The sequence below is a fragment of the Astatotilapia calliptera genome, chromosome 3, assembly GCF_900246225.1.
Source record: "Astatotilapia calliptera chromosome 3, fAstCal1.2, whole genome shotgun sequence".
Classification (NCBI taxonomy): domain Eukaryota; kingdom Metazoa; phylum Chordata; class Actinopteri; order Cichliformes; family Cichlidae; genus Astatotilapia; species Astatotilapia calliptera.
Window position 1 is genome coordinate 7,873,209 of NC_039304.1, and position 65,781 is coordinate 7,938,989.

The 65,781-nt window shown below is 40.9% G+C and overlaps 2 protein-coding genes across 2 annotated transcripts; both read right to left on the reverse strand.

Moving 5' to 3' along the window:
* Positions 1-4,111: 4,111 nt before the first annotated feature.
* On the reverse strand, positions 4,112-31,903 carry chrnb1l (cholinergic receptor, nicotinic, beta 1 (muscle) like). Its single transcript, XM_026161598.1, has 11 exons — positions 30,882-31,903; positions 26,972-27,105; positions 25,458-25,502; positions 24,974-25,083; positions 24,510-24,618; positions 24,250-24,397; positions 23,668-23,853; positions 22,868-23,091; positions 21,310-21,488; positions 4,600-4,738; positions 4,112-4,450 (listed from the first exon to the last, which is right to left on the reverse strand). Exons 1-11 carry the CDS (start codon positions 30,979-30,981, stop codon positions 4,310-4,312), a joined length of 1,515 nt encoding a protein of 504 aa, XP_026017383.1. The 5' UTR covers positions 30,982-31,903; the 3' UTR covers positions 4,112-4,309.
* A 195-nt stretch (positions 31,904-32,098) lies between these two features.
* Positions 32,099-60,433, reverse strand: chrnb1 (cholinergic receptor, nicotinic, beta 1 (muscle)). Its single transcript, XM_026161599.1, has 11 exons — positions 60,180-60,433; positions 57,139-57,272; positions 52,599-52,643; positions 51,968-52,077; positions 49,908-50,016; positions 49,663-49,807; positions 49,286-49,471; positions 46,981-47,204; positions 40,977-41,152; positions 35,803-35,950; positions 32,099-35,273 (listed from the first exon to the last, which is right to left on the reverse strand). The coding sequence occupies exons 1-11, from the start codon at positions 60,238-60,240 to the stop codon at positions 35,127-35,129; spliced, it is 1,485 nt and encodes a 494-aa protein (XP_026017384.1). The 5' UTR covers positions 60,241-60,433; the 3' UTR covers positions 32,099-35,126.
* Positions 60,434-65,781: the final 5,348 nt, after the last annotated feature.

Below are 65,781 nucleotides of genomic sequence, written 5' to 3' on the forward strand. Positions count from 1 at the left end.
AGAAACCAAGAGACAATAGCACGTATTGTCCGGGTCAGATGTCAGGGTCAGCACTGCAGTGTGTATGACTTCAAGCTGGGGATAAACAATAGCCCTACAGTAAAGGGAAAGGAAGTAATAACCCATAAGCCTGGAGGAAGTTATTCCCACTGCCAGGTTAATGGGAATGTGCTCACCTACTGGCTGGATTACCTATTTAAGATGTAATGAGGCTTTTCAGATTGCTCTCGCAGCTCTGTTACCCCCCTTACTCGGCCTTCCTCTGAACTTTACATTTTGTCACGTTCTCGCCCTTTCTGCCCACTTTAAACCACCTCATAACTCTTTTCTTCTCTACTGTATCCTGGCCTCAGGGCTCTGCTGTTAAGACCACCAAATGCTTCACTGTTGCTGGGGAGGAATGAACACATAAAGAATCTCTCTGTTTCTCTCTTCTATACAGTAGAAGCTGATGAGGAGGAGGAGGATGAGGCAGGAGGTTTTTAGGGGTGGAAGACAAACATCTGAAAAGGTGAGCGCTGGGTGATACGTGGAAGAGGAAGATGAGCGGGAAGACGGTTAGGGGCTCAGCACTAGCAGTGCTGTTGCTACTGGTAACCTGATTTATATGATGTCCTCTTGGCTGCTTTTCCACCCAGGTCTTGGACTGCAAAGAACAAAAAATAAAAGGAAGAACATTGCTCTTTCCACCCCTCTTCTCTATCTCCTCCTTTCTCTTTTACTACTTTCTTTTTTTAAAAGCGTAAACACACATTCGTCTTGCCGGTTTAGCCGTTGCTCAAAGCTCAATAGGAGGTGAAGAAGAAAACAGCTAAATCAGACCAACAAGGGGCACTAACAACATTCTCTCAGGGGCCCTCCCTCCTGTTACTGAGGCCTTGCTTGGGTCTGAAGTGAGCAAGTGGAGTGCAAATCCCAGGATTAAACTCTAAGTGCCCTTGGAAGTCACTGAGGCATTAGCAATAAAACACAGTGGGCCCACAGCTTTTCCCTGAAAGGCTCTCAGTGCATAAATGAGGGGATGGCGCCTGTCTCTACATGTCCCCTCTCTTCTCCACCTTCAGTTTCCTTATACAAGAAGTCTCGGCTTTTGTGCAACAGCAGGACAGGACAAATAGATTGTGTTCTTGGTCTTGTGGACTTCTATTTTGTCTTCCCTTGTAGGTAGCACGACATGAAAGAGACACTGTTTTCTCTTAGGAGCTTTGGCAAGTGCTGCATTCTTAACAGAAACATTTTCAGACAGTTATCTGCAGGATGTACAGAGCCTTATCAGCAGGAGGATTTGAAGAAGAGGGGCATCCTTTTCTCAGTTTTATATCTCTCCTGTGCATTTTAGGTAGAACACATACGTGGTCACTGTTAACTGTGTAATGTGTGCACTAAAGTTTTGAAAAGTTCTTGACAATGAATGACAATTGAATGATTAGAAAGCTAGATTAGTTTGTCTTTAAACTGTACTTGCAAGATCCAGAATGTGCTGATTTTCTAAAAGTACACACTGCTATATGAAAACTGTAAGCTGTGTTTCCAGTGGTTTTGCCTTTATTTTATTACTACAAATATACTACAACAAATTTCAGGAGAAGTTAACTGAAGGGCATTCTGATACTAAAACTGAATCCAACAGGCTAAAACCTTCTCAACTGCCAAATCTTAGTCAGCACGACCATGAATTTAAAACCGACTCTAACATATTTTTAGTTGAGGTCATATTGGCAACAGTACAACAACAAAAAAAAGCTATGCTGAGTTGGGACTGTGGACTGAGCAAACTCTCCTGTTAAAGTGGAACTAACTCTATACTCAAGTCATGTTTATAGCCTCTACACTTCACTTTATTCCTTTACAGAATATGTCTTGTTGACTGTGGAGATGAGTCTCAGTTTTAAAAGGTTTTTTTAAAGGCACATTCTTATTGAATATGATTACAGTAGTTCAACTTGAAAGTAACTAAAACTTGATTATCAAACAATCTGTCCAAAACTGAATTAGTAGGACGTTTCTAAGGAGACATGCATTGGAAAACTGCTTAACTAACATTATCTCAACAATAATCATTAGTTGTTGGTTTAACCCTCATCCATCTGTCATATATATGTATGTATGTGTGGGGTCCATGGGGGCGTTTGCTGTGAGAAGCAAAATAATAACAAAAGCAAAACTTATTTCTTCCCAAAGCATCATTGATAATGCAACTAATGTCATTAGTTTTGCCCATTATGCAAAATGAAAATATATTTAATGCAACTTGCAGCTTTTTATCAGGCAATGTTACCACTTCTGTGGTTTTCTGTCATTTTAAATATGTTTGTGATTTATATGATGAACCAGTCGAGGTAATTTTGACCCCAATATAAAATAACTGAAATAACCACAGAAATTAGCAAAATAAACACCAGGCAGCGCACATATGTAATCTTGGTCCTGGGTCTGTCCTGGAGCTGTCTCACCACCTCCTGGGACATGGCCAAAACATCTCACCCAGGAGGCATCCTGTGCAGATGGCCATACCACCTCAACTGGCTCCTTTCTATGTGGAGTAGAAGTGGCTTTACTCTACTCTGAGTCCCAAACGACCAAACTCCTAACCCTCGCCTACTGCCCCAGTGCAAGCTAGAAGTCATGACTTGACAAAGCCAACGGAACCACATCATTTGTCTGCAAATATTATGAACAGAGTTTTTATTTTCTGTGGCTGTAAAGGGACAAGAAACAATCTAATTAGACTAAAGCTAGCCAGACGGAATGGGCAGTTGTAGTATTTTCCGCATGCTATGCTAGCAATGAAAAAAGGAGCAAATAGTTTCAACCTTCCTGTCTGTGAATCAGGGGCAAAGGAAACTCTTTGGTTAACTAGATCTTCCAACAGCGTACTTGTCAGTCAGCAGGTGGAGGTTTCCTAACTCCTAGAAAGGTCATTGCTGCTCAGAGTAAACATGCAATGTAGCAGTATCTGCTCTCCTTTTCATGTGTGGTATGACCGAGGCATGCTGCAGCTCTCACAGGTACAGTAGATCCAGCATTGTCTCCCACTTCCCATCCAGGTAATGAAGTCAGCAATGAAGTCTTTCTTTTTTTAAAAACGACTGTCAGTGTGCACCTAGTCCCCTGGACACGGTGTGTTAATTTAGAGCCCATGACAAATATTAAGTAAACAAATACTTCCGTTTATTAAAACTGCAGAGGTGGAATTGGGTGCTTTCAACTGGGGTCCCCTGGCACCTCAAAACATTTGTATTTGTAAAAAGCACTAAGCAAAGCAGGAATAGAAAACAATGATTTCACGGCACTGACAAAATCATAAAAATCGGAATGATAGAAAAAAAAACACGTGCGAGATATTACGAAAATATTCCTGTAGGGTTTGGGGTGTATGGACCCCAGTGATTCGGATTAGGGCTAAAGAAATATGCTAAAATAGTTAAACTCTTTGCATCTAACCCTTCCTCCCTTCCTTCCACAGAGAACATAATAAACTGAGCATTCTGTATTTTCTATAAATATGTTTTCCTTCTTTATCTAGTCTTATGAACCTTTAGAATATTAAAAGTATTAAAGTGACATACTCTTTCTCTTCACCAATATAAATTAGTCATACATTTCTGGTTAAGGTAAATAAAAAATACAAAAATTATCATTAATGCTAGATAAATGATTTAAACACTACAGAGTCAAATGTACTTATTTGGGTTTTAGGAAAATTGCACTGTGTTAAAAGCATAGTTCATAAGTACAGAGCACATATATATCTTAATATTTAGTTGTAGTTAAAAATTAAATATTCTTAAATTATACATGCAAAGGCATAAGCAAAAACACGCCTCTTTAAAAATACCTTTCTTTCCTCAGCAGTGACTCTATCTTTGAACATTATGTCACTGCCCTCTACTGCTAAAAGTTCAACATTACAGTCCCAGAATCTGACCACAGATACATGTCAAAGGGCAACAGAGTCAAAAGCTAACTACTGTATTTCAAATTACATTAAACATGAGTGTTACGAAAACCAAACAAACAAGTATTTCAAGTGTTAGACTAAAAAAAATGAAAAAAACTATCACACATTGTTATATAGTTATTTGGATCATTTAGAGAAATCACTGTTTTACACGATTTCTGTGGTATGAAATCACAGGCATGCTTCTACTTGTTAAGTTAATTACAAAGCATTTCAGAGGCTGACTACACACCTATGGAATAGATATTATGGAAAGTTAGATCCGGGGATCTCGGAAAGCACCAACAAGAAGTAGAAGTAAAGTGGCAACAATGAATCAAACTCCAGCTGCTGTGCATATGGAATCCACTATGGGAAGGGGTTGTCAGGTGTGTAATTGAAACTGGCATCCAGGAACATAGCCAGAGTTCCCAGGGTGGTGATGATGACAAACAACCACAAGAAGAGACGGTCCACCACCAGGGCGATGAACTGCCAGTCTCCTGTCAGCTGCAGAGAACGCACACACGTAGACACAAAACTGAGTCAGCAATGTACCGTAAGTAGGTAATGACACAAGAACATCGCTAGGGCATGTCTGGAACAATCTGTACTCAGGAACTGTAGGCAGAGTGAATAACAAGCTGCTTGACACTCACCGAGTCATCCGTGTCCTGCTTCTTCAGCTGCTCGGCCATGTATGTCACAGCAGCGATGGCTGACTTCAGATTGGGAGGGAGGATCAGACAGAAACTGTCAGTGTTGGGGACTCTCTGGAGCTGTACTGTGCTCTCACACCTGAAACACAGAGAGGGAGAACGTCAGCAAAGAAGATGCAAAAACAAAAATGAATAAAAGTAAAAATCACTGCAACTTTGTGGACCTTTTCTCATAACCCCCACAGGAACTTCTCCTTTAGAAGACTTTATTATTGAAAGATGAGACAATAATCATTTTATTTCTCAAGGAAACACATGTCATGTTTCGGCCGTGTGGCAGGCAGAATGAGGACCCAAATTGCAAACTCACAGACACGGGGGATAAACTCAAAATGCAGCTTTATTGCTGATAAGTGATAAACAATAACGATGATACAAAAGCAATACAAAACTACACTAAACTGGGAAAAGCTAAAGTAACATATACCGGAAGACACGGGGAGAACCACACACGGCATGAGGGAGAACGCGACGCCGAACAGAGGAAGACGCAGACAGAAATACACAGAGGGTTAACGAGGAAAGTGGGAACACACGGGGAACACAGGTGACACAGATAACCATAACGAGACAGGGCGGGGTGAACATAACGCTGACGGGTACAGGCACAGAGGTTCAGACAGGAGGAGAGAGAGCACGGGGAGAACGCAGACATAACGGGCTGGGGAAAACATAGAATAAAGCACAAAGAGAGACGAGGGCTCATAAATACACAGAGGGGCACACAGGGGGTAAGAGTCACGAAGGGAAAACACATAAGGAACAACGTAACAGATCAACCCAGGAAGCATGGCCTAAATAAGGAACAAAATACAAAAATACATGAAAACTAAGAATACTGGGCCCACATGGCCCAGGACCATGACACCACCCCCCCCTAAAGGGCTGGCTCCCGACAGCCCAAACCCGAGAAACAAAAACAGAAAACAACCCACCCAGGGCGGGAGGCGGGGGACCAGGACGGAGGGACCAGAACGGGAAACAAAACAAACAACAGAAAACACAGGAGCACATGACCGTAGTCAAAATAAAGTTCAGGGGGCCGACCCAGAGCCCACAGGCACAAGAGTTCACGGGTCACACGGTCGGGGGGCCGACCAGGCGGGTGGCACAGGTGGCAGAGCTGGTCCGGAGGCCGGCCGTGCGGAAGGCAGCGGCGGCGGTGAAGGAGACGACGGAGCAGTTCAGGGGACCGGCCGCGCGGAAGGCAGCGGCGGCGGCGGAGGAGACGACGGAGCAGTTCAGGGGGCCGGCCGCGCGGAAGGCAGCGGCGGCGGCGGAGGAGACGACGGAGCAGTTCAGGGGGCCGGCCGCGCGGAAGGCAGCGGCGGCGGCGGAGGAGACGACGGAGCAGTTCAGGGGGCCGGCCGCGCGGAAGGCAGCGGCGGCTCTCCAGTGTCAGGCGTGCTGGCCATGGCCCGGTGGGCACAGGACCAGACGAAGCACAGGCCGGAGCCGCGGCGGACGAGGCACAGGCCGGAGCCGCGGCGGGCGAGGCTGAAGACTCGGAGGCTGGACCAGGCGAGGCTGAAGACTCGGAGGCTGGACCAGGCGAGGCTGAAGACTCGGGGGCTGGACCAGGCGAGGCTGAAGACTCGGAGGCTGCAGCAGACGAAGGCTCCGAGGCCGCAGCAGACGAAGGCTCCGAGGCCGCAGCAGACGAAGGCTCCGAGGCCGCAGCTGACGAAGGCTCCGAGGCCGCAGCTGACGAAGGCTCCGAGGCCGCAGCTGACGAAGCACAGGCTGGACCAGGCGTAGCAGAAGGTGGCTGGATGGGCTCCTCGGGCCCTCCAGCTGATGTGGCATGGTGCTGGACGGGCTCCTCGGGCCCTCCAGCTGAGACAGGAGGCTGAACGGGCCCCTCGGACCCTCCAGCGGAGACAGGAGGCTGAACGGGCCCCTCGGACCCTCCAGCTGACGAGGCATGAGGCTGGACGGGCCCCTCGGACCCTCCAGCTGACGAGGCATGAGGCTGGACGGGCCCCTCGGACCCTCCAGCGGAGACAGGAGGCTGAACGGGCCCCTCGGACCCTCCAGCTGACGAGGCGTGAGGCTGGACAGGCCCCTCGGACCCTCCAGCGGAGACAGGAGGCTGAACGGGCCCCTCGGACCCTCCAGCTGACGAGGCATGAGGCTGGACGGGCCCCTCGGACCCTCCAGCGGAGACAGGAGGCTGAACGGGCCCCTCGGACCCTCCAGCTGACGAGGCATGAGGCTGGACGGGCCCCTCGGACCCTCCAGCTGACGAGGCATGAGGCTGAACGGGCCCCTCGGACCCTCCAGCTGACGTGGCAATAGGCCGGCTGCGTTCACATGACATCTTATAGGTATCGGTCCAGAAACAAACAGGTGTGAGATGTCTCGAGGCAGAGACCAGCCCAGTCACTGCAAGACTCATGTTAGTTGACATAATAGGTTCAAAAACAGAAAGCCCTGTGTCTACATTCCGCCCTTCAGACTCAATCAATGACATAACGTTATGGCACAGGTAAGCAGGGTCAGCCACAGGGAAAACAAGGATTACTATATTACCCACAAAAACATGACTTAAACCTCCAGGGGGAAGTCCCTGGGTGAACATGAGATATTCAGATATGGATCTGGGTGATGAGAATTGACCAGTCTGATAGCGGTAAGTGGTACATTGACTTGGAACCACGCTAGAGGTGGACTGTAACTCAAGGGTGTTATGTAGAGTGTATGGTGAAATGGGTACGGATAATGCTGTGCTAGCAACCATAGCCGAGATGGGTGACATTTCCGGCTGTGCTGGTGTTAACATTAACCTTGGGACTCAAAACCCTGCCCGATAATGTGCTCACAGAAACCTCGGAGAACTGTGTCAAAGTAACTCCGTGAGGGGACGCTACATGGTCATTAATAGTGGAATCGTATCCCCTGGTCTCAGACTCAATCCTCTGAGTAGAGGCGGCAGGGATGGAGGTAAACAGTCCAAAAACACCCTGCTCACGACTGTGGGGAAAACAGAATTTAGGTGGGGACATTTTGCAGTTCGTGTTACCCTGATTAGAATCCCTGTTGTCACCTTTAAGTCCCAACATGAGGTCATGACCAGCATTCTTATTTTTAAGTTCATTGGACACAGGAGCAGCAGGCAAAACATGATCACACCTCGTCTCACCCTCCGTTCTTATATGCTCTGCGACATGACCCTCCTCTAAAAAGTCCTCACTCGCTGTGAAAGCACAAGTGTCTACTTTAAGCACCTCGTAGGTGAGCAGAGCAGACTCAGGAAGGGAGGCGTTAGCCACAGGCAACTCAGCTTTAGATGGAACCCCAGGCGAAGCAACGGACAACGGAGGAAATTCCTCCTCCCCTCTTGTCACACAATTAGCTTTCAGGTCTGTGGAGGTCTCCCTCCCTCTAAGTATTATACCAGAGGTCCCTGCCAAATCACTAGGTCTGTCTACGGGTGTCTTCGGGGCAAACTCTCTGGGCGGCGGCCCGGTTAGCGCTGTATTACTCAGTTCACAGTTAGCACTGGCTGTCTCTGAAATAATGTCATTGTTTTCGCTGCAAGAAAAACACGGAACAGGGGATTCCCCGGTCGGCTCAGAGGCTGGACCGTCAAACTCCTGTTCCGGTGGCGGTGACGAGAACACAGGCTGAGGTTCTCCAGTGCTGGGATTTACAGTCTGTGTGGGTCTTACTCCCTGTTCATGGAAGCCAGACGAACTGACCACATCAGTCACAGTACTGGAGTCCGCCGCCTCCACACTATGTGTCTCCTTTAATGGTGACCCTTGGATCTGTAAACTTGAATCTAGTTCCTCTTCTACGGCTTCAACGAAGGCTGGTGATGGGAGAGTGCGTTCACTCACCTCCGGTTGTCGCGCAGCGCGACGGGGACGCGAACGCCGTTTCTGCTTGACTGCAGCTCCCGATGAACCAGACAACGGCGCTTCATGCGCGCCGGGCGGCGTCGCAGAGGCTGGTGAACTGGGTGCTGATGGAGCGGTAGATGAGAGTTCCTGGAAGCTCAGGGGACCCCCGAGAGCCAGGCGGGTTCCCCGGAAGATCTCCTCATAGTCAGGAGCTAGCCACGGCTTCCACCGGAGCTCTTCATCCAGTTGATCGCGTGCTGCACGCTGCCGCTCCTCCAGGTCGAAATCCATGACCTCCCCCGCATCCTCGTGTGGCTCGTTGGAGGGCGAAACATGCCGTAGCGCTGGGCGACGGCGACGCGAACGCCGCTTCCTCTTTGAGGTGGTCGTGGATGAAACTTCGATTTCTGTGGCGACCGGCTCCTCGTCTTCTGACCACATCCGTGCCAGATAGGAAGCGGAAGACGGGTAGGTCGGTCGAGGCGGTGAGGGTGAACGACTGAGCTGCGACAGCGAAGTGGAAACCGGCGAGTAGAGGGACGGCGCCAGCGTAGAGGAGTGTGGTGCCGTGGCGAACCTCAGCGTGCCGACTTGTATGCTCACAGCAGGCGGAGGGGAGGCTGCGCGGCCACGGGGCTGTGGTGACGCAGTCCGCACACCGGACCGCTGATGCTGCCGAGGGCAGGCTGGGAGGATGGTGCGGAGGAAGTCCGAGATCAGAGGGGGTAGCGCCTCCCATAACCAGGGAAAAACCGTGACGCTTGTCCCCAACGAGGAAAGTAACTCCTCCCTCTCCTCCTCACTAGAGCTTCGGCTCCACTGGTAGCATAACGACTCCACCGCTTGTATTACGTCTCTGCCAGGAGTCGCTGGGTCCATATCGTGGTCGCGTTCTTCTGTCATGTTTCGGCCGTGTGGCAGGCAGAATGAGGACCCAAATTGCAAACTCACAGACACGGGGGATAAACTCAAAATGCAGCTTTATTGCTGATAAGTGACAAACAATAACGATGATACAAAAGCAATACAAAACTACACTAAACTGGGAAAAGCTAAAGTAACATATACCGGAAGACACGGGGAGAACCACACACGGCATGAGGGAGAACGCGACGCCGAACAGAGGAAGACGCAGACAGAAATACACAGAGGGTTAACGAGGAAAGTGGGAACACACGGGGAACACAGGTGACACAGATAACCATAACGAGACAGGGCGGGGTGAACATAACGCTGACGGGTACAGGCACAGAGGTTCAGACAGGAGGAGAGAGAGCACGGGGAGAACGCAGACATAACGGGCTGGGGAAACATGGAATAAAGCACAAAGAGAGACGAGGGCTCATAAATACACAGAGGGGCACACAGGGGGTAAGAGTCACGAAGGGAAAACACATAAGGAACAACGTAACAGATCAACCCAGGAAGCATGGCCTAAATAAGGAACAAAATACAAAAATACATGAAAACTAAGAATACTGGGCCCACATGGCCCAGGACCATGACAAACACATGTCCATTTCAAGATCTTTAAATAAAGCCTGCAGACGAGCGGTGAGCGGTAGCTAACATTCTTTAATCAAAACACACAAAGAACAGACAAGCAAGCTTGATGAAGTCCCTGCATGACCGCGGGACAGACGGTCAGCAGAGTCTCCCTGAGCCTAGCATGGCTCTCAGTTAAATACCTTCTCCAGGAACAAAAGGCAGTACACAGCTGTTTCACACCTTAAGGTTCACACTCCCTTGCTTCCTACCAGAGTCCTCAAAGACACAAAAGACTCTTCCTGTGGAGTTGTCTGCTTCCCCCAACTTCCTTACTAGACCCCCAGCATTTGTCTTACTGTATGAGTGTGAGACATGTTAAAATCCAGTGGCACCAAGGCATTATACAATAAAATAATGTGATTAATGCATAAGTAAAAGAAATTCCTATACATGCCCCTTCCTGATTTCTTATGTTTTAACATGTTTGTTACACTTACATGTTTCCAATTTCAAATGTTAACACAGATGTTCAGAGTAAATACAGATTGTAGTTTTTCAAATGATGATTTCATTTAGTTTGGGGAAACAGCTCTCCAACTTTACCTCATGTAGAAAAGGTCATTTCCTTCTAAACCTAATAAGTGGTTTTGTCATCTAGCAAGAACTGCAGTCAAGCATTTGCAATAACTAATAAAAAAAAGCACTTGGGACAATTGTGTTGGTGACAGCTTTTGTTATAATATCAATAATATTTCTATGAATATGGGATACTGTTACATGTTTGCATAGACTTTTGTGGAATATGGAGACACTCCTGGCATTATATGAGCAAAGTGAGACTCATTTTTTAGGGTTGGTGGAGATGAGTGTGAAGATCCAAACAATCCCTGTCAGTGATGGAGAAGCTTTGATGAAAATATTTGGTAAAAAGTTCACCAGCATGAAGGAAATGAAGTTTCAAACTTTCCTTAGGAGGAGCCCAGCACGCCTGCTTAAAGAATAGTAAGTGTGGCGATGTGGATGCTTGCAGCGACTGCTGTATAGAGGCCATCCTGCTACACATGAAACACATCAGAGTCATAATTGTTATTTTAGTCACGTGTTTGTTTATTATCCTTATTGTTTTATCTGGGACTGTTTGCAGACATCTCAGAGAGAGGAGACACAAGCATCTGAACAGAGACTCAAACCAGCAACCTGCAGCTCCCTGCTTGGCTGCTCCAGTTTTCTCCTCACTCATGTTGCCCACCAGTGATTTCTAGCTGCCCACCCACACAGCAGGCTAGAATATGCGCTGAGCCTCAGCACCCAATACTTGGACATGTTTTCTTTATTAAACAATGAACCAGACCCCAAAAAGTAAACAGCTGTTATTGCTAGGCAACGGGAGCAGCATTTGGAGATGCAGCACCTGACATTCCTGACCATGTGGGCGGAGCATGCATGAAATGGAATGTTTAGTAGAACTGTGCAACACAAGCACTTAGTTCCAACATGTTTCATTGTATCCAGACACAGCTAGAGACACATCTACAGCAGCATCTCTGTGCAGGACAGACGACAGTTGACGAAGAAACATCGAAAACTTCACTTCACTCCTCTACAAAACGTTGGTTCCTTTGTTTAAAAGGCCAAAATGAATCAAGGGAGATCGAGAAGAGGATCGGCGAGTGCTTCATCTCACAATACAGTACAGCTGATTCATTTTAAATTTCAAATGATACAGACTGAAAATTTCAAATTAAAAGAAGAGGCAGAAAAATCAAGAGGAGAAGCTAAAAATTCAAAGTTTGAAACTGAAGTAGTATTGCAGGAATTACTGCATGTGGGTCTCAAACTTAAAGGAGAGAAGATAAGAAAACAACAGGCAGAAAACGAGAATGAAAACATGAAGAAAGAACTGTTGGAAGCTCAAAAAGCATTGGAGGAAGAGAAAAGCACAGCACAAGAAGCCAAAAATAAATATCAAACTGCAAAGAAGGAGGCAGGAAATGTGATGCAGGAATTACAGGAGGTGCAGGAAGCTTTTGAAGAGGAAAAAAGCAAAATGCAGTTGGCAACACAAGACGCTGCAAATGTAATGGCTGAAGCTGAAACACTAAGGAAGGAATTACTGCATGTGAAGCAACAACTTGAAGAGGAGAAAAAATGTAAACACGAGACAGAAAATGAGATTGAAAATATGAAGAAAGAATTGTTGGAAGCTCAAAAAGTGTTGGAGGAAGAGAAAATTAAAATACAGGAAGCAAAGAAAGAAATGGAAGATACAAAGAGTTACACTCAAAACATGAAGGAGGAACTGATGAAAGTGCAAGAGGAACTTGCAGAAGGGAAAATTGAGTTGAAGGTATTCAAGAAAGAAACGACGGTGACCAAGAAAGGCTGCAAAGATGAACTTAAAGAAATACAAAAGCACAAAAAGGAAGCTAAAGAGCTCCTCAAACACAAAGGGAAACTGGCCAAACAGCAGCTGAAAGAAACATTTAAAGATGCCGAGGAGCAGCTCAACAAAACCTTAAAAGAGCTGAAGGCAAAAGAAAAGCAAGCCGAGGACAGGAGGGGATTCTGGAGCAGACTGCTGAGAAAGAACTGACCCAGCAGCATCTTCCTCCTTCCCCCTCTCTCAACCTTTCTTTCACAAAAATCCCCCCAAACTTTACTTGGGACGTTTGTTTGTTTTTTAAAAACTCTATTCTGAATGCATGTACTGACATACAAAAATAAAATTGCCATAACTTGACCTCATGTTGCCTGCTTCTTTTCTTGTGTGTCTGTGGATGTAAAACAGTAACACACTTTCTGCTCTGTGTGTTTTTAATTGCAAATAAATGCAATATGTTTTCATTTTAAAATGCAGTGCAAAAAACTTCTGCTCTAAATCTTTTTTTTTTTTAGCAAAAAGCTTTTTTTTTTGCCTGTTGTGGAAGTTTTCCATTTAAATAAAGCCTGCAGACGAGCGGTGAGCGGTAGCTAACATTCTTTAATCAAAACACACAAAGAACAGACAAGCAAGCTTGATGAAGTCCCTGCATGACCGCGGGACAGACGGTCAGCAGAGTCTCCCTGAGCCTAGCATGGCTCTCAGTTAAATACCTTCTCCAGGAACAAAAGGCAGCACACAGCTGTTTCACACCTTAAGGTTCACACTCCCTTGCTTCCTACCAGAGTCCTCAAAGACACAAAAGACTCTTCCTGTGGAGTTGTCTGCTTCCCCCAACTTCCTTACTAGACCCCCAGCATTTGTCTTACTGTATGAGTGTGAGACATGTTAAAATCCAGTGGCACCAAGGCATTATACAATAAAATAATGTGATTAATGCATAAGTAAAAGAAATTCCTATACATGCCCCTTCCTGATTTCTTATGTTTTAACATGTTTGTTACACTTACATGTTTCCAATTTCAAATGTTAACACAGATGTTCAGAGTAAATACAGATTGTAGTTTTTCAAATGATGATTTCATTTAGTTTGGGGAAACAGCTCTCCAACTTTACCTCATGTAGAAAAAGTCATTTCCTTCTAAACCTAATAAGTGGTTTTGTCATCTAGCAAGAACTGCAGTCAAGCATTTGCAATAACTAATAAAAAAAAAGCACTTGGGACAATTGTGTTGGTGACAGCTTTTGTTATAATATCAATAATATTTCTATGAATATGGGATACTGTTACATGTTTGCATAGACTTTTGTGGAATATGGAGACACTCCTGGCATTATATGAGCAAAGTGAGACTCATTTTTTAGGGTTGGTGGAGATGAGTGTGAAGATCCAAACAATCCCTGTCAGTGATGGAGAAGCTTTGATGAAAATATTTGGTAAAAAGTTCACCAGCATGAAGGAAATGAAGTTTCAAACTTTCCTTAGGAGGAGCCCAGGACGCCTGCTTAAAGAATAGTAAGTGTGGCGATGTGGATGCTTGCAGCGACTGCTGTATAGAGGCCATCCTGCTACACATGAAACACATCAGAGTCATAATTGTTATTTTAGTCACGTGTTTGTTTATTATCCTTATTGTTTTATCTGGGACTGTTTGCAGACATCTCAGAGAGAGGAGACACCAGCATCTGAACAGAGACTCAAACCAGCAACCTGCAGCTCCCTGCTTGGCTGCTCCAGTTTTCTCCTCACTCATGTTGCCCACCAGTGATTTCTAGCTGCCCACCCACACAGCAGGCTAGAATATGCGCTGAGCCTCAGCACCCAATACTTGGACATGTTTTCTTTATTAAACAATGAACCAGACCCCAAAAAGTAAACAGCTGTTATTGCTAGGCAACGGGAGCAGCATTTGGAGATGCAGCACCTGACATTCCTGACCATGTGGGCGGAGCATGCATGAAATGGAATGTTTAGTAGAACTGTGCAACACAAGCACTTAGTTCCAGCATGTTTCATTGTATCCAGACACAGCTAGAGACACATCTACAGCAGCATCTCTGTGCAGGACAAACGACAGTTGACGAAGAAACATCGAAAACTTCACTTCACTCCTCTACAAAACGTTGGTTCCTTTGTTTAAAAGGCCAAAATGAATCAAGGGAGATCGAGAAGAGGATCGGCGAGTGCTTCACCTCACAATACAGTACAGCTGATTCATTTTAAATTTCAAATGATACAGGCTGAAAATGTCAAATTAAAAGAAGAGGCAGAAAAATCAAGAGGAGAAGCTAAAAATTCAAAGTTTGAAACTGAAGTAGTATTGCAGGAATTACAGGATGTGGGTCTCAAACTTAAAGGAGAGAAGATGAGAAAACAACAGGCAGAAAACGAGAATGAAAACATGAAGAAAGAACTGTTGGAAGCTCAAAAAGCATTGGAGGAAGAGAAAAGCACAGCACAAGAAGCCAAAAATAAATATCAAACTGCAAAGAAGGAGGCAGGAAATGTGATGCAGGAATTACAGGAGGTGCAGGAAGCTTTTGAAGAGGAAAAAAGCAAAATGCAGTTGGCAACACAAGACGCTGCAAATGTAATGGCTGAAGCTGAAACACTAAGGAAGGAATTACTGCATGTGAAGCAACAACTTGAAGATGAGAAAAAATGTAAACACGAGACAGAAAATGAGATTGAAAATATGAAGAAAGAATTGTTGGAAGCTCAAAAAGTGTTGGAGGAAGAGAAAATTAAAATACAGGAAGCAAAGAAAGAAATGGAAGATACAAAGAGTTACACTCAAAACATGAAGGAGGAACTGATGAAAGTGCAAGAGGAACTTGCAGAAGGGAAAATTGAGTTGAAGGTATTCAAGAAAGAAACGACGGTGACCAAGAAAGGCTGCAAAGATGAACTTAAAGAAATACAAAAGCACAAAAAGGAAGCTAAAGAGCTCCTCAAACACAAAGGGAAACTGGCCAAACAGCAGCTGAAAGAAACATTTAAAGATGCCGAGGAGCAGCTCAACAAAACCTTAAAAGAGCTGAAGGCAAAAGAAAAGCAAGCCGAGGACAGGAGGGGATTCTGGAGCAGACTGCTGAGAAAGAACTGACCCAGCAGCATCTTCCTCCTTCCCCCTCTCTCAACCTTTCTTTCACAAAAATCCCCCCAAACTTTACTTGGGACGTTTGTTTGTTTTTTAAAAACTCTATTCTGAATGCATTTACTGACATACAAAAATAAAATTGCCATAACTTGACCTCATGTTGCCTGCTTCTTTTCTTGTGTGTCTGTGGATGTAAAACAGTAACACACTTTCTGCTCTGTGTGTTTTTAATTGCAAATAAATGCAATATGTTTTCATTTTAAAATGCAGTGCAAAAAACTTCTGCTTTAAATCTTCTTTTTTTTTTAGCAAAAAGCTTTTTTTTTTTTGCCTGTTGTGGAAGTTTTCCATTTAACTAGCTTTTATATGCTATATGTTATGCAGCTTAAAAAGCAATACTAAGAGTCTGCAGTCATGCTCGTAGTTGCCTTCGTGTTTGCTAGTTTATGCTAACATGCGCACACTGACAATGCTAACACGCTAATGTGTAGCAGCTAGAGCTTTTTTTGACCCTTCACACTGTCTTAGGCTACGTTCACACTGCAGGTCTTAATGCTCAATTCCGATTTTTTGATCAAATCCGATTTTTTTTGTCTGCTCGTTCACACTACAAATAAAATGCGACAGCAAACGTGCTCTAGTGTGAACGCTCAAAGCGGCCCGCATGCGCAAAAGAAGACGTCACACACAACACGCTCTGTTTAGACCCAAAGCAAACAGTATTGTTTGACTGATGGCCCTTAATATAAAGACTTCGGACTTTACGTTTCCAATTTTTGCATACATAATAATTACATTACATAATAATGTAAATAGCCTAATAATTATCCTTACTGCTGTTTAAGAGAGGAGCGGTGCTTCAAAGGATAGTTGCAGATTTCTGTCAGAATCTGAACATTATACAGTACAAATAAAATGTTCACGTTTCTCCAACGTTGTCTTCCCAGCAGTTTCACTGACATCTACACGGGATGGCCAGGAAGCGTTCGCGATGTCTTCTCGGGCGCTTCTCCGGAGCTGATAATTGGCATCTGTCTTGTGTCAGTTACGTAAAAGACGGATTTAATGCGACTTGACCGTTCAAACAGCAGTCGCTTTCTAAAACATCGGATATGTATCGGATTCAGTACCACATACGAAATTGACCCAGATCGGATTTGAAAATATCGGATTTGTGCCGTTCACACTGTCATACCATGATTGGATATGGGTCGCATAGGGTCAAAAAAATCGGATTTGATGCGCTTTCGCCTGCAGTGTGAACGTAGCCTTAAGCGTTTAGCATGTTAATGTGATAACATTTGGTAATTATAGCACAAAGCATTAACCCTCATCCTCTCAACATATTTAACATACACAGACTACCGACTGGGCTCTGTGTAGATCTCAACAATCATAACAGTTGCTACTACTAATCTGGACCATTTTGATTCCAATATAAAATAAATTGAATAAACACACAACCAGTCAGCCCAGCATGTCCTAGGTGGAGTTGTGTGCTTTTGACTGGTGTCCCAATTTAGAATCCATAATTAATCTAACCCCATGCATGGTTTAATATTTATTATAGCAATTACAATATGAGATTCAACTCAAAACCCCTCTTACTGTATAAGACAAAGAACAATGTGTTTTGCAAAGAAAGCACCTTCTAACCTGGAGGATATCTTGCCGCTCGAGTTTGTCACAAAAACACTTCTGTGAGAAGTTAAAAACTGTAGTAACAACCTCATAAATGTTTCAAAACCTGAGATTTATGCTGCGTATGTCACGAGTCACTGTGCAGCGTGGTTAATCTCTGCTAAAACAAAGCATGACTCTGTTTAGACACATCTGTCTTGTCTCTTTATAACATACAGAATGTGTCTTTGTGTGTCCTTGACCCAGGCAGGCTTCCTGCAGCTCCTCTAAACACTGAGTGACAGCAGCAAACTCCAAGCAGAGGGGTTAACGTTTACGTGATGCAGTAACATTTGACTTCTTCATTCTTTGTCTCACACAGCTGTTCCATGAAGCGAAACACATGTGCTGACACAATCTTTATATTTATATTAGGCCTCTTTTATTTTTGTGATAGGACGGTCGAACAGACAGACGGAATAACATGCAGGAAATGGACCAGGGAAGAGTCAAACCGCTGTTACAGCCATTCGGCATAAGGGTCAAACCACCAAATTATACTGAGACCCAGGCAGGATCTTTCTTCTTTCTTCTGCTCTGTAACTCACTTGCTTCGTAACAAACTAAACTTCATAATTAAACCAAAAGACTAGATTATGAAATGACAAATTTGAGGGATTTATGCAATCTATCTATGTCTATAAAATTAAGATTGTCACCTGTATTTTGCACATCCTTTGTATTAAATAAAGCATTTCTATTTGAGTGTGATGTATCCATGCCTTTTATCCCACTTATTAAATTTGGGGATGGAAAATGGTGGAGAGAGTTCATACCTTTCTTTTGAGAACAGTTACGCTGTGCTCCAACTTTTCTTTGCACCCACTAGATTCACATTGTTTTCATTCTTCATTATATGAAAACATGTAGATATCATGGATGCATATCATGTAACAGGCTGGCTGGGCACCACAGTGCACCTGTCACACTGGCACCATCACTACATATCTGCAGTCTATGTATATGGTCTATAGTTGTTCAGTGTGAGAGTCGATAACTAGCACCAGAATGAGGACGGCGTCAGTAAGGAAGCAGGACGTGTTACAGAAAGACAGCATGACAACAGATGGATAGGACAGTAAAAATGAATCAACTCCCATAGGAAGGCTGGTGCTGGTGTATGCATCCGTGTGTGTGTGTGTGTGTGTGCGTGTGTGTGTGCGTGCGTGTGTGTGCGTGTGTGTGTGTGCGTGTGTGTGGTAAGTAGTGGTCCACACGCCACCCACATTCCACAGCTTGTATTCATTACCTCAGATTCACGGAGTCCTCACTGTGACAAACACACACAGGCACATGTATGTACTGTACATTGGGACTGTAACTATACCATCATGTAAATATATCTATATTGAGTTTAACTCTTATTAGAGGGGAAAAAACATAAAAAACAAAATAAAAGAAATTTGCCCAAACTGCATGCTTGCTTCAAGATGTGGGAATAGAACATGTATGCATATATGTATGCATATGTATACTCTCTGTGAATGGTACTCATGACCATTGATCAGTGGTTGTTGATCAATGGTCATGAGAATTTGCATAATTAAGATTAAGGAACTGACCTCCCAGCCCATTGTTCCTTCAGTGGGCTGGTTTCAGTCATTATGCAAATGTGCTGTTTATAAGATTTGGGGAAACCTGCAGTCAGCTGAGACTGAAGATGTCACTTGGATGAGTGACGAAACTTTTCTCCCACAAAACGCTACGTCCAGATGAACAGAATCAACTTTTGAACATGTATGCACTTTATAACAAGCACACAGAGTTTGGAATAGTATAAAGTTGTCTCATATCACCAAACATCCACAAAATTCTTATTCAAAAAAATTCTTATAAGCAACAAGTCTGATAGTCAACTGATAAGTGAAATCAAGTTACAGTGTGTTGCCTCATTTTTCACAGAACCGGATGAGGCAACAGACATATAGATGAATCATGTCTGTATTTCTATGATAGCACAACCACCATCTCTCCCACATCTAACATGACAAAAGCCTCCTATGCCTCTATCACTCAGCACCAGCTTTCCCTTCCACTCATCTATTCTTCACTGTCCCTCGAGCTCCTTTCTGTGGGATTACCCCCTAATGCCAAACCTAAACAGAGGCTTAGTGGCTGGCGACTGTGGATGTGGGTGTGGGGCTTAGCTGGGGCTGAATGTGATGCTTTTGGAACAGGATGAGAGCTGTCCAGCACAAGATCTCATTCATGGGACTGTGAAGCTGGTTATGAGGCAAGACCCACGAGGCAAGGTACCAGCTGATTAGCCAGAATGAAGCAGGTAACATAAAGACATCATGTTTCTAAGCAACTACACTCTTTCTGGTTATCTTGAGTAGCTTATCTCACCCATTCTTAACTACTACCAATGACAGTATGAAGCAAAACATGAACAACCCTAAAACTGCATTATGACACGGCTTTAACATGCACACGCACATTCTAGTCATTTTATTAAAACAGTAAGCTGAGCATCTGGATTGAATTGTTGATGCATTTCAGAAAACATAAAATAATTACCAAAACTTGCTCAAATTCATCATCTGACAGTGATTATCATTGCACGTTCTGCAGTTCATCAGTGGTAATAGGTATTATAATGTTTCAGTCAGGACTACAGAAGCAGACCAGATTAGTGGAATCTCAGTCTCAACTCATTTGTATAGCGCCAAATCGCAACAACAGTTGCCTCAAGGTGCTCGCTAATGGAGATTTGCTGCATAATGCGGTTATGGCGTTAATGTCATTTTAACGAGATTGTTATAATGTTATAATCCAACTTGTGGAGATTTGAATATATATTCTGCATTTCAGTCATGCCTTTGAAGCATCCAATACATTCTGAATTAGTACGACAATTCAATTCTTAAAAACACCTTTAACACAATCTTATTAGATATGATATCAGAAGGCTCAAGGAGATGTGTTTACTGTTGCAGCCTTGACAGATCCTCTGAGCTTCTGCAATGATGGCTATAACTCTGCCAACTCCAGCACACAGTGTACTTTACTATAATAGCTGATCTGGCACCAGATCCAACATTCACACTTTGGCACACTCTACAAAGGAGATTCATGCCCACACTGGCTTTTATTAATGTTAATGGAAATAGCTTTCCCCATCAGGATCTGCACATCTCAGCTTAGAAAGAGGCTGAATCAGGATGAATTAGCCTCAGGGTCAATACTTCAGCTCTGTGGTTCTTAATATTCGTGACAGGCGCTAGAACTTTTTGGCAGTCTGTCTTTATTTGATGATATAAACCAATACATTTAATCCCATCAAACATGTTACATTTTTGCCTGAAGAAAAATTAATATTTGTAAAAGTTTTCTGCTAGTGGAAAACTTTGTGTGGAGTCTGTCTTACCAACTTTGCTGATGTGCATAACACAAACTCCACTTATTTCTATTTCTTAGTTATTTAATGCCTTGAAAAAAAACTGCCCGCTCATTTTTTTCACAACCATTCACAGACCTATTCGCTGGTTAAGACTTGTTTTAATAGTTAAAGTTAGAATTTAGCTTAGGGTTGGGGAAAGGTTTCACCTTTATAGTTGTGATGTTTTTTGTTTGCTCAACCTGTGGCATTCAACCCTAACCCTATTCTGGTGCAATATGTCTTTTTTTTTTTTAACTTATATTAAAAACAATTCACTTAAATGTTGGTTTTCAGGGAAACAGAAAATATTAATTCTAACTGGCACCCATCAAAATATGTTCATATTCTTCCCAAAAGTACGTTTTGGTTGCTGCCAGAATGGAGTCGGGGTTGAGGTTGAGGATCAATGTCAGTACATTTTGATTCAGAGAGAGCCTTACAGCCATACCTGTACATTTATATATATGTGGGTTAGAGTTAAGCTTCTTCCACAAACACCAGAGCAGGCAGTATCCACATGATTTCTGCACAAAATCTGAGATCTGAGAGGAGCTAATCAAAATGACAACAAGCCAACTGCTGTTTCCTGGCAATAAACCAAAGAAGTTTGAAATATATTGGCTCAGCGATTGTCAAGGAAGGTTACAAATAGATGAACAAAGCTTTTGTGAATTATTAATACGAAGAAAATGAAGTAGATATTTTTGGATACTCATACAATTTCATTTAGACACAGTCACACCTCTAATAGATTGCTTTTTTTCTTTGTCATACCTGCCTCGCCAAGGTAAGACAAGATCAGGGTTGATCTTGCGAATGAAATACTCTCCTCCCAGCTGTCGCCCATTGTAGCTTTGAATAGGTGTGTCATCAGAAGATTCCTCTTCCAAAAAGGGTTCCTCTGGTTTTGGCCTCATCATGCCAATGTATTTAGGCAGGAAATGTATGAACACCTGAAAAATCAAATGGAGGAATTCAGTGGTTTCACAGAGGTTTGTACTTTTGTTTCAAGCTGACCCAACTTAACCCAAGCATAAATTACAACTTTATAGAAGGTATCTGTTTTACTCTGTGGCTTTACATGTAATGTCACTTTTCAAACAATGAATTCAGACAAACTACAATCAACAACTACTTAATTTAACACACTTTTGCAAAGTGCCTAATCATAAGAGTCAGCAAAAATTCAGAAGCTAATTGCTATTAGATTGTTAACTTTGAATGTCAACACTCATTCAATTGTATCCATTTTTGCCATCTGTAAGTGGTGCATTTTTATGTCCTATCCAACCAAATTTCATACTGACCTTTGTATTTTTATCATATGCTTACATACTTTCAAATTATAGAATTATAATGTGCACAAAACCCTTTTTAATGAATCTGTGGAACGTGGTTTAGTAAATTCTCACCTGCTTATTCTGCTGTTCTGCTATTCTGGTAATGCAGTTAAACATAATGAACCTTTATTCATTAATTATCAATCACATTTCATGTGTATAATAATAAATTAACACTATACACCCCTCTGCGTTTTTTGATAATATTAACGCTCTAAAGTTTAAGGCATCATATTTAGGAAAATTAACCCAGTATTTTTTGGGAGAAAGACAAAAGTACTACTTCTGGGGGGGGAAATGTGAAAAGTTGTTTTTTGTTGTCTGTTTGCAAGACTTGAAAGAACAATTTTCTAAAAACACAAATGAAATATTCTGATTGGCTAAAATTAGGGTTGGGCGGGGCTAGGGCAGTCACAGATGGCCCAGCAGTGTAAATGTGAGCTTACAGTTAGAGAAAAATAAACACTAAATAAAGTCTTCTTAACCCTCCTGTTATGTTGGCTGTCAAATTGACCCATTCTGGTGTGAAATGATCTACAGTATATTGTGTACTACAACGTCTCTGGAGACTCAGTATTTTCTCCCATTTCATAATGAGTGCTGTCAGATGGGAGACAGATACGGTGACAGTTATTATTATCCCATAAAAAAATAATAATGTTAAAGAGGTTTTTTTAATAATTGGTGTCATGAAAAACTATTATATTTTATATATAGGTCTTTCCAGCGTACTTTTAAAAAAATGATTTACGTTTTTTTGTAAAAATATATTCTCATTGAACCATGACCTATAAGACCGTAACTAAACATGCCCTGGGTCAGGAACACAAAACACATTGCTGCACCTGAGAAACTGACATCACAGGACAGTTAAATTACATATAAAGTAACCTTTATGATATCCTCAAAGTTTAAGTATATTCATAAAAAAAAATATATGTGATCCATGATTTCAAATTCTTACATAAACATTTTAGATGATTATTAAATACCTTTCGGACCCAGCTTGGCATGATGTGTGTGCTGGGTGTTCGGTGATGCAGGTTGAGGACTACCACACTTAGGATGACAGAGAAGGTCACCAAGATCATAGTGAACATGACGTAGTTGACAATAATTGGGATGCCGAGGGAAGTCTCTGGGACCTTGTCAGCCAGCAGCAACATGAAGACAGTCAGAGCAATGAGGACGGAAATGGAAAGAGTCATTTTCTCTCCTGTAAAGAAAAGGGACAAGTTGACAAATTAATTATGACAGTAAGGTAGAAAACATTTTGTCTGTAGACAGTGTTATACTAACAAGAGCAGAATTCAAGACATTAAGGAACTTGCTATCAAGAGACTTGCTGATATTTATCAGACTCAGGCTGATTTCCATCAATTTCAGGGTTTAGCAATTGGCTCTAATCTGGTTATACACTGAGGTACTATATCAAACTGCTATCTTTTAGTCAGTGGTATCTTAGGCCGAGCAGCCTGCTAGGTTTGTTATACACTTGTAAAAACCCTGAAGCTTTCCGTTGAATATGTTCTGCTGTTTTGTTTGTTTTTTCATTGGCAGTGAAGCATTATTATGAAATGTGTCTGCAAAACGACAGTTAATAACAGTGATCCATCATTCACCTTCAATGTATTGTAGATCAATACAGTTCTTTAAAGGTCGCCCTGACTTACAGAGCAGCTCAAATTAGACACATGCTTATTGTCATGAGATTAGGCAGTTTTTCACTTCCTATGCTTGCTCTTGGCAATGATGTGTAGTCATAATGTCACAACATGTCACACGTGCTGACCTGCTCCAGGAGGCAGGTAGAAGACAAATATAGCCAACACGCTGGTGAGGATACAGGGCACAATGATGTTGATGATGTAGAAAAGAGGCTTCCTCTCTATGATGAGATAGAAGGTGATGTCCTCATACAGGTCCTCCTTAACGTTCTTTCTTGTTGGTTTGTGACAAATGGCCCATTCACCATTCTCTGTCCAAGGTGAGGCGCAAGGAGAAGAAGTTAAATGTAAAGAGGATTTATTCTAAATCAGACACAGTCTGGTAAATAAAAAATGAAGCCACTTAAAAAAATGTACGTACAGAACACGTAAAGCACAGGTGTCAAACTCCAGGCCTCGAGGGCCGGTGTCCTGCAGGTTTTAGATATGTCCTTGATCCAACACAGCTGATTCAAATGGTTAAATGACCTCCTCAACATGTCTTGAATTTCTCCAGAGGCCTAGAAATAAACTCATCATGTGATTCAGGTGTGTTGACCCAGGGGGAGATCTAAAATCTGCAGGACACCAGCCCTCGAGGCCTGGAGTTCGACACCCTGTTCACAAAAACAGGACAAATACTGAAAAGCATCACTACGTGCACCAACCAGTGAAAGCGTTCTCATCTATTACAATCTCTTGGATCTCTTTGCCGTCATCATCCAGAAAGTATTGCAGGTCAACCTCAGAGGAATCATAGGTGTACGAGCGGAAAATCATGCTGCAGTTTTGCCAGTCAAATGGGAAGTACGCCACCTATAGATTGTTAAAGTCAACATATCATTTTGAAGATGACTCTCAAAAAAGCTCCAAGGAGGAACCGTCTATGCACTGGTACTGTTTCAATGGAAACGAGCTTAGACTGTACCTCTATAGAGCAGGAACTGCGGTAGATGGCGGGTGGAAGCCAGTTAACAGTGCCGTCACTGTAAACCAAGACGTTGACGTACAGAGCCACATCAAACTGGCCGTCATTACTGAAGGAAGAGAAACGTGACATTTATTGAGGCAAAGTATCTATCCTATCACAGCATCAAACAAATACCAATGTTGGTGCTGATCAATCTGACACGATGTGGCGTGTCCAAACAAATACTATGATTGGTTTGATTATAATCCAAATAGACAAATTAAAAAGTTCATCTTGACAGGAAGTCAGGGGATCATTGAACTTATTATAAATCATCCAAGAAGAAACATGATAGTACTACTCACTACTTGAGATATTCTAAGTCTTGGCCAAATGTGGTGGACCAACCTCGTCTTTAGGGCAGGCACTCTGTTAGTCATGATGCAAGATGTTGTAAGTGTGAGTGCAGTCAGGACACTCACTTGTTTATGAGGTAGATGTCAGGTCGCCACACCTTGTTGGGAGGAATTCTCAGAACATTAATGTCGTCATATTCAGCTGGGTTCCAGGACAGCCTGTAGTCTGTCCATTCCTGCAGGGATGAACAAAAGGAGAAAGGCAAAGTGAATCACGAAAAAGAGTAAACAGCTGAACAGACAACAGGTGATGTCCCTGTCATTCCCATCTTTGATTCTCCAGCGTTTGGCAAGTCATTTAATCCCACTGACATAAACATTCACAATCAAGCACACATACTGTCACAAACAGAGCAGCCATCCTGAAATCTAATCAGCGAGGGCGAGGGAGTGAACTGAGACAGTGAGTCAGAGAAAAAGAGAGATAAAACATGAAATAATTTGTAGTTATGAAAAGTGACAAGTCCGTTTGAGGGCAGAGCGAAGGAGCACAGGAGAGAGGCATCAGAGCAAGGCTCACTAATGAAGATGAATGTTTTCATGCTCATACCAGATTCATGAACACGTTAGTCGTCATCTCGCCGTTCTTCTCATTCTGCAGTGGGATAATAACAGGGAGAGGGGTGGACGTATGTACATTAGTGATGCCACTATATCTTGTTGTGTATGACAGTACCATTACTTTCAGACCTCCTCTATTGAAACTAATCGAGACAGATGAGTGTGATCCTGGTTCTATTCAAACTCAGCAATCAAATTACATTTTAGGTAAAAGATAGAGTGCGAATGTATTTTAGACATGGTGTAGAAGCATACAATGCTATGAAGTAATTGTTTCCTTCCTTTCTTTAGCATATTTTTTTTCACAGTTACATATTTCCAATCATTAAAATAATTATATTATTAGATAAAGAAAATAAATACAAATTGTAGTTTTACCTGGTGCTATGTAAAGAAAAGTAATTGCCCCTTAAATCTAATTACTGGTTATGCCCTCCTCAGCAGCATGAACAGCAATCAAGCGTTTGTGATAACTGGCAAAGAGTCTTTCGCAACACTGTGTAGAAATTTAAACCACTCTTCTTTGCAGAATTGTTTTGACTTGGCCACAGTAGAGGGTTTTCAAACAATGCATGGCAAGTTTAAAGTCTTTCAAAAGCATCTTAATTGGAAATAAGTTCAGACTGCTTTCTTTGAGCCAGTCAGAGTTGGACTTGGATGTATTCTGGATCATTATCCTCAAATATGCTTCAGCATTGGACATTGTTCCACCAATTACAGCAAGTCATCCAAGCCCTGAAGCAGCCCTGGACCATCACTTTACCACTACCATGTTTGACTATTGGTACGATTATTTTCATGAATTCTGTTAATCTTACAACAGATGTAACTAGACTCAGACCTTCCAGAAAGTTCCATTTTTGTCTCGTCAGTCTACAGAAAATATGTTTCAAGGACAATGTGAGATGAGCCTGTGGTGTCGTTGTTGTTGTTGTTTTTGGTCAGCAGTGGTTGTTGTCTCCTCAGAACTCTCCCTGGATGCCAATTTTTGCTCATTCACTTTCCTATTGTTGAAACATGAACACTAAACTTAAATATGACAAGTAAGGCCTGCAGGTCTTCAGATACTGTTCTGGGTTCTTTTGTGATCTCTTTGATGAGTTGTCAGTATGGTCTTGGAGTAATTTTGTTAGGTCAACCAGTTAGAAATGGCTTTGATGTCAACGACTTTGTATGTCAATGGTTTCATTAGATCCTGGCATGTTGTGCTGCTGTTTGAGATCTTTTAGCTTACTTCAGTTTGTCAGAGTTTCCATTTAAGTGATTTCTTCATTTGAGAGATCACGTAGGGCCAAGTAAGTTTGGATAGTCTTGTTACAGATTAAGAAAGGGATTTGGCATTTCATTTATTGTGCTGTAATATTTTTGGATTTGAAATAGCTAAAAATTTAGTTTAAACTGGTACATATAAAGCCAGCCCTATCCGGAATCCTTAACTGGTAGGATGTAGAATATTTTGTTTGCATGTCTGAGGGAATATTTATGTTTATGTTGTTCATTTACCAAGCTGACAAGCTGAGAGAGGGTCATCCCCACCCGCACCGTCACCTTATCCTCCCAGTAACGAGCTGGTCTCACTTTCATGTTGTAGTTTTCAAATAGCTTCTGATGAAGCCTTCTCTCTGTTTCAGAGGCTCCTGCAAGAAGGCATGAATGCAGACACATAGTATAATGAAGAGAAAATGATAAAAAAAAAAAAACATCTGCAAAAGGAACAGCAGTGATATTAAGAACAAAAATGCAATGTGAAATTTTGCATTTTATACATGAAATCACAAAAAAAGAAATGGCACTGGAGTCACAAATGAAAATTCTGCAGTGGCATAGATGGCAGTTATCTCACCAATGCCCTTAAAGAGTCCGTCATCAGGCCTGTTGTTTCATATTTAACTATGCAACTGTAGTAACTGTGCAGGCTACTACAGTTACATAGTTGTAGAAAATTAGAAATGCCTCATCCATGTTTTTGCGTCTTCCAGATTTGTGTTTTACTCTAGTATTAGCAAGCAGAAGATGCAGAAATCTGAGCTCTTTACTTTACATTAGAAGAAGATGACCGGACTTTTTCATCTATGTTCTAAAGTTATCATTCTGTTCTGTCACATAACTACAGTGATAGATCCTCATATCAAACCTGGACAAGTCTCAAATAATGATGTCAGTGTGTGTTTAAGTGATCTCTGTGTGCCAACAGCTCTGTCTCTCATCCACTAGTTTCAACTGTGAATCTTACAAAACAGCAGAGCTGGGAATTAGTATAATGTCTATAAATGCATGTAAATGTTGTATAGCCTATTTTATTACAAATTAAAATAAAACATTGACCTTAGATCTATTACCACTTAAAAGTTTTACGTTTGTTAGATTGTCAGTCACTTGCATACTTTTGGCATGTTCAAAGGTGCTATAGAAGTAAGGTTTAATTGACTAAAAAAAAAGCGAAAGGCTTGAACAATTCTTAGTGTATGTGAGTGAGATAAAGTTCAACACAAGCAAGTCACATGTTGATTTGTGGATTTGAGTCACTGACACCAAACCACAGCATGTTTGCTCTTCAGGAATCACTGAGTCAGGCCTGCAGTGGTTTGAGGTTCAGTTCCCACTGAGATTAGCTACGCTAAAAATATCATCTAATCTATATTGTGGACAGACCGCTGCTCTGTTATGTTGTTCATACTCAAACACGTATCAGCAGGCTACTTATTATTATTAGTTAGAATTTACAATTATTCTGAATATCAATACTGCATTTGTGAGATATGGTCGATTTACATGAGCAAATAAAAGTGATAGATCTAAAGTTTATGATTATAAAGGGGCAAAAGACATAACAGCAGTGTGAGATAAGGCAGGATAGGCCCCAAAACACAACTTTATTGCTGGAATTACAGAATACAAACTTAAACCGGGAATATGCTAGGAGTCAAACTAACACACAGGCAGAACACACAGCCAGGGAATGAGGGAGAGCACGACAAAACACACAAGGAAATGCAGACAGGATAAACACAGGGAATCAAGGCAGAGTGGAAACACCTGGGAAACACAGCTGGATAATAATCTAACAGGCGAGTGAAGCAAACCATGAACCATCAGTTTTACTTCATGAGGATGAAGCACACTGTCAAAATAAAACAGGAAGCATGAGAAACACACACTGAGATTCAGACTGACTAACTACAGGGAACTGGGGAACGAGGGAGCAAGACAAGACATGGAGACACAGAGTGACGGCAAGAGAGCGAGGGACAGAACTGAACATACATAACAAGACATGATAGACTCCACAGGTAGGCAGCACAAACGCTAGGTCAGAGACCCAGGACCATGACAATCATATTTTTAACTATGCTTTTTAGGAAATCCATCCTTCTACTTGTGCCGTCACAGATCTCCAGGTAAAGTTTGCAGAAAGTGTCTAAAACTGTCAACGCAAATCTAAGCTGAAGATGTAGGATCTTGATTTGTATATGCATGTCATGATGTGTACTTCTTGTATACTTGTGCCCAGGCACCTAAATTAGTAATGAAATCTATAATGTCATCATACAAACACATTACACAAGTTTTACAAATACTGTATACTTAATGAACCGAGGCATAAATTAAAATTTGTAATCAACTTAATTTATTTACTGTCATACTGTTATACTGTATCCAACATCTGTTGAAAAGAAAGGATATTTGAAAACTGGAAATCAGCCTATGCTGGAGCTCAAACCAGGACATGAATGCATGTGTCAGATTAACACACATAAAGGAGATTTCGCTCAACCCAAAGCTGTTTTGTTCTTAGTTTGTGTCCGTGAGGAGACAATTATGATAAACATGAAGAAATATTAATCAACATCAGTTTCTTAAATGCCAAAAGAATTGTTCTGAGGGAAAAAACAAACCAAACCAAAAGAAACACAGATAAAGCCATGTTAAACTTTCCACTAGAAAGGAGAAGATATGTAAAAAATAAAGTTTTCATAGGTTTGGTTCTTGAAAACAAAAATATAAAGAAATTAGGGGCGGCTCAAAACGTTTGCGCAGTACTGTAAATTAACTGCATCAGTAGAATTGTACTTAGACATTATTATTATTATTATTATTGTCATTTAATCTCTGTCAAGTTATAATGTTTTAAAAAGACAATGTCTTAGAAGTCATGTATCACAGAAAGCTCAGCATTAGGGACTCTTTCTTTCCAAATATGCGATTAAACAGCATGTGGCAAAGACAGAGGACAGACGGGACACGCAGGAGAGGCAGGGCAGGTGCTGGTGGTGTACGATGGGTAGCAAAGGTGACTGAGCTAATGTAATTGATATGTAGTAAGGGAATAGGATCAAAGGGATGGCTGAGATACCAGCTCCATCGGGGACAAAATTAGATTCTGATTAACAAACAATGATGTGTTAATGTGATTCATTATATGTTCCAGAGGAGAAGAAGGAGGCCACTCTTGTTTTCAAGTGGACAACATCTGTGGAAGGACATAAAATACAGGCTTTGTTCCCCTGGGACTGCAGTTTTATCGCTGATGAAACATACCTGTAAATTCTCACTGGCTGTGTGACAAAAGGTCAAGAAATGGCCACAATCATGGTGGAATTCACCTGTGCAGCTTTTTTTTTTTTTTGTCATTCATTTATTTCTTTTGCTTTTCACTCACATTATGGTGTCAGGAGGTCAAGGTTATTGTAGGGTCTTTACCTTACTATAGGAAGCGCCTTGAGGGAACTGCTGCTGTGAATTGGCACTATATAAATGAAACTGACCTTGAGCTGAACCTGGTTAAATCAATTTTAATCATGATTTTAACGCCTAGCCTTTCCCACTCAAAAATGGGGGAATTAAAAAAAAGAACATCAAGAAAAAAAACAGGAGATGGAATCAATAGCAATTTAACTGGAGTGACAGGGTGAAGTTGTGGATGTGAGATACTTGTGTGTTATCTGATTTGACTGGAGCTGTCTGATTCAAATTATGCCTCGATTCCTCCACATGAAAACAGATTCCCTTCGATCCCACCAGGAAATAGTTAGCAGTTAGGACACATAGACGAATAGGAACACTGCACCGCAGGTCACCAGCAACCATGGTTGTTTGTTTTTAGTTGAAGTTAAAAGTTAACGGCAGTTTTCCATTTTTTTATGTTGTTCCTTTGTTTGTTTTTTAGTATAATGAACATTTCACTATGTAGGTTTTGATTTAGATGGAAGAGAAACATCATGTCTCTCTTCTGAAAATACTTATTAGTAAACATGCTGCTATTAGTTCCAGGAATGCTCATTAGCCAGATTTATGTGGCCAGATTATGCGACATTTAATCATCTTAGCATGATTCATCTTAAAATCTATTTTTAAACATCCTCAAACCATGAAAACTAGTGTCACACACTGGCATTCCTAAAAACGTCCTTACCAGTGAAAGTAAGGCAAAAGCAGCCACACACGAAGAGAAAGGTATTCATCCTCATGCTAGTGCTCAGGTACATCTTCATTTGTCCAATAATGGCAATCATATCATCTTCTGGACTCTTGTTAGCCAACCAAAGGCTCTTCTAGCAGCCACAGCCAGTCACGTCCCACCTTCACCTGTATACAAGATGAATGGTCACCCCCTAAAAGCTCAGGAAAATCAGTGCCCTGCTCCAGCTGGGTTACAGCTAGTTAACACCCCGAACGGCACACGCTCTTCAGCTAACGACCCTGTCTCCTGTCCTTTCGTCTCTTTTGTGGCCATGACTCTCTGGGTGAAACCATGACCTGATTGGATGGATGTGCTGGGGGGGTGCGCTTGTACTAGGAACTCTGAGGGGCAGGCACCTGTTGGTGCTCACCAATCTGAGGTTAGCACTGCGGGGATTGTGTGTGGGAGTAAGAGGAAGTGGAGGGGGTGGTATGGCTATGTGCTGTGGGTTATGACAATGGAGATATTTTTGGGAAGTTGATTGGGGGGTTGTCGGTAGGCGAAGGATGATTGGTGGTGCTGTAAAGCTGATGTGGGTCATGCTGTAGGTGGCTTCTCTGGCTCTCTTAACTTTTAATGCCTGCTTGATCCCTTCAGCTATTCATCTTCCCTGGTAAATCAAATCTTCTCTACCTCCTTCAGGCTTTAAATATTCATTTTCAGCCTCCCACCTTAGGGGTTGTTGCAGTCATACCCATTGCACTGTGCTGTGTGTGGTATCATCTGGCTGTTATATCCCTGAGTTAAATTGGTTTTCAAATATTAAGCAGTTTTCTGAAAAGGTGGACAATGAAAAAATTATTAAGCTCATTAGTTTTACAGGAATAGCTTGTCATCAAAGTTTTATTTTATGTCCTTTAAACAGGTGTGCAAAAGTATCCTAGGGGGAAAATGCAGTAATTTAAAGGCACTATGTGTGGAATTTTGACTTCCCAGCTGCTGCCCCCTAGTGGTGTGACACCAATAAGAGCAGTTTATATCCACCAAGACTCAAAACTTCATCCATATCATGCAGGAACTGAGCCCCAGGATCCAGAAGGTCAGTGTTTTTAATTTCAGCTTAATATTGTCTGTGTCCTTGCATTGATATAGAATCCTTCCAAGCCCATCTTTTACGCAGATCCACCATTTTTTGAGTAATCCTGAATATAAAGAGAGAGACAGCGACGAACCACCACAAACACTGAATTTATTGTCTAATTTTCCTACAAATCAAAAGTAGCAAAATCGATTATGCAATTTAAAAATAAAAAATGATTTTAAACCAAAACAATATTTCAAGGCCGTGCCTGTCAAAGACGATTGTTATTTCCATGTGCGTCAACGTTTTTTGCGTGACATGGCGTACAAACCCATCAACATTTAGAAAGGTCATCTCCACACAGAAGGAAGGAAGTGGCACAGAGATACAGACAAAAGCAGGCATTCACAGATTTGACACTGATTAAGTCAGCTACAACATGAAGAGGAAGAGCAGGAGTGGAGGGGGGCTGCAAAGCAACTTGCAGTGTCACAGCAACCATAGACAGGCTAAAGTTTAATCCCTACAATATATGAGATTTGCAAAGTTGGGTGCATAGAACAGTATCAGCTGATCTGCAGGGATTGTAGACTGGGTTTGACTTTGTGACCTCCATCAGTTAATGCTATGCTTATTTATATTTATGTTCATAGAAATAGTGAAATATATTTTTTTTTACTGTTTAAAACAATGTTGATGTTCTGGTAAAAAAAACCTAAATTGATTAAATTATGAAATAAACTTGTTTTGAGAATCTTTCTAAACAGCACAAGTGATGGGGTTTGTCTGTTCTTTAGGTACAAATTCCTATAAAAACTATGGCTTTAGTCACACTGTGATTTAAGGAGCTGAAAATGAAAGGCTCTGCTTCACAGATACTGTGGCGTGATGAAATCTAGAATTACCAAACTTCTTGGCAGGAGCAGGGAGGTGATGCCAATACTGATGGAGAGGTCTTAGTAAAAAGCACCTCAGCATTGCTGATTCTGAGTTTGATGTGAGCTCGAGGCAAGAAAAGATGTGGATGAAAGTATAAAAATGGAGATGGATGTTTTTTGCCATAGAGGGCTGCGAGGTCTACAAGCGTAATGATCGATGAAGCAAAGGCCCCCGAGTGAACTCCGGATTCTGCTCTATCTCTGATCCTTCGTGTTGCTTTTTACGAAGCTGATGTCTATATTTCAAGCCTCATAAAGTTCATCTTTCCTCCATCCCCTACTCTCTGTCTCTGCCTTTAAATTTCTCTCCTCTCAGTTGGGTCATTCCATCCTCTCTCCCTCATGCTGGTGAGCCTTTCCAGTGTGAAAACATAAAACTATAAATCAACAGCAGATTGAAACTTAAGTGAGGGGAAAATGCCTCTGACTTGACCTCCTCTGAGATGCCATTCTCAGCGTGAATACATCATTCAGAATGACCTCTGTGTTTGTTTTTGTGCAGCCTGGCTTCTCAAAGCTACTCTTTCATAGAAGGTTATGTGTTAGACGGGAAAGGGAACAAGTGCAATTCAACCACTAGTGTAGCGATAACGTCACATATGGTGGTCTATAATACTGAGGGGCTATCAGTGCTGTCGCCAAGGTGGGCTGCCGTGGACTGGCAGAATTTCAGCCCCCAAATACTTGCGCTAATAGATCTCAGTGAGAGAGTGTATTTACACAGAGAAATAACAGGGAAGCCCATGCAGTAGTGTCCGGTGACCAGTGCCAACATGTGGGGATATTAATAGCAGGGTGGGCAGGTGATAGCATTCTGAGAACAGATGGAGCCTTTGATATTCTCCCCTCAGATCTCTATTTAAAAGACAAAAGCAAAATGAAAGCACAAGACCAAGAGGACAGGTGTGGTAAAAGGGACATGCAGCATGCGTGTGTCCAGACAAAACGAGGCACCGAGAGGCACGAGTCTTCTCTATTATTGGGAATTCCATTGGCTGTTGGTGCAGCAGATGAATGGGGTTGGTGTGCTGCTCCGTTACATACACCAATGCCTGAAATGCAGAGGATTACTGTGTCTGCAGAAATATACCGCAAAGCATGTGCCACTCTCCAGCACATTCTGACATGGGCTTGCAGCACGCTCATTATAGGGCCTGGTTTGTCTTGGTGTTTATGTGTTAACACCACATATGAACACCCAGTCCTGGAGCCACACTTCAAACCCTACTACAGCTAATAACAAAATAAAAAAATCCCACGCTGGTAGTTTATATTGTAGCATTTATACGCATGTATGGTATGCTAACATTGGTTTAGTAGTTACATTTCATGCAATTTCATCAATGCATTTATTATTTTTTGTTATTTTAATTATTTTAAAAATTTAACATACAAACTGTCACTGGCAACACATCTGGAATTAGGAGAAGGTTTTGGGCCAGATTAATCTTCTGAGGTAAACCTACCCTGACTAAATAGTTTGGAGACTTGTGAAATGTAAGTAGTTTTTCATGTGATGTACATCAGAATTGTTATTTTCTTTGTTTTCTTTTACAAATTCTGGTTGAGTCAGGTAGAGTCAGCATCGATGAAAATTATTGCCCCAAATTAACTAAATTTCACCATAGGATGATGGGTGTGTCCATGTCTGCAACAGAGTGTAACCCTGTTAACATTCTGGTATCCAAGTCCTTACAGTGGAAACCTAGCCATTTATTTTGGTTGAAGCCAAAACTGTTTGGGGTTTTTTTTTCAGCTGTTTTTGATTTCTGTGTGTCCGATTATTGTCTTTGTTTCTATAATGAGAAAACTTGGAAAGCAATTATATAAACACAAAAATTGCATATTGTAATTGCCTATGAATGGAGCTAGGGTTGGGGTTATCTAGACCATAGACCTTATTTAGTCCTAAATTATAACCCTAATCGTAGGCTTGCAAAGTACATTATATGAATTTGGGGTTTTGAAAGCTTTTCTCCCAAATCTAACAAACACAGTAAAAGTTTAAAATTCTACAAATCTAAAAAGAACACCATAAAATCCATATGGTTTGTCAGTTACTGGCCCTTTAAGTACTAGTACAGCTATAATTTAAAAAGGCATTGTGTGTTTTGTGATGAGGCAATGCATTGGAAACTGTACTTATTTTAACAGTTACAATTGTCTTCCTCTACATGTACATCAAGGGATTCGTAACTTCCAGCAACATGGTTCATGAAAATCAGACACCCCTGTGCTTCAGAAGGGCTTGAAGGGGTCCGTAGGGGTATGGTTGAAGCTAGCATCGGCGAAGATGGCCAGCGTGCCCACAGTGGTGAAAACGACGAAAATCCACAGGAACATCCGGTCCACCACCATTGCCACATATTGCCAATCTTCTTTCAGCTAAAAGAGGCCAGCGAAAGACAAGAGATTAAAAAGAGAAAGAATGGGTACGATAGAAAGAAAATGAATATAAGGAAAGGAAAACAGTGGGAAAATGGCAAAAGACAGACAGACACAAGAGACAAAAAGACAACAGTACAAACGTCAGAAATTAAAGCCATGTTGTTCAGATAAAAAGTAGAGAGGAAGAAAAAATGGAAGGACAATAAACATATTAATGCTCTAAGGTTTAAGTAAATGATAGCTCTAACCCTAACCCTGTGATAATATGTTGGTTCTCCTCAAAAATGTCATCTCAAATCTTGACAATTAGGGGACAAAGAAAACTGTCATTCTAAGTGATATGCATTACAAAAACACTTTTGCTTGGTTTATGTTTAGGGTTAGGGGTCATCACTAAAGACAACTTAGATATTCAGTGATTAAGCTTTATCTGTTGAATGCTCGAAATGATCAAACCCTGCCCTTCACTCCAGATGTGACCTTGTGGATCTTAGAAGGTTAAACGTGCTCAAACATTCAAACTTACCGCTTCATAGTCTTTTTCAGCCTGCAGAGCCTCGGCTATGTATGTGATGGCCTCTATGGCTGACTTGAGCTCATCAGGTAGTGCAAGGTAGCTACTGGGGCCATCAATGAACTTCCTCAGGTCTGTGCATATGCCATCCGGCTGGTACCTTCATGACAGCACAATTATAATAATGTTACAGAAAAGTATCAATAATAAACAAAATATTGTGATGGTAAATATATATGTCTGGACGGATTCAGGAAAAAGACAGAGTGTCAACACCCAAAGACAACAAATGCACACGAGCGTGCAGAATGTAGCGATGTGTGAGCAGGTGTCAGCCCACGCTAATTAAAAGCTGTAAAATAGCTCAGCTTTTATGAGCTGGGCTGCGCGTCTCCTTTGCACTTTACTGTCAACCACAGAGGAATAATGAGAAGGTCAGAGGAGCTCCCCGGGTCCCCCTCTGCGAGTTTGTACAAGGCGCTGCCCTTCACAGGCTGACCAAGCTGCTCTGTGTGTGTGTGTGTGTGTGTGTGTGTGTGTGTGTGTGTGTGTGTGTGTGTGTGTGTGTGTGTGTGTGTGCATGTTTCTGTGTTTAGTTGTTGCCCTTAGTTACCAACTGTCAGCTGCTACTGGGTGCCAGGAGTTATTGGGAGAAGCTAGTAGAAAGGTGTTGTGTGTACCTGTGTGACTCTGCTGTCAGTTATAAATACTGTATTAACGTGACAGTTCTAACTTTAGAGGTCAAGTTATTTTTCATTTCTTTATTTTCAAAACATAGAAAGTAAAAAATGTGTTACGTCAGTTAGTTACATCGCAAAAAGACAATCTTCGAAGGCACTATTATTGAACTTTATAATTTGCAATTATTATTTTATTTTATTTTATTATTATCATGTCTGCTTTCAGACTAGTTAAAACAAAATATCCAAAATGCTTTTTTACAATTGTTTACAATTACAAAACATTTTATATTTATACAAATTAATACATATGTAGTTTACATATTTAAATACATGTATTTATGATGTGAGTAATTTATTGTTAAAGGGTATTTAACATTGTTTTGAATAAATAATGCATGAAATTTTATGACTCTCACCAATAACCTCAGACAAGCCTGTTATTAGAAGTTAATTCGTCATCAGCACCATAACAATATGATCAAACAAGTCGTTAAATATGACCAAAATTTGTAATATATAGTTAGATTAGATCATGCTAACTGCTAACTGAAGCCTGCCTTGTCATTGATGAGTTACTGTTGCTATGACAATCTGGAAGTAAATGTGCTCAACTAAAAATCAAGAGCTCCCGCCATCCAGCCAAGAAGTAACGTACACGTGTGAATGCCCTGTTACTACTAGCACTATAATTATGAATGTTAGCCAGCTTTAACATCTGGTCAAACAACAGCAAGTGTGTCAGTCTAGTATCAAAAATGTTAATTGTACTAAAATGGGCATTGTGGCATTATTTCTATCAGTCTGCTCTCATGTGTCTGGATTTAAAAGCAAGAGAAAGACCGTGTTTCTAAGTTAGTCAGCACACTCTCGCACTAGCAACACAACAAGTCTTACACTTTCCTTCTTTTTCTACCCCCCAAAAATGTATGCTCCTGGAATGTATTACTTTCAAATATCTGCTCAATACCATGAAAAAAAAAACATAACTTAACAATTCATTGTCATGAACATAAAAACATTTTACTTTTTCGTGGCTATTTCACAAACCTCTGTTCAGATCAGACCGTTTCTTATGAATTCAACTTGTTATCATCAGGAGGATGGAATTCAGACTTCTTGTTGAACACTGATATAGTCTTGCTTCACACAGTTGATCATTTACATTACATAACTCATTCTATAATTTTTCGGTAATAATTCTTGCACGGAATCATGCAGCATGTCCTTCAACAATGGCACATTAATTATGTCCTTGTTGCCTTCAGCAGAAAGACACACTAAGACCTCCTATACTTCTATGAACTTACGAAGTCATACAGCATGCAAGCACATCACAGCTGAAGTGCTTTTCTGAGTAGCATTGCTTAAGTTCCAGCCTAAAACTTTATGGATTTTCACCTGACATTCAATAACCTCTACAAAGGCAGAGCAGCTGCTTTTCTTATGAAACACCTCAAATATTAAACACCTCCTTTAAAAAACATTGCAAAAAAACAAAAAAAAACAAAAAAGATTGACAAGATAGGCAGGTATCCACCAGAGGGCAGTGTAGCACAACGTTAAAAGTGGTAACCTCTCAGGCAGGACAGAGGAGACAGCTGCTTGGTATTCTTTGCATGAAATTAGAGGTTTGCAACGCAGCGCTGCCACCGCTGCTCATCCTGCGAGTGTGGCAGGTGAAGAATCTGTGACCTAAGAAGGATGAAGTCCTAACAGGTTGAGAGAGAAAGGAAAAAGGGAGGGGGAGACACAGTGTGGCCTCTTAACCCCCTCCTCCCTTTTCCCTCCTGTACGGCTCAAAGCAGCACTTCATCAGCGAGAAGTAAATGAGTATTCAGGAGACTAATTCAACTAAAACTGGCTGCGTCTGGTGCCAAGACATGCACTAAACCCAATTAAGAGAGGCGCGCGAATGTACGTGTGGACCCAAGAGAGATACTGCTGTCTCATCAAATTCCTCTAACAGAGCCCCTCCCCCCTCACTGTTCATTCACCTAGACAGTGACTCTAATGTGTCAGAGTCCATTTGGGTGGGTCATTATTGTTTTAGCAAAGATTCTTTCCCTCTAGACATATCTAATTTCTCCCAGGAGTAGAGACTGAGGGACAGCTACACTGTGAAGCAAACTTCATGGTGTATTGTGAGAGCAGCAGGAATGCACGTTAGTTGACAGTGTCGTATGGCTGATTGGGAAGACATACAGGTCCCCACCCTATGTAACTACTTAAGGAAGGTCAAAGAATTTTCATGCACAAAGGATCGAGACTGGGGTTACTGTAATTCAATTTGTTGCCAAATTGTGCAACACTGGCCTGCATCCAGCTCTTTACTCAACATCATCGGCAGCCCTCTGTGGAACTTTTGATATAAACCTGCAAACTGCGTTTCAGTGGAGGTGTTTGGGTTTATAAAGCTATATATATATATATTGTAACATCTCAGAGTACTTTAAATAAAGATAAGACCTTGGCAGTAGTCATTACTGACACTCAGACATCTGTCACTGAATAAAACAAAGGTCAGAAAGACCTCACAGAAGGAGATCTTAAACAGCCAATCTGTTCCTTCTTTGCAACAGCTCCATAAATGATGATTTGACAGTTTAAGCTTCAGTAGAAAGGGCATCGATACAATATGTGACAATATGAGACTTCAAAGAAGATATTTTAGTGCATTTAGTAAAATATTTTGGCATAGCAAAAGTACATAAAGTATAGTGGATGAAGTAAAGTGCATTTAAATACAAACACACACAAACTGCCTGGATCTCTCAGTGTAGATGAAAATGGAGATGCAGGAGGAGAAGGAACAGATGTGATGTGATAAACGTTTATTAAGAGCAATGACAGATGGAGGCTGGGGAAACCAGAGCTTCAGACATAACCTACTATATGAACTTGAGCCTTAATTAATGCATTTAATGTGGAATCAACCAGTAACACTGGCAGCAAACCAGCCCCAGAGCATGATGCTACCACCACCATGCCTCACAGCTGGTACAGTGTTACCTTTAAATCCTCACCTTTATTCTAAACATGCCTCCTGTCATTGTACCAAATAGCTCAGTGTTTGTCTCATTGGACCATAAAACCTTTCTGGCTCGGCTTGTCCAAGTGAACAGCTGCAAATTTTAGTCGAGCCTTGTTAAGTTAAAAGACAATGTGGAACCTCCATCTCCGTTTATTAAACAATTTAAGTGTTTAATTTGAGTCTGTATGCAGACTTCTGACCGTGTGGAATAGAGAAACCTGAAAATAGTTTTTGGACCCAATTCTTTTTTTAGTTAGTTAAACCTTGTATTGGATTATCGGATGATACAGGCGTTTCACATGTGGTTATATACGTTGTCTTTTCAATTCTCTCATCAGGAAAACTGCCACAAAAAAATTAAGTATTTTTGTAAAAAAATGAGTGGGCTAAAGTGCATCCATAACTTTCCTTTACACATATTTTGGTTTTGATTTTGTTAAATAAATAATGACACTGTGTAATATGTTGTATTTTTGTCATCTGAGCTTGTATTTAAATATTTCTAGAACCATTTATAATTATGTCCTGACATATAGAACCTTAGAATTGAAACGGGGTGTACCTTCGTTTTCACATGACTCTAAATATGTGAGAATGTGGAGATGGTTCTCATATTCTGAATAAATGTTCTCAGGTAGTGTAGAAAAGCCCTTATAGCTAATGAACAGGGATCTTCTTTCTTCTTCTTCTTCTTCTTCTTCTTCTTCTTTTTCCTTATTGTGAGCCAAAAAACATTGGATAGATTTCGTTGGCCTCACTGAGAGAATATATTATGCAGCACAATGTAATAAATGTGTGCACGTATAGGTGACAGAAGAGGAGAGGAATTACTTCTTGTGCTGCAGCTGCTGCTATTATGGTAGCATTTGGTATCTTTAAATATGGTGTTTGTCTGTTCAAGAGGCTCTGTGCTTTTAAACACTGTTGAATTTAATTCAAAGTGAAAAAAGCACCTAAAATATAACAGAATTTTAATTCGTCTTAAGTTGAGGTGGTAAGCGCTAAGGAGGAAACCTGAACTTCTATGAGTGCAAGGTTGTGTAGACACTAAAGTGATATATATTTGAATCCATTTCGACATGACATCAAATCAAATTTGTTTATTCTTAATGTATTTGATCTTATTTTACTGCACAAGTATTGTTTCTAAAGTAATATTTGGAAAACGCATCTAATGATATATATATATATAATGGAATTAAACTTATATACCAGTATGTGATTCACTTCAAGAATCCCATAAGACATAACAGAGACAAGAGCAGTCGCTTCTCATCCTACTAATGATGAATGGAATCTCTTCATATCCATCTGTCCGGGTTTTGCCTGAATCAACAACTGTTCACCTGCTCCACTTCACACATGCTGTTTCTGGGTTCATTTGCTTTTTCTTCAAACATGCAGGCTAAACCAAATCCAGGCACACTCACAACCACGAGAGCAAGCATGTGCACGTATAAGCCTGGCTTTACCTGTTGGGTTTGGGAAATAAAATGGAAGAGTCAGGTTTCCGGATGAAGTATTCGTCAGAAGCTATGCTAATTGCAGTGACTTTTTTTTCCCGGCGGGGTACGGTCTCCAGAGACAGGGGGGTCTCCACCTTTGGCCGCAGCATGCCCAGGTAAGGAGGGAGCATGTGGATGAAGATCTAGGTGGAGAGTAAAGGCAAAGAAGAACAGAGATACTTTTACAATTCCCATTAAAGACAGTTCGGCCAGAAGACTGTTTCCATGTGGAGAGATCCCCAGGTTTTAGGAACAACCTCACCTACTTCCAAGACTGCGTGGAGGGGGACAATGATCTGGTGAGGTGAAGACTCCAGCAACATTTAAAACACAAGGGAACAGCTTTATTTGCAGACCAACACTTTTGGCTTGTGGCCTTCATCAGGGTTGCCGAAACACCATGTTTCCATGCGCAGTCATTTATATATAGGCATGTTGTATACAGCGCTTTGAGTACTCCGGGAGAGTAGAAAAGCACTATATAAGAATCAGTCCATTTACCATTTATCATATTTGTCAGCATGGCTCTGTTCTAGGGTTTTCCTGCTCTTCCACACATACATGCAAAGTATAAAGTGATAAATGTAGAAGCAGGAGCTGGGGTGGAGGCGGTGGCAAAGCAGCTTGCAAATGTGATACTGGGATTTCCTATTCCTATGAAGTTACTTAAATTTGAATTTCTGACTATGTAGACATTAACATGTATTTGATTTTCTACAATTTATCACAGTGAATTGCTGTATTATCAGAAAAAGACTGCATGCAATTGCCAACATGCAACATTTCTGGCAGGTTTTTGGTTGGTATGCTTAAAAATCTCATCTCAGTAAGATAACTTTTGTCTGATTGGCTAATTGATTAGTTTAAATTTAAGGGCATAAGTTGGACTAGAAAAAGTTGATAACTTGCAATATATGTTATTTCAATACACAGTAAAAGTCACATTAATATCGAATCATGAATGAAATATTGTGTTAATATCATATTGTGGCATGTCTGGTGATTCCTGCCCTCTCTAGATTAAATAGTGCACCCTATATAAGATCAGCTTAGCCTTCAGATGCTGTGGACTGGCTCTGAGATTGGTTCATTTGCTGGAATTGTTGCTAGGCTTTTCTTTGTGGCCTGTCTGAGCAAACTCTATGCTCATCTTCAGAATTTAGCAGTTTCGAGATGTTAAAAAACGCATTTCATAGCATTCATTTATGAATGTGTAGATGTGCATTTCTTTTGCTGAAAAAAGACCACAGAAGTTTATTTGCTGTATATTTTCAGTCAATAGCTTGTTAGCACTCACACCTCATGGATCCATCATCTTTGCTGGCATTAAAAGTCCATTTGTTAGGATTCGTGTTTCATGATTAAGGGGACAGCTGGAGTGCACTTGCCCTGTATTTGCCTATTAGAGATGACAAATAGTTCTAAATATTGAATTTTGCAGTAAGATAACCTTTGAAAGCAGTTGCTGCTGAATGATGTGGGTGGAGAAACTAAATGGGTAATGCTTTCCAGTTCTTCAAAGTCTCCTTTCGAGGTTTTCTTCGAACACAGTACATAAGTCTGTGTGCTTCAGTGAAGCACTTCAGTAAAGGATTCAGGCTGTCCTGGGCACAAGGGAGTGTAATTAAAACAGAAAAAACAGTTTGATAGGACATGATAAAAATTAAGTGCGTTGAGTCTTCATCAGAAGCTGTCGGACTTGGAGCTCCTTTGATATCAATATCAAGGGAGTCAATGATAAAACAGCACGTCAGGGTTGAACTTTAGCCTTGATCAATATCATAAATGCTGTAAATGGCTGCTCTATCTGCGCTTTGAAGTGCTTTCATATTCTTTTTGTGAAAGAACTCCTGGCTCACCAGTATTGACAGATGGATGTCAATAATAGCCCCCTGGCGAGGAACATAAACTGGCAAAAACTCAATAGCGAATTTAATAGTGATTTTGAGTTCATTTACAACCAAACGTCCACGCCTTTATACAACTTCCAGTATGCGTCAGTTTCACCTGCTGTTTCTGCCATGTTTCCTAGCTCTCAGTCCGAGGCAGCACATCAGTGAGTCACTCGCTGGAGCCTGATAGACTTGACTGAGAGCTCTGAGACATGATGGAGGGTCCTTTTTTAATGTAATTTAAATAAAATTTAATAAACTTTACTATTTTTGTTCACTCCCACAGCAGCAGTAAAGAGTAGATGGTCACAGACAGTCGTTGGTGAAGAAAATGGAGCATTTATAGGAAAATCTTTCTCTCAGGAGTTTGTTCAGGCCAGAGTGGAAGTGGAATGTGTGAGATTTCAAGTCAGAAATGCCGAAAGAAACAGACGGACTGACTGGGACATTTATGAACATTTTCCATAGAAATGATACAATGGCACTATCAATTAGACATTCAAAATATTGTTAGTAATTATCATAGATCAAGCAGAGAAATGTCAGAAAATCCCCAATTGTCTCTCAACTGTCTTCCTTACTGATACTGTGTGACATCTGTCTGATTTCCCACAGCTTGGCTGACAATGAGCAGTGAAAATAAGAGAGGAAACAGCACCTCGGAGAGCAGCACTTCATCTACAAAGACCGTATTCCTCAACAATGGCTGCTAAAACTCTGATAGTATTGCTGTTGAGTGTGTGTGGTGCTCGGGCAGACACCACAGAGAGACGTAAGCTCTGCACTCGAGAGCATCTAAAGCATCACCTGGTGATGGAAAAGAAGGAGGAGGTGTCCTAGTCGTCTGTAGTGACTGTCTGGAGAAAGAAAACGAAACACTGAATTCAGCCACCAAGATGGGGGTGGAATAAAGAGCAGCACAGTTAATGTCTACCTAGAGATGGGCTGAAATGCTGAAATAGGATATGACCATATTTGGAGGGTCACTGTTAGCTGTGTCACCAGGTGCATCAGTAATTAACTGTGATATTAAATGTGCAACAAATTTTAGCAAGCAATAATGGGATTAAACAAAAAGCATACGTAGCAGAAATCTGAAGAGCCAGCTGCTTTGTGTCTGAATACAAGCAAACGCTGAAGGAGAAACATAACTTTAGGCCATAAAAAAATTACCCCAGTACATTTCATACTAGTCATTAATAGGGATTAATATTGAAATCAGATATGGAAACAAACACCATTTAACAGGCTCTAGACAGCCTACTACATAAATTTGGTCATTTTCTCTGAGACACACTCACTTTAGGACTGGTGGCCATTACAGGAAGTTTTTTTCCTTAAACTTAAATATTTGTTCTTTTAGTGGCTGATTGACCAGCCTTAAATTAGGCTTTTGAAACACAGAAACAATAAATACAAAATTAATCATTCGTTTCTTTCTAATGTTTTGCGTCCAAAAATGTCTTCCTTTCACATTTTATTGTTTCTTTAATTACCCACGAGTAGGAGTGAAACAGAATCTATGCTCCTCCTTTTCCTCATCAATCCGGCGCCAAGCAGTTCAATTAAGCCACGGAAATCTGCCCAGTGTGTGGGAGCCTTTCTGTGGTGAATGTACCCTGAAACCATGACAGAACTTGGACCAAAGCACAGAGCTGCTACTTACGCCTGTAATTAGCTTCACACAATGTACACTGGGGGCAACAGCAACTGATGGAGGTTAATGGTATAACATGACGTTTAAAGTGTCGAGAACTATGTGGACCTAATTGAGTAGTCTGCCTCGACCCACGCTAACACAGCTTTCAAAGCCAAATTAATGCCAAAGTTTAATTCATGTATTTCAGGTGCACAGTCTTTAACATGATGACCCATTAGCCATTTGAATATACAAGACAGTGACCATTTTCAAGATGCTAACAACTGCTGGTAAAATATAATTTTTTGAGGTGGAGTCTTGATTTTAGTTTTCATGCATGTTCACAATGTAGAAATATACTTCCTAACCCTCAGGTTACTCATAAGCTTCTTTGTATTAAATTAGTAAAATTTTTTCCCCAATTAATTTACTAAAGGGGAAGTAGAGGTACTATGGAGTAGAGGTAGTACTTTTTCTGTGAGCCACATCTCATGATTGGTCTTTTCATGTACAATCTAGTGTCTGAACTCAGCCTGACCCTGTAGCCACCCTTTGCTTTGCACACTCTTGGCATTCTCTCAATGAGCTTCATGAGGTCGTCAGTCTTGAAGGAGTTCCCAGAGATGCTGAGCACTTGTTGGTCCTTTTGCCTTCACTCTGGGGTCCATCTCACCCCAAACCATCTCCATTGGGTTTAGGTCACACATTAAGAAGCCAACAAATTCCACAAATGAACCCCGAAAACCATTTCAGCTTCATCATCAAGCTCACTGAGACGAGGCCAAGGGTTTGCAGCGCTGTCAACAAAGCAAAGAGTGGCTGCTTTCAGGAATCTAAACTATAAAACACATTTTGTTATTTATCACTTTTTTCTTTGCTAGATAATTCCATATATCTTGCTTCATATCTTTCATGTATTCAGTTTGTATCTACAATGTAGAAAGTGTTAAAAATAAAGAAAAACCATTAACTGAGAAGATGTGTCCAAACTTTTGACTTGTAGTGCATTTACTGTACATATCCTAATCAGGAGTTCAACATTTTAACAGCTTGTATGAGGAAGCTGTTGATCAGTCTGGAGATTCTGCCTTTTATATTGTCATGATCCTGAGTCCGTGACTCAGTGATTTTGTGTTTGGTGTATTTATTGTTATTATTTTCATTATTGTTTGTGGGCTGTTTTTGAATGGTTTGTGTTTTGTGTTTTAGATAGTGGGTTTCTGGGTTTGTGCTCCCCCTGTTGGTCCCTGGTGTTAGTGTTCCCCTGTCTCGTCAGGTTAATCAGGTCCAGCTGTGTCTCCCACCTGTGTGTGTGATTTCCCAGTGTCCCTCTGTGTATTTATAGTGTGTGTTTGCCTCTGCATTACTCTGTGAATCCCCTGCGTGCTCTCCCTGCTGTCCTCCCTTCATGTTCAGGTTTGTTGCTCTTTGGTTCAGTTTCTCCCAGTTTAGGTCATCCTTAGTTCTGTTTTGCCATCCCCACTTTATGTTCGGTATTCTTAATAAATCACCCTCACATCTGAATAAGTGCTGCATTTGAGTCCTCCTTCCACACATCACATGGCTGCTGCCCCAGTCGTGACATATATTCCATGACCATCTGACTGAGTACAAAATAAAGTTAATTCACAGAAAGTTAATTCTGTTGATCTGGACGCAACCTGCAAATGGACTGAATCTACTTTCTAAGATTTGTAATAAAAGTGTCCTAAAAAGATCATTGCTTGGCCTGTGACTATCAGGAGTAGTCATGCTTGAAGGAAGTTGGTAGGTGTAGCTTGGTTGTATATATGATTCACTACATTCAACCAATTTCTAATATGGAAAAATGTGTGTCTAAAAATATGGACATTACATTAAAGTCTCTTTAGCATTCGTGCAATGTCTTGTTGCAATTATCTGGTGTTTTTTAACTGTAATTTAAACAAAACATATAACATATTGAAGTCTTGTTGAAATTGGAAATGCAACTCACCTTGGAGTTGCATAGATAGATAGATGGTCTCTTGGGTCACACTAATTAGAGTTGATGGTCCTAACCTACCGCTTGCTCTACTTCCTTGCTGACAGATAATTCAATGTTTAGAAGTTTTTTTCATTTATCACATAGCCTCCCAATATCCCCCTGTCCTTTCCAGCTCTCCTCACAGACATGCTGGCCACTTAATGACTTGCCTTAACGTATTTTCACAATGCAAATGAAAGGTGGTATTCTGACAAAACCTCTGACAACAGAAAGAAAGATTGCTTGTGCTTCTGGGCTGTTCTGGCACAAATGAACAACCTACAGTATATATGCAAGACACTGTAACAACACATGCTAGAAAGACAAAAACTATTTCTTAAGAGACACAGATATTATTTCCTTTCAGAAGTCTTGTATGATGATGTGCCAAGCAGGCAAAAATTAAGCTTGTGTGACCCTGAAATGTACGCTCACCTTGCGGACCCACATTGGCATCATGTGGGTGTTGGGAGAGCGATGGTGGAGGTTGAGGACAACCACGCTGAGGATGACAGAGAATGTGACCAGGACCATGGTAAACATGATGTAGTTGACGATGATGGGAACACCCAGCGAGGTCTCGGGGATCTTATCAGCCAGCAGCAGCAGGAACACGGTGAGGGTGAGCAGCACATTGATTGACAAACCCATCTTCTCACCTTGCAAAGAAAAAAAAAACACAATTATTTAGGAAAGTCAGAAACAGCGCATTTCTTGTTCCTGTGTTACGACTCATTAAGCTTTACCGGGCCAAGGTTTGTTCCATTTTCAACTCACTGAGATTCGAGGAGCATCTGGTGAATGTAATTTACTAGCAATGATGCTAATGAAAAATTCTTCTCCCATTCTAAGTGAGGCTGATTGGGTGACACAGCATTGACTCTTTAGTTCATTCCGTGGTCACGTACAAACTGTGTACGAACTGTGTTTGTAAATGACCACAGGCCTGTACTACGAGGCCAGATTTCATCACCAAGGTAACTTCGGGGTTAACCTGCAGTTTTATCTACTGCAAAAGTGGTTCACGTCTTACCTGGGTGCATCACATGATAATTTATGCTTTATGCTTATCTAATCTCCTGCAAAATTAGAGATCAACTTAGTTCTCCAATAGAATTGCGTTACCAGTCCTGGTGGATCCCTCAGACCTCTGTGCACATGCAATAGGAAGATTTAAGGTTTTCCAGTAGCATCTAATGTCTCTTGGTTTCTTAGAGACAACTTTTTTATTTAAATTTAATGTATTTCCGTTTCTGTGTGTTGGCCCTGCGACAGACTGGCGACCTGTCCAGGGTGTACCCCGCCTCTCACCCTATGACAGCTGGGATAGGCTCCAGCGCCCCCCGCGACCCTGAAAAGGACAAGCGGAAGCGAGTGGATGGATGCATGGATTTCTTTCTGTTGGCTGCAAACGATTTACACCAAGACCCAGGGTTAATTTAGCAAGTTGCTAACCAACTCCGTGTGACGGCTTATCCTGACTGTCAGCGTTGGGGTAAATGAATCCAGATAACAGAAAGGCATCCTGGGTATGCTGAACTTGCTTCATAGTACAGGGCCCAGAAGGGTTGAGCTGGTAGGTTAAGAGAGCAGTTTGTGGCCTCTCACTGAGAAGCAAAGCATCTCTTTCTGCATCACTGGAAAATTAATGTAAAACTGGAGGAGATTAAAAAACAAACCCTACGATTCCCTGTGCTGTTTATGTGTCCCTTTACTGCGTGTTCAAATCAGTCATTTCATATGACCCTGGTTCAAGACTAGTAGGAGACACAAATCCCTGTGAGGGTTGCATCAGGAAGGCGATTCAGCAGAAAGTTCCGCCAATCAAATATGCAGATACATCTCTGGTGGCGACCACTTGTGAATACGGGAGCAGCAAAAAGAAGCTTTTGCTTGATCATCCCAATAAGACTCTAAGTGGTTGTTTTTAAAGGTCACTTGCCTGGTTGCTTTTTTCAGTGAACAAAGCAGATGGCACACACTGGTCAGTAAACTATGATACGTTTAGCAGTTATCCTAATCAGACATTTTCTGCAATACTTTTTTCCCACACGTTCCAAAAAATTTAAATAAAAATATTACAGAGTGTTAAAATGACTTTTTATAGCTATTTTAAACTCCTAAAAATAGGCCTACATCATTGTTCAAGAAAATAATAACTTTATCAATGTTTAATATATTTATATACTAAAATACATGCCTACATCAATGCATAATGACAGTATCATGTCAATGAATATTAATGCAGCTATGCAGGAATGCAGTATGTTATGTTCCGATCTGTGTACCTTATTGAGGTTCATGCATATTTGCACATCTGTGGGTTTTGTACTAAGTCAAACTTTAATATCTCAGGTTGTATTTTGCATATGTGTGTCCTAATCAATCAATGTACCCAATGAGCAGGCTTGTCCAAACATAAAGGTAAGCGTATAAGGGAAAGGACAGAGTCAAGCCGATTGCTCTAAGCTGTTTTTCTACCTCCTTCATTTTAAAGGTTATCAATTCAACTGTGTTCCACGAAGCACCTATCTAATCTGAAATTGGATCCGTTTATAATTAGCTAAATGCCTGATTGCCCATTTTAAACCGACCACACAAACTCAATTGGGAAATGGTATTAGCAGTTTTACATCAAGGTGGAGCTTGTTTACGATAACATAACGATAACGATCACATAAAGAGAGCTTTAATTCATAGTCATCAAGTGATCTGAAAGCAATTTCTGTAAAGTGTTTACCTGCATCGGGAGGCAGATAGAAGTTGAAGATGGCGATGATAGTAATCAGGATGCAAGGGATGATGATGTTGATGATGTAGTACAGAGGCTTCCTCTCGATGATCAGGTAAAAAGTCATTTCCTCATATTCGTCATCAAATGTGTTCTTCCTGCTTGGCTTGTGTCTTACGTACCACTCACCACTCTCTAGAGAAACATCCACAGCTTAGATTTCTATTAATTTTAGCGCATTTAGTAATCGTATTACACTAGCAACACATTTGCAAACCACAAGAAGGGGTTATGCAAAAATGCGATGCTTTGAATATACAGTAACATGAAAATACATCTGAAGTACTTCTACTTAAGAATATATGTATCACGTCATGAGTGCTCACCACTGAAAGACTCGTCCAGCTGGATCTCCCGAATCTCCTTGCCTTTTGAATTCAGGGCATACTGCAGGTCGATTTCTGTTGAGTCATATGTGTAAGAGCGAAACTGCATGGTGCAGTTCTGCCAGTCGAATGGGAAATATGTTACCTAGACACAAAAAACTGGCATTTAAACGAGTTGGAAACAACGTCCAAGCTTAGATGAAACTGGATGGAAGATAAATACATAGTAGATCTGTGTAAATTACCTTGACTCCACAGGAACTGCAGTACAGAGCAGGGGGAGTCCAGGTTACCCTGCCATTACTGTAAACCTGAACATGGACATGCAGGGCCACATCAAACTGTCCATCATTACTGAAAACAAAACATGAAATACAAATTAGCCAGTTTTGGTTAATAAATCAAACTATATCACATGTTATATGTTGAGGTAATCTGTAGTATGTTATGGATGGTGACATATCACAGAATTCCATAACATATCTTGAAACATAGCACAAATTGTATTGTGTCAAATGAATTGCATTTGTTCTGTTGTCTAACAGTTAAATAAGACTCTTCTTAGACGAAAAGTCCCTGCATTTGTCATTAGTTTCACTTATATGTGTTGCAACAATTGCTTCTCTAAGATCGTTGCTGATGTTTTACCTCCTTGGCATTGTGTTAACACACAGCTGAATGCTCCAGACCTGCAAACTGCCAAAACTTCTACTTTTTAGAGACACGGTGACACTTGCTGATGATCAGTTCCTCAATTGCATTAGGCTGGTGACATCTGGCTGCTATTTACTGTCTTAATTTCTATAGATGCACTAAGAACATACTCCACAAAGTTCTGTGAAAACTTTTTCTTTTCTTTATCAGAGGTCTGTATTTATACAGTGTTTTGCTCCATGTATGATCTGCTTTGGAAAATGTGTTTTTAAGAAAACTTCAAAAATGTGACAGAGCAATTGAGTAAAACTGTAACAAGAAATGACTTTTTGGTTTCACTTTTCTGTAAAGGTCAGAGACACCCCCCCTCCCTCCGTACTATGGGAAGTAATCTAATTTGTGCTGGAGATGGATGGTTTATTGTGACTTTGCTTTTACAAAGATAGCTGAGAGGGCTTGGTGAGGAAATCCAGGCAGCATAAACTAAAATGTGACAAACAGTGAGGTGTCTCTGTTCCGCAGCTGCACCACCAAGGCATTATTAGAGTACTGAAGCAATAACAACTCTCTATGCTGCTGACTTAAGTTATAAAGTTGCAAAATAGCAGCAATCAAAGTTTGCATCTCAGTTGTAGTCTTTGTTTTGTTATCATCTCAGTTCCTCTGACAAAGCTTAGAAAGAGACAGACAAGGCAAAGTCACGGCTGTGTAGAATATGAACATTTAGCTCCACTCCCACATCTAAACATTGTAATTGGCATTAAATGGAGATTCTTTGCACACTTTTTATGGAGCACTTTGACTGTAAGTGCAGCGCTAATGTTGTTCCTATACTAAGCTGTCGGGCTCATAACACAATGCACAACAAAGACATCAAGTCAATTAGACACAGATTTAGCCTTCTGTCAGTGTACAGTGTTTGAGTTTTATGTCTCTGATAATTGAACAATGAGAAGCTTGTGTCTTTACCCCGGGCCCTCCTAAAAATCTGTCCCTGTGAAAGTGCTGCTGCTAAAATGGCCGGCATTGAACAACCCAAGAGAAGCACGCGCAAATTTGCATTTGTGTGGACGTGCATATTTGTGTGTATCCGTGCGGTTCCAAATGAACGCCTCACAAGCTGAAGTAGCTGAGCGGTGCTATCAGCTCAGTTATTAGGGAGCCATGCTGCTTAATTGCCTATAAAGTGTTGATGAATGGAGCAGTGGGGATATTTACAGTGGTGTTAATGGGAGCGTGTCTGCGTGAGCCAATATGGGGAAAAGACTAAACTTGCTGTTCTGAGTATCTAAATCTTTAATTTAATGCTGTGTTATATAGTTTTTCCAATACACATGAGCACTACTATAATTTACCTGGCCCATCACCTAGTCTCCAGTGGCCTGCAGCTACAAGCTACAGGGGTATGCAATTTGTCCAATTTCAAAACAATATAGTACGATGGATACGGATTTGATATGAAAATATTTACTATATGGCAATACTTGTTTATTTCACTCAGGTAGGGGTAAATTAGTAAGTACAAAAGGTTGCAAACACTGCATACAAATACAAAAATGGAACAAAGAGATCAAAAACGTTCTCCTTTCAAGTCTTTGTTAATGTTAACGTTAATGCTAATGCTAATGCGAGTTGCAATGCTGATACTTACTTATTGATGAGGACGATGTCAGGAAGCCAAACCTTCCCAGAGGGGATGCGTAGCACCTGAATCCCATTGTGCTCCTTCGGTTTCCATGACAACCGATAATCTGTCCATTCCTGTTTGAACATTTTTATAAAAGTTTTTTTTTTTTTTTTTTAATACGTAGGGATGTTATTATCCACAAGTCCATGAAAAGAGTTGGGATTAAAGCAGAAAATGACAGCAAGCAGAAACTTTGCTTTAACAAATGCAACCAATTTGTCATTGTATCACTTTATCTTTCATTTCTCCACTTCTGTAATTAGATTCCACAGGGATGGCTTCCCTGTGCATTTGTCCTTGCATAACAAAACACAATTTGCATATTTTTTCATTTTGCCTGCTATTATGACTACTCCAACTGTTCTACTGATTATATGCACAGTGTGCATTGGCACTGAGCTGTACTCGAAAGACGAGGCCCTGTGTTAATAAACATACTGCCACTGGAGTAGGAGTCACGGATGAGCTGCTCAGTGTGATGTGAAAGAGTTTTTCAGTTAGAGTACACTCAGAAAGCTGTTGGATAATTCATTCTATCGGCTTAAGATTTACTTCAATTTGCAAGTATGACGAGCAGGCATGCAAATAGACTCACCAGATTCATGACAACAGTGGTGCTCATTTCTTCATTTTTCATATTCTGTTATAAAAATGCGAAAATATGCATTTCAGTATGTACTTCATAACTGTTTGCTTCAGATCGTTTTTCATTTTGTAGGGATACAGATACAGAGTTATGCACAAAGAACACCCTAATGGCATTACAGGTTTTGTGGTGGTGAGAGTTTGAAAAATGGTATTCAGGGCAGCTGTGGTACAGGAGGCAGAGCAGGTTGTCTACTAATCAGAAGGTCAGTGGTTCAATCCTCAGTTTCTCTAAGGTGCATGTCAACGTATCTGTGGTTAAGATACTGAATCCTAATTTGCCTGCAAAGCATTCAATGAAATGTGAAAGACAGGTTTTAAAACAGCTCTTAGGTGTAGAAATAGGTTTGTGAATGGGGCTTATAATAAGAAAGCACTTTGAGTGCTCAGCAAAAGCAGAAAAGTGCTGTAAGTACCATTCCCACCAAACACCATCCATCAGTTTAATGGACTAAATCCGGTTAGTCAATCATCAGTCTATGAAAAGCCTTCCATTTGCATGAAAAGTTAGGTTTTTAGGTTGTTGCAAGCATTTAATTGCAAGAATTGGTTACCACTGTTGCCTCATAATAAGAAGGTTTTTGGTTTAGACCAGGGGTGGGGGATCTCCAGACCTCAAGGGTCCTGCAGTTTTTAGATACGTCCTTGATCCAACAAAGATTATTTAAATGGCAAAATGACCTCCTCAACATGTCTTGAAGTTCTCCAGTGGCCTGGTAATGTACTAATCATTTGAGTTAGGTGTGTTAACACAGGGTGATATCTAAAACCTGCAGGACACCGGCCCTTGAGGCCTGGACTTCCCCCACCCCTGGTTTAGACTATGCTGCCAGCTGAGGGCTTTCTGTGTGGAGTGTGCATACTGCATGGACTTCCCCCCACAGTCAGGATACATTCTACTGAGGTTAATCGAACCTCAATGTGATTCAAAATTTTTTATTTGTTCGTCTTTCAGCCTTAACCTTTTGATGGAAGGACAGCAAGTACAGTGTGATGTCTAAAAGATATCTAAATAATACATACAGTTCAAAGTTAAAACCAGGTTAAAAGTTAAGTTTTAGTAGTTCATACTGTTAATGTTAATACCTGTGTCATTTTTTGCCTCTGGAAATGTGTTTGTTACATCACTGTGATCAGACAGCCATGACATACACTCAGTGGTGAACTTTGTAGTAAGCGCCTTTATATAGTTAAAACCATTTGTTCCAACAGGCCAGGCATAGCTGGACTGGCCATCGGGCATCATTTGCGTTTGATTTTTCGTTTTTATGGGCCGATGTTTTTTTTGTTTTGTTTTGTTTTGTTTTTGTAACGGCATGAACAATGAGAGGTGATGGATTGGCCAGATGGTGGCTGATGTGTAAAAATAACTCAGTTGTTTGGTGGTGGCTGTGGCGGAGCTTCCACAGAGGCCAGCAGGTGGATGAGGGAAGGAGAGGCAGGAGGAGCAGAGACCTGAGGCGGCCGCCGGTCCGAGTGTCAGGTGAACTGAACTTCAGGTAAGAAGTTATGACCTGCAGTCTATCTGGGTCAGATATAAACCAAGTTTAGGTGGAGTTTATTTTCATTGTGCTGACTTTTTACAGTCAGTTACAATAACTCGTACTGCGTGCTAGCTAGCATGACGGAGTTTCTATACAGCTGGGTGGGTGCTTTGATGTTACTGATAGTGAACTTTATTTTATTCATTAGGTTAGTTAGTAGAGTTGCCAACCGCTCCTTAAAAAATGGAATGGTCCCTCATTCAGAGAAAACATTATGCGTTTCGTATTGAGCTGAGAAGGAACACAGTTTGTCCCGTAGTTTAGCTATAATGGAAAAACACACAAAGCTGGATTTATTCTGTGTGTTTATGCTGCACAGCTACTTCAATCATGAAACTGATCAATGATCAGCTGATCAGCTTTTCTGTCTTGTTTGTTTATCGCTCACTTTGCGCCAGAAACAGGAAACCAGCGGATGTCGCGGTAAACAACAGCAGCACGTTTAAGCTTGATCAGCTGTTGTTAAAATTTATTTAATATTAATTTCTACTATCAGCTGATGTTTGCTGGAGCCACAGCTGTAAAGCTGCTGGTCATGATGTCTGTTTGTATATGTGGTGAGAGGGAAACATGAAGATGAAACCAGGAGATGTCCTTACTGAATCATCAGAGCTGAACAGGTGATGGAGAAACAGGTTTACCTTTTAGGTGACATGAATGAGTTGAAGGGAAGTTATGAACTGTTTATGAGAGACAAATAACCCCAGGATCCTTTTCTAAGTAGCTGACAGCTGGTAACTATGCAGGGGCGGGTCTAGCAAAGTTTTGCCAGGGGGCCCAGGTAGGGCATTAACAGGGAAAGGGGGGCACAAAGAAATACTTTTCTTTCTTATTCTCATTTAAAATGTCTCGCTTTTAAAAAATAATTATCTGAATCTTACAACCAAAGTTTTTATCTGATGTAAAATGTATAGAAATCATACATATACCAACAAGAGGGTGTACATCACAGCGTCTGTTTTCATTCAAAGGCTTTATGCCTTTTCCTGTAATACCTGGTTGGCCCGTCTCTAGTCAAAATGCCCGGGCCGATTTTTTGTCCCAGTCCAGCCCTGAGGCCAGGGGACATGATGTTGCAGCGATAGGCAATACCACTTTATTGAAAGAAGGGTTTGGAGTTGAATCTATTGGTTGAATGAGTAGTTTATGTTTGTGTTTAGGCGCGACCTCTTGTTGTTACAAAGGTGTCTAAATGACTTATTAACTAAATCGACTAGTTAACATTATTGCAGAGGAATTTTTAATGTTTTGGGAATTTTTGGAACCACTGGGATATTAGTTTAGCTTAACAAGCAGGGGACACATGTAGTCTCTAAACAACTCTTTTACAAAAGGACTAAGAGGCAGAGACATGAGGGGATTTGCTGCATGAGTGGCATTTTTGCATGTACAAAATGTGACATATTGCATTGTGGGACTGTTGTACCCATGATGTGAAGGTCAAGTCATGAATTCTGGCTAAGCTTCTCTGCTCCTCGGCCTGCTATTTAAAACCCCAACTGGGACAGCTGGGACCAAAGCATGAGTGGGGGCAGCAAACGTTGGATGTCTTCCTCATGCAAACACATCTTGCTACCTCACACATGTCATTGCCTGCATATCAATACCCATCAGGCCCAGTGTTAATAATAACTCTGCAGTTACCCAGCTGGACTAGTTACTTGTCAAACTAAGAATCCAAGTGGGTTAGTTTTCAAGACAGGTCAACTCCACAGCTTAAGATGATCCACGTGACGAGAGAGGAAGAGAGAGCGTGACCTTGAGTGGAGGTGTAAGGAGTGTGGGTGTGTGGATGCACTATGTGTGTTGGTTTTTGATTGCCTAGGAGAAGAGAGTAAAGGGGAAAATAAAAAGCTCATAAAGTGACCGTGTGTGAGTGTGTGTGTGTACGGCTTATCCTTTAATGCAGTCACACAGGCAGCAGCCCAATCAGTGCATGCCACTAAACACTATTTCCCAGCATGAATGAATAAAACTACAGTACTTCACTACACCTCAGTAGTAGTACTCATTTTTGCCATCTGGTTGTGAATTTAAATTCAGATGGCACTGGGATTCATTCATGGTGGAGAATATGGAAGATAAGCTTTACATTTACATTTCAGAGGCAAAGCCACAGAAAAACCATCGTCTCTCTGGCTAAGAGTTCCAGCATGAAGTTACTGTAGCATGGTCACAGACTTTGATGTGTCCGATTATGACAGATTCATCTTTTCAGATCTTGGAAAAGATATTAAAGGAATGTAGCTTCTAGGCTAGACAGTTTGAGTTCTTTATGATTAGGCTGTTCTACAAGCTCTCTGAAAAGCCGTCAGTCGATTCAGAACACTGCATAAAGAGCAGTAACAGCGTCTAGTAGTATTAACTTCTCTTCACTGGATTTCTGCTAAATCCAGACTAGAAGTAAAATCCTTCTCATATATAGTTCCTTAAATAATTAAGCTCCATTGTATCTTCATGACCTCATAACGTATTAGCCAACGGAGTGCTTTGCTCTCTTCATTTTGTTCAGACTGCAGTCTTACTTAAAGGACAGGTGGTTGGGAGTGGTTTCTTCCTGTTAAAAGGGAGTTTTTTCTGACCACTGTCACAAAGCAGATGTTCATAGGCAGTCATAGTTTGTTGAGGTTTTCTCCCAAATGCTGTAGGGTCTTTACCTTACAACATAAAGCACCTTAAGGCGACTGTTCTTGTGAATTGTCAGCTAATGGCAAACATTTTGGTGATGGGAATCAGCATTAAACTGGTCGAAACTTCTGTTACATCATGCTGGGTTACAGTCAGTCCTGGGTTCTCGAAAGGGGTCGATGGAGACCTGGCTTATAATCCATTAGAATCAGCCCTTGTTTAAATTTATTCTACTATGCTAGAATTTAGATTTTTTTTAAATCTGCAGTGACCTGCTGTTTACTGTGTGTACTTTTGTGTTGGGGTTTTGGGCCTCACCAGTCCGACGAAGGATGTGAGGATCATGCCCACGCGAACCACCACCCTCTCTTCAGGGGTACGAGCTGGTCGGACCTTAAGGTTGTATTTGGAAAAGAGGCTCTTCATCAGAGTATTCTCTGATTCAGTTGCACCTGTAATACACATTGACAGAGGTCAGTTGTGATGGCAGGCTTCAAACTGAAGTCCTTTAATAATTGCTAGTCATTCACTCAGATTTAGCTAGATATGTCCCTCCAAAAGCCTCAGCAGCTGCTGACTGCATTGATGCACTGAATTAATAAAGGAGTTCACTCACTAGATACACACTGGTGACACTGTGTCGCCGAGCAAGCTGTGCTGTGCATCAAAATATAATCAATCGACGACTGTCTCAATACCGAAGTCAATAGTGTGCAACAAGTGGATGTTTGATAAAAAAAAAAACATTGATTATTCATTTTGATGATTACTATAATGTTTCAATGTAAAGTTCCTGATTGTTTAATACCAAAAATTCTGTTAACTGCTTTTACAGACCAATTTCCTAGGTCCAGCCAAGGGGTGAAAGGTCAGCTCTATGTCTTTCTGCTTTTTGCAAATTATGCTATGCTGTTGACTTCACTGACCAATGACCCCCCCAAAAAAGTGACTAGATGACAATTACCACCTTCAAGTCCAGAATCAATCAGTCAGACCTTTCAGTCAGAAAAGCTGTACTGCTATTGGATGTGGATAGACTGCTTTAAGTGGAATTCAGGATTGACAGATGGATTGGCTTACCATGTGAAGTAGTAGTAGTGCATTCCCACATTATTTTCTCTAATTAAAACAAGTAAAAGACATGTATTTCAAATAAGTTCCTGAGGTTCTAAGGTCCTGTTTTTATATCAATGCTAAATGTTTCGCTTCAGGTCTGCATAATCGCAAACCTACTCAAACACTTGCATTCCATTGCATTTTCATGCGTAATCCCTGATTTACTTGCAACATTTTCCTCCTTGGTGTTGGAAGGTTAGAAGCATTTATAATCAGCAGCTCTTGTGACGCAGCATTCATCACGTCTGGCATTGCTGTGGCCCCAGCAGGATCTGACCTGACAGGAATAAATGATGACGATCACCCAGCAAGGCACCCCATTAGCTAGGCACAAGGAAGCATGGCTGCTGATGGAACGGGAGGTGACTATCGAAGGCCAGAATTTAGCATTTTTTATCTCACTACCCAGCTGAGATCACTTGGTAAATAACAAGACTGACTAAAGAATTAGCTAAAACTAAAATACTGGATGGTTGTATAACCAGTTAAAATTAAAAAGATTTTGTACTATATTTTTCTTTTATGGAGAGAATATGTGAGTATCTGCTTGAAAAGACCCAGTTATTCAGCTTTTTTCTCATAAACTCACCGAGTGAGTAGTGGCTCAGCAGTGATAAACATGGTTTAAAATTGAAACTGACTGCAATAAAGTTCAGTATACACTACATCCTTCTCAGAGTGGTTTGAGCGCACTGTCCAGTAACCACCGGGCAACTTACCAAATAAGTTGTATGAAAAAATGAAGTTATTGATTTCTCTGAAGAAATGTGTTCAACTTAACTGGCTGTGATTCTCTGCGACTGTCGTGTCTCTGATCGTATTTTCTTTAGTTTATAACTGCTGTGAACACAAGTCCTTAAAGATGAAATCTGCCATTGTGTTACAGGTATTTTGTTTCGCTATTTCATCATTTCTTGTTATCTTTCAAAAATGTCTTCGGCATAAATTCATTAGTGAGTTTTATTAGTTTGTTGATGCTATGAGATGCAATTTGAATGAGAGGTACATATCATAAATCTGTCATGGCTCCCTACGTGATATAATCCCTGTGCTTAACTGTCCCTGTATGCCACGTTTGTCACTCTGGAGCTCGTGTGGATGCCGCACCTCGATCCTCTAAACTCATCAACTTTAGCTGTACATCAGCTCCTGTCTGCTAATGAAATAAGTTTGTCACTTGTCTCAATAGCAGACACGTCTTGGCCTAATTAGGGCTACTTCCAGAACGCACAGCACGATTACTGTACAGTAATGGTAAACTCGTATGAGCCAAAGTTCTTGAAGGGACCTAACATGGGCTACAAGAAGTGTAATGTGGCCCAAAAGCTACAACATACCTGCAACAGTACCTGCATGTGACCCACCAAAGGTAACCCTGTGACTAAAGGCAGTCAGACTTACCCGATGAGTCAATGCCGTCATTCACGACTTGTTGTGGCCCAAAGAGGTTTGCAAACGTTTGTTGCTATCTGAGTACATTCCATTACATGCTGCTCCACAACACTTCTCACAGTTTTCTTCCCTCACCAATCAACCAAAGACTAGCCTCCTCCTGTTGTCAATCTGGAAATAAACTCTTACATCTTTTAACATTTATTGCAACCAAGAGGGAAGTAATGTTTAGCTCAATGTTTCAAATTGGGACTTCAGAAACCAGTGAGCGACATCACAATAGCCACATCCATCTTTTATATTGTCTGCTTTTCAAATGCTAGCATGCTAATGTTAACAGATCAAAGAGGTACAGCCTCACAGAGCCACTGAAGGTTCTCATTTTTATGTTTAATGACCATGTTTCTGTGCTCTTTCTGTGCTCTTTACACAGTTACACCAGCACGATATGCTACATGTCTCTCTTGATAAATGACTCAATGTGATTTCTGCCATTTTCTAAATTAGCCCATGGGAAAAGACATTAAACACTCAAACCAGATTGATAAGCTAAAGAAACATGAGCAGAAGAAAACACATAAACTGCTGGGCCTGTATTAATGTCTAGCCTACGTCGAAACGTGCTAATAAAACATTTTTATTGTACAGTATTCCAATAGGAACTGACATCGTGTCAGAGAAATCATATTCTCAAGTATTACTGTAAAGTTTTCTATTTTGAATTTGTTCTTTTCTGGTACTTTCCATTCTATGATCTTATTGTACATTAGATACTACACGAGTATTCATGTTGGCCTTGCATGACAACTAACGCTTTGTTACATGAGTATACTGTGTCAGCCTGTACTTACCTCCCAATGTGCTCAGGCTGTATAAGCAACATGCCAGCAGGAACAGATCCAGGCTTTTCATGATGAGGCCCAAAACCAAACTCTTGTCCTCCCCGGAAATAGATCTTGAATGAGTGAATCAAACTTCTTCCCTGCTTAGCTTTCTTTACCAGTTCAGCTCACTGGAACTCTACAGCTAAACTTTGACTTGGTCAGTACTCAGTTTGTACTGTTGTTGTCTGTCAGTCAGGCAGCCATGCCAGCTGCTGTGTGCTCCAATTACCTCCAGGAAGGGGTGTGGGCTTTGGGGAAGGGGTTGGGGATACACACAAGCATCAAACTGGCAGAAATTCTTGTGAGGTTTTATATGCAAAAAAAATTGTATAATTTTTTCTGGTATATTTCCTCTTCCAAAACCCTCCCCAAAAAGTTAGATTGCTGTTTATGTAACTGTGAAGCTAAAAGAGATTCTGAGAATTTTGGGGGGGGGAAAGAAAACCTATGAAATGATAGTTGACAGAATGACAGTTCAGCTGTTTTGGCTTTCTGCTTCAGAAAACCATGAAGCCAGTTCTGTAGCCACATTATAAGATAAAACTCTATAATGCAAAGGAACAAAAAACATACATAAACAAGGTCCAAAATTGCATGGGCCTCAAATAATCTGAAATAATCTGACTATTGGATAATAATTCAAAATTATTTTTTTTGGAAAGGGAGCAATCAGGTTATTATCAGTCCAAATGGCATGGATAACGTTTGTACCTGTAAGGTTCATATTAAACAATATTTACAGGTTTTAGAGCAACATCCAGTCCAAAGGTGACACGATGAAACACAATGTCAAACCGCATTCTGCATGTATTATTATATAAAGATGAAATAGGTGCTAAACTAAGCTGCCTGCTGACCAGACCTGTCACCTAACAAAAACATGTCGTGCTTTATGAAATTAAAATATTAGACCCAAAAATGTTGAGAGGCTAAAATCCTGGAGTATATCAGACATTAATTGGAAAACATTTGGATTTGAAAGCTGTTTCAGTAAGTGCTCTCCTCAGCTCCAAAACTCTTGAATGCAAAAACACGCTGGCAGCTGCCATCTTAATAATAATAACTTCTTGTTCTCAAGAGTTTTCACTATCAGCTCATTTGATCTATTTAATGACTTTCTCTTTTCTTTTTCTAATCTCATGACCCTTTGACCTAAAATCCTATTTTGTAATATGTCACTGAGACATTACCTCCAGCTGAGTCTTCTTCCCCAGCTTCCTCTTGCCTACACCCACATGCTGCGATCACTTCCTTTAATTGCTTAACCTATTTGCCCAACTGAGGGGTTAAATGATCCTATTTAAACTGTATTTCAACTTTTTGTGCATTCAGTTCTGATGTATGTTTTGGTTCTACAGGACACACGCAGAACCAACAGACCAGACGTTAGCAGCTGTTATTCTCTCAGTATAAAGTCAAGTTGATGAAACACTCCAGACACTGCTGTATTTTCTGATTTGCCCCTGCAGTAAAACATCTACATCCCCGTCTTTATGTCCCTCCTCTCATCTCTTCATGCCAAACTGCTCTTGCACACATTCGTCGACCATCCACGCCACCATAATTTATGACACACTGTCACTGCCATTTGGCCTGCTGCCAATTTAATTACCATAGAAGCTAACTATTAACAGCTAGCGCCCGGTGTCAAGTCACACATCACGTCACCGGTCAGGGGAGAGCGCATAAAGCTTTTTTTGGCAGTAACTCAAACTAGGACTTCATGAGAGATGATTATTTAATTCTGAAGTAGTTAAGCTAAATTACATTGATTGTTTATCTACAAATATGAGTAAAAAGAGATTATGTGTTAACCTGTGTTGTGTAACTTTATTCTAAATGTTTGGGGAAGTCATTATAGTTTATTCACTGAAAGTGTCAACTTTCCTCCTTTTTGTTCATCTGTATGTATATTAAAAAGCATCAATTTAATCATTTTCTTTTTATCTTGTTTTATCCTTTCAATTTTTGCATTTTCTTAGAGTTTCAAAATAAAAGTCTGCCAACTGCCAACCGAGGTCAACTAAAAGTGCACTGTAAAAACATTGGAAATTTTTTACAGTGCAAACAAAGTACACGATGTGATTTTCTTGGCATGTTGAAGCTAAGCTGCAACCTTTGAAGAAGAAAAATGAAGCCAATGCAGATCTTTTTGCTACTTACTTTCTGTGCTCGAGTGAAATTCTAGTTACCTCTGCCAAGGAGGTCATGTTCTTTGGTAGCATTTGATGTGTCTCATTATTCTGTTTGTAAATACCATAGCCTGAAAAGTGTTGAATAAATTATGATGAAACTTTTTAGGGGTCTAGAGTAGGGTCATGTTAACAGTCCATTAAAATTTGGCTTACATCCACTAAGGTCATCCAAAGCAATGATGTATTGGTCAAAAACAGACAAAAAGCCTTATAACCTATAGCTAGCGTCTTAATAACTGTAGTGTGTATTATCAACATATGCTGCATAAAGATTCAAAAAATCATATCACATTTGATCTCACTTGTGCGTTTTAAATCTGGCTTTCTTTCAAGCTGAACCCAAAATGCTTTATATCTTTAAAGAAAGTATTGTCAAAAGAAAGAGTGCCCAGTTAGTTAGAAATATATTTTAGAATAATATTTAATAAGCGCAAGTTATTCATGTTATCCATTACTACTCCTACAGAATGTCTGTGGAATCAAAGTAACAGTTTGTCATGCTCCTTTTATCTGATTTTTACAGCACTGAAATTTTAAAGTATTTTTAAAAGCAACAAAATAAATTTACATAAATAAAATGTTGTTCCCATAAAAGTAAGTATTACCTTGGCAGAGGTTTGTGCTTTCCGAGTTCTTCTTGTGTTTTATTAGTCTATTACTTCGACTGGCTGTGACTGTGAGTGTTAGAGTTTATGAAGACAGCTTCCTAACCAAGCTGATAAATTCACACTCTACTCTTCCATCAAATATGGTAACATTTAGCTCCCAAAAATGGCTAATGTTGAGGTTTTAACGTGTGGATTACATAACCAGGGGGCATTTACATCCATCTTCCATACTATATCATATTGTAAACTGTAGTGGAGCCATCTGCTGCAGTCTCACTTTGGGAAATAAGGGCACATCCAAAAGTATCTTCTTGCTCATTAAATGGACATTAAATTGACTTGGTTTGCATGTATTGAATGTATATGTATGTAGATATTTAGATGTTTTTTTAATAAATCAAACATAGAGCTAATAAGCAGATGTAATGATACAGAAGACCTGATTAAAAAGAGAAAAAAACTCCAGAGACCAGTGTTACAATCATACAAATATATTAGTTTGTTTTATTCAATTATATCCAATAATATGTCTCCTTTGACTTTGGGTAAGTTATTATAGAAATAAATACAGATCATATAGCAAATGCAGAGAGAAGAGTTTGGGATAGTAGAAGTGTTGAAGAGGGGGAGGGTCAAGGGGTTAAAGGGTGTCAAAGAGTAAATATTGGGGAAGGATTGTTTCTTTGAAGGTGTCCAGTAAATGATTGGCGCATGCATGCTTGTAGTCAAGCCCATCTGTGATCCTCCATCTCAGCCCACAAGTCTGAGTCTCCGAACTCCCAGGGCTCTCTGTAGTCCTTTTCAGCTCCTTCCTCCAAGCGATCCATGGGTTTGGATGGTGTTTCAATGTTGTGTTGTTCCACCTTGCCAGCAACAGGGGGAGTTACTGCACCCCAACCACATTTGCGTGTATATATTTATATAGAGAGATATATAGATATATTTTTTGCCCCATTTTGAATACAAAAATAGTGTCATTGTGGCTTTGATAGCTGGAAGACTGAAGCACTCTTTTTGCATTTGGAAGACAAGAATATGTCAAACATTAAAATAATGTTAAGATGATTTCCTTAAAATTCTTTCTGGAAGACTCACAATAAGTTGGATCGTCCATAAAAACCAACAGAACGGAAAAAAAACCAGTGACAGATTGATCAGAGAATAACACACAGACACAAGCACACACACACACGTGAAATGTGTCCGTGTGCATGTTTGAAGGACAGATGACAGTGAAGGTCAGAGGTTGGTCAGTCAGGCGGTACGTGACAGACAGGTGGATTCTGGGGGATCGGAAGGAGAGGGTTTGAAACCCCACAATTCTCATTCTTTACAGATCTAGCTTTTTAGTTCCACAACATGAGAGTAAAAGACACAGATATGTATTTAAACAGCAACAAAACCACATCAAATCAGCAAACACACGTGAATGTGACTAACCAGGAGTTACGTGGATCACATGTGACCTCACATCATATCATTATAAATCACAGTAATTCCACGAGAGTCACCCAAAGTACTTAGATTGACAAATGACACTTTAGAAAACGGGTAAAGAAACACTACAGAGTAAAGTCACCACTAAAGCGTGGATGGTGCATTAGCTTGTAAGAGGTGAAGTCCTTCCATGATCTGCTTGTAAAGGTCACCCGATTTAGCCACATCTGCGCTGGCTATGCAGGGGGTTGTGTGTGTGTGTGTGTGTGTGTGTGTGTGTGTGTGTGTGTGTGTGTGTGTGTGTGTGTGTGCAATGCAGATGTGTTCAGAGATCGTGGGGTGTGCCTTTAAAAAAAAAGAAAAAAAAGCAACAACAAAAATGCAAAACTTTAATAGCTGAAGTTTCATTAATGCTTCTCAGGGTGTGACATTGAATACTCCAGCTCTCAAATTTAAAAGCTTTTTTTTTTTTCATTAAAAAAAAACACCCGAGGAAGGCGTCACTCTTTTGTCAGAGCACGTGAGTCTCTCTCTTCCTCCCTTTCTCTTTTTTTTGTGTTTTCTGCTGCATTGCAGATGTGGTGAGGGGACTCCACCTCGAAGTAATGCACGCACGCACGCTTAAACAGCTCTGCTAGCTCACACACACACACACACACACACACACACACACACACACACACACACACACACACACACACACACACACACACACACACACACAAAAGAGGGCAAAGTGTTAGAAAAATAAAAGCTCTAATAAAACACGCAGTTGTTTTCTCTATATCAATATTTCTCCCCTTTTTTCCACACCCTCCCAGATAATGTGGCTGCACCTTGTTAATAAGAGTTTATTGCTTTCTGCCCAAGGACTCATGCTTATTGATTTGGCCTCTTGATTTATTCTCTCTCGCTCTCTGTACTTTATTCTCTCTCTGCTTGGATACACATAAAGGACATACAGAAATATTCAGTAACAGCTACACAAACATTACATACGATTACCAGAATTGGCAGGTGGGATATCTGCACACACACACACACACAAACGCGCTGCCTCCAGGTCAAAGGGAAGTCATATTAGCTGTATGCAAAAAAGGCTCGCCGAGAGGAAATGGAACTTCAAAGAGAGGCTTTGAGGCGCGAGGTAGCCACTCTACAGTATGTGACACATGCCTCTCTCTTTCTCTCTGAGTCCTTCACAACCCCAGATGACCCTCTCACTCTCACTGCAGTTGTAATTCGCTCAGTAAGCAGGGAGGGCCCTGACTCGGGAGAAATGGGAGGGAAGGGAGTCCCTGGGGGGAGAGGTGTGTGCGTATGTGTGTG

Coding starts and splice junctions, on each gene's coding strand:
- chrnb1l (XM_026161598.1), bottom strand. CDS start 30,981: ATGATTGCCATTATTGGACAAATGAAGATGTACCTGAGCACTAGCATG. Junction 24,619..24,973: donor GACATCTACCTCATAAACAA/GTGAGTGTCCTG, acceptor CTCTTCCTTCAG/TAATGACGGCCAGTTTGATG. Junction 23,854..24,249: donor AGATGAGAACGCTTTCACTG/GTTGGTGCACGT, acceptor CACCTTGGACAG/AGAATGGTGAATGGGCCATT.
- chrnb1 (XM_026161599.1), bottom strand. CDS start 60,240: ATGAAAAGCCTGGATCTGTTCCTGCTGGCATGTTGCTTATACAGCCTG. Junction 47,205..49,285: donor CTATCTGCCTCCCGATGCAG/GTAAACACTTTA, acceptor TTTCTTTGCAAG/GTGAGAAGATGGGTTTGTCA. Junction 41,153..46,980: donor TGCCAATGTGGGTCCGCAAG/GTGAGCGTACAT, acceptor CTCTCCACCTAG/ATCTTCATCCACATGCTCCC.